The sequence below is a fragment of the Lampetra fluviatilis genome, chromosome 52 (genome assembly GCF_964198595.1).
Source record: "Lampetra fluviatilis chromosome 52, kcLamFluv1.1, whole genome shotgun sequence".
Lineage (NCBI taxonomy): Eukaryota > Metazoa > Chordata > Hyperoartia > Petromyzontiformes > Petromyzontidae > Lampetra > Lampetra fluviatilis.
In genome coordinates, this window is record NC_136326.1 from 1,027,753 (window position 1) to 1,097,703 (window position 69,951).

Sequence of the window (69,951 nt, forward strand, 5' to 3'; positions counted from 1 at the left end):
TTTAGTGCTGGTGTGGGTGAGCTGTGTGGTGAGTTTAGCGGTGGTGTGGGTGAGCTGTGTGGTGAGTTTAGTGGTGGTGTGGGTGAGCTGTGTGGTGAGTTTAGTGGTGGTGTGGGTGAGCTGTGTGGGTGAGTTTAGTGCTGGTGTGGGTGAGCTGTGTGGTGAGTTTAGTGCTAGTGAGCTTTATGGTTTCCAGGCAATAAATAATGATTGTTTACCGTTGTTGGTGGTTACGAATGATCACTTGATGATAACGATGAGTCCAGTGATTAATCGTATTCATAACAATGATGGTGTTTGTGACGGTGATTGGTGATGGTGATTATTATTACAATGATTATTGATGGTGGTAGTGGTCATGATGATGATGACGCTAATGATTAATTACTCTGATAACCGGCGTGTTACGAATGAAGATGATATAGTTTATTGGTTTATCTGATGATGCTGATGGCTGAAACTTAAAACGTGATTGTGGTGGTCGTGTCAATAATGGTGAGAATAATGATTAAGTTCATGATTGACCGTAATAATTACGCAAGATGATTATTATAGGTGATGACTTAAGGGTCGTTGTTTTTGTTGCGAGGGGCTACAAATATATCTGGTGTCTTGTACAGAGTTGAGATGCAGCTTTGCATGAACAACACTAAACAGTATGACATTTTATGATTTGTATTTTAATGATGCTCATAATACATCACCGAGTACAGGGGTCGTGGTGGAATTTGGCACCGGATCCTCACCGCGTGGCTGCTGCTGCTGCTGCTGCCTCCCCACTCCTCGTTTGTGGTCCCTCCTCGTCGTCCTCGAGTCGTCCTCTCTGAGTCGTCCCCTCTCTCTCTCGAGTCGTCCTCTCTCTCTCTCGAGTCGTCCTCTCTCTGAGTCGTCCTCTCTCTCTCTCTCTCGAGTCGTCCTCTCTCTCTCGAGTCGTCCTCTCTCTGAGTCGTCCTCTCTCTCGAGTCGTCCTCTCTCTCGAGTCGTCCTCTCTCTCGAGTCGTCCTCTCTCTCTCGAGTCGTCCTCTGAGTTAACCTCTCTCGAGTCGTCCTCTCTCTCTCGAGTCGTCCTCTCTCTCTCGAGTCGTCCTCTCTCTCGAGTCGTCCTCTCTCTCTCGAGTCGTCCTCTCTCTCTCGAGTCGTCCTTTCTCTCTCGAGTCGTCCTCTCTCTCTCGAGTCGTCCTCTCTCTCCGAGTCGCCCTCTCTCTCTCGAGTCGTCCTCTCTCCGAGTCGCCCTCTCTCCGAGTTGACCTCTCTCTCTAATGAGAGCGATGAGTAGATGCCGTGCGGCGGTGGCGCGGAGTCACAGGCTGACACTTTGATCATTATCTTGATTATAATTCTTGTTATTTCTCCGATTAACAGCGCCCAACGGTGGACAGTCTGTAGTCGTCTTGTTTCCGTGTTACGTGGAGCGGCATCGTCGTCGATGCGAGTTGCATCTCTCGCCGTGCCCAGGGGGGGGGGGGGGGGGGTCACCAGCCCGGCAGCCATCTCTCGACCACACGAAGAAGGCAGTCGGCGCTCTCCGGCCCAACAACCGCCTCTGCAGGGGGACGTCCTCTCGCAAGAGAGGAGCCGCGAGCCTGGGGCAGCCTCTACCCGCGCGCTGACTCTGAACTCTTTTTAGGTGACCAGCTGAGAGAGCCCCACCGAGCGCTTTTAACCAGAAGCGACTTTGCCGTCGCAATCGAAGTGGCTTCATCGGCATCGCGCGGAGATGGACATAGCAGCAGCCAACGCGTGATATGTTCATTCTGACCGTGGAGGGGGAAAACCCCGGAGTTCCCGGAGAAAAACGGGAAGAGATGGAGAGAGACACCGCGAACTCCAAAAGATCGAACCCACGACCTCCTGTAAACCAGGCGAGGTAGTTAACATCTCATAGCCACTGTGATGATGGAGAGCGAGAGACATGCAAACCCCAACTAGACAGCAGGGTCGTGTTTGGACCCACGACCTCCTGTATAGCAGGCGAGGTAGTTAACATCTCATTACCGTGACTGTAAGTGTGTGGGGGGTGGAGGGGGATTCCTTCTCTTGGCTCGTGGTGACCGACTGGGTCCTGGGAGGTGTCTCACTCCACCCACGCACCACACGCACGGGCGACAGCTCCACAGGAGGTACACCCACCCACTCCACACACAGCTCGCTACACAAACATCGTAAAGTAAAATACGCACGCAAAGCTAAAGATGTCCCCCTCCCTGGCCGCTCCATAACCTCAACAGACTGTAGGGGCAAGTGCTGTTTGCGAGCAGCAAACATATGAAGGCCGGCACGGTACACGAGGGGGTGGATGGCCAGCACCACGCCCGACCGCCTTTGTCTCCCCAGCGGCGATTTTACACACCGCACCAGGTACTCGTTTGAGGCTGAGTCGACCTAGGGGAGGCCCAGGACCGTTTCATTTAATCGTCACATGGTGTTGGCCGTGAGCAGGAATCGAACTCGTGTGGCACAGGTTCGTTGCCCAGCGCGCTATGACCACTGCACACACCTACTACTATTCTACATACACACACACACACCTACTACTACTTACACACACACACATACTACTACTCTACGCACACACACACACATACTACTACTCTACACACACACATACTACTACTCTACACACACACACCTACTACTACTCTACACACACACAATGCAGACCTGCATACTGCTCGTCATGCTTAGCGCAGGGAGTGGGGTGGAACGTAACTCGCTCATCATCACCCAAGAGACTAGAACGAGTCTCAGCTGCAAGCGAGTCTCGTGGGGGGCATCGGCCTCCCGGCCAGGGGCACGAGGGGGGTGGCTCCCAAACTCGCGCTCCCAAACTCGCGCTCCCAAACTCGCGCTCCCAAACTCGCGCTCCCAAACTCGCGCTCCCAAACTCGCGCTCCCAAACTCGCGCTCCCAAACTCGCGCTCCCAAACTCGCGCTCCCAAACTCGCGCTCCCAAACTCGCGCTCCCAAACTCGCGCTCAGATGCCAGGAGACTCGCTCGCCAGAGTTGCCTCCGTGTCTTTACGAGGCCGTCACGAGCACCCGGAGCACGGAGCGAGTCTGCCGACAGTGCCGGGCTCTGTGAGCTGGACAGGGCCATCATGAACCCACCCTTCATCACCCCTCATCACCCCTCATCACCCCTCATCACCCCTCATCACCCTTCATCACCCCTCATCACCCTTCATCACCCCTCATCACCCCCCATTATCCCCGAGCCACTCTGACCCACTTCAGCGAGACGTTTGTTTTGGACAAAAATGTGGACGCGTGGGTTGGTGGTGGTGGTGGCCGTGGCACCTGACGCACCACGCAGCCGCGGCAGCTGCCAAGTTGGGACCCATCGCTTTCGGTGGCAAGGGGCGGCTCGTGTTGGTGGTGGTGGCCGTGACATTTACAGCCACGGATTCTTCTCTTCCTCCTCCTTCTTCAAACAACGGCCGCTTCAAGGCAGACCGTCGTAAAGCGGCGATTGGCTAGCAACGACCGCGGCCACGCTGGTGGTGACGCGGTCAGGGTGCCTCGTGGGGGTGACGCGGTCAGGGTGACGCGGTCAGGGTGCCTCGTCAGGGTGACGCGGTCAGGGCCAAGCGAACGGGGGGAGGTCACTCGGTGCCAGAGGCTGGCCACGCCGCCGTCAACGTGACACCAACTCGAAACGGCGGCTGCGTCCTTGCACGTTGAACTTCTCTCGCACCGTACGTGGCCAACCGTGGCCAATCGGAGCTGCGCGCGGGGAGGAAGGGCCGCCAAACTAAACACAACAACAACAACAACAAACAAACAAAAAACCGACGGCAAGATCTTCTCGGGTCGGTCACGCGTCGCTCTCGCGGTTCCCACAACCCGCGAGCGCCGAGCGGTCGAGACGCCGATCGCCTCCTCCCCCCTCCTCCTCCCTCTTCCCACTCCTCCCTCCTACTCCCTCCTACTCCTCCCTCCCCCTTCCTCCTCCCCCTCCTACTCTTCCCTCCTCCTCCCTCCCCCCTCCTCCTCCCTCCTCCCCCTCTCTTGTGTCCAAGGGGCCCCTGCGCCCCAAGGCTCACGTGAGAGGCGGTGCGCCCGGCTCCAGGGCCCCCTCCGATGGTCGCAAGGGTTTGGCTGTATGGGGGGGTGGTGTGTGGGGGGGTGGTGTGGGTGGGGTGGTGTTGGTTGGTCGCCATGGCGATGATTCGACCACCGCCTGTAACCTTGGCCTCGTGTTGTCATCGTCATGGGCAGTGGCAGGGGTGGACACGTGTATCTGGTACACGGCGGAACGCTATACCCCCCCCCCCCCATAGACGTGGAGCCGTTGGCCCAACGTCACTCCAACCACATGCCAACGTTGCTCCAACCACGTCCCAGCGTTGCTCCAACCACGTCCGAGCGTTGCTCCAACCACATGCCAACGTTAAACCAACGTTAGCCTAAAGTTGTCCCGAGCACATGCCATCGTTATCCTTTCGTTCACTAGGCTGGCGCTGGTCGGAACAGCGACGGAGCCTGCTAAAGAGAGGGGGGGGGAAGTAGAAGCGAGAAGCCGGGGACCGCAGGGACCGGCCTCGTGCCGGCTACTTCTGCATTCGTACTCCGGCCACAGGCTGCAGTCAACTTTGAGCTAAAACCGCAGCTCGTGTTCAATGTGCCGTGCCAACGCCTGTTGACTGGACCACAGGGACTCCTCTACTTACGAGCAAGTTCGGTTCCAGAGGTCTGTTCGTAAGTCGATTTGTTCGTAAGTCCAACTTTACTCCTGTCGATTCCAAACGTGTAGTACGGCGTGTACACTAAACACGGGGAACGGCTTTAAAAATTGGAAAATCTCCTGTAAATGTAGATGCCACTGGTTCTTCACGTTCTGCAGATGTAGATGCCACTGGTTCTTCACGTTCTGTAGATGTAGATGCCACTGGTTCTTCACGTTCTGCAGATGTAGATGCCACTGGTTCTTCACGTTCTGCAGATGTAGATGCCACTGGTTCTTCACGTTCTGTAGATGTAGATGCCACTGGTTCTTCACGTTCTGCAGATGTAGATGCCACTGGTTCTTCACGTTCTGCAGATGTAGATGCCACTGGTTCTTCACGTTCTGTAGATGTAGATGCCACTGGTTCTTCACGTTCTGCAGATGTAGATGCCACTGGTTCTTCACGTTCTGCAGATGTAGATGCCACTGGTTCTTCACGTTCTGCAGATGTAGATGCCACTGGTTCTTCACGTTCTGTAGATGTAGATGCCACTGGTTCTTCACGTTCTGCAGATGTAGATGCCACTGGTTCTTCACGTTCTGCAGATGTAGATGCCACTGGTTCTTCACGTTCTGCAGATGTAGATGCCACTGGTTCTTCACGTTCTGTAGATGTAGATGCCACTGGTTCTTCACGTTCTGCAGATGTAGATGCCACTGGTTCTTCACGTTCTGCAGATGTAGATGCCACTGGTTCTTCACGTTCTGCAGATGTAGATGCCACTGGAAGTTCGTGAGTCCCTGAATAAGCTGCATAAGGAGTCAAAGTTGAGGGTGGGGGGGGATGAGCCTTCATCTCCCCCCATCTCTCCCCATCTCTCCCCAATTCTACAAGGCTGAGTGAACTAGTATTACCCTTGCTCACACGTCGTGTAATGGGTAGCGCAGTGGGCTTGGCTCCCTGGCAAGACGCGGGTGATCGGGAAGCACTGAGAGAGTGCGGTGATCATCATGCCCACGTGTGGTGTTGACAGGTTGCAGTCTCCTGCCCCCCCCACACACTCAGAGCTGTCAACCCCTTATCGGTGCCCTACCTTACCACAGACCACATTCACACCTCGTTGGTGACCCCGTGCCGCTTAAAAATTCCAACGTTCACCTACAAAGTCCCATCGCAAGGGAGAAACACGAACAGACAATTTTATTTTGCCCGCATTGAAACGGCTGCACGTCGTATGGACCTGAACACCCAAGTTGTACAGGGATACGGGGCAAGCCGTGTGGGTTGACGGCGATGCGCACGTGCGGTGGTCGTGGTGTTGATGTGGTGATCTGTTGATCTGTTGTTGTTGTTGTTGTTGTGTTTACACTTTTATTAGTATTTTATTATACGTGGCCGTCGCACACCCCCACGCGCGCGCCACAAAACCCGACCGCCCGAGTTCACTTCCCACTGGACCGGTCCTGGGCCACCCCTAGGTCGACTCGGCCTTTTAAATGTTTACCTGGGTGCGGTGTGTAAACATCGGCATTGGGGAGACAAAGGCGGGCGGGCGTCGTGCTGGCCACCCACCACCACCATCACCACCATCGCCACCATCGCCACCACCGCCATCACCACCCCTCGTGTGTCGTCCCGGCCTTTATAGGCGCTACTCGCTAACATCACCTGGCCCCAACGGTCTGTTAAAGACTATACGGAGAGGGAATCTTTACACTTTGTCATTGTGTGTGTGCTGTGTGTGTGTGCTGTGTGTGCTGTGTGTGTCGCTCAGGTAACAGCCCAGGTGTGTTGTAGACATGGCTAACTGTTGTGTGTGTGTGCTGTGTGTGTGTGCTGTGTGTGTCTCAGGTAACAGCCCAGGTGTGTTGTAGACATGGCTAACTGTTGTGTGTGTGTGCTGTGTGTGTGTGCTGTGTGTGTCTCAGGTAACAGCCTAGGTGTGTTGTAGACATGGCTAACTGTTGTGTGTGTGTGCTGTGTGTGTGTGCTGTGTGTGTCTCAGATAACAGCCCAGGTGTGTTGTAGACATGGCTAACTATTGTGTGTGTGTGCTGTGTGTGTGTGCTGTGTGTGTGTGCTGTGTGTGTCTCAGGTAACATCCCAGGCGTGTTGTAGACATGGCTAACTATTGTGTGTGCGTGCTGTGTGTGTGTGTGCTGTGTGTGTCTCAGGTAACATCCCAGGCGTGTTGTAGACATGGCTAACTGCGCGTGGCTGTGGGGCCTGCTGTGGTTCGTCATCCTCATCTTCATCGCCTGGCCCATCGGCTTCTTCTGCGCCTGCCTCTGGATCTTCGTGTCGCCCTTCACGGCCTGCATCAGCTGCTGCGCCGACATCGGCAACCTCCTGCAGAAGGGCTTCAACTTCCCGCTCACCTCCGCGCAGAACATGGTGGCCCTGAAGCCGCTGTGCTGAGCGCCCGCGTGGCACCGACAACAACAACAACAGCAGCAGCACAACAACAACAACAACAAACCTACAGCAGCGGCGGCGGCGGCGACAGTAGCGTCAATGCTTCGCAGAACACGGTCACGCAGCAGCAGCCACCCAACAACAACAACAACAACAACAACCACCACCAACAACAACCTGCATCAGCAGCAGTGACAACAGCATCAACACGTAGCAGAACACGGTCACGCAGCAGCAGCTACCCAACAACAACAAACACAAACAACAACAACAACAACACCAGCCACAAACAAAGGCAAAAGAAGTGACAGCAATTCTAACCGCAGTAGCAGCAAGCACAACAGCAACAGCAGCAGCAGCAGGCACAGCAGTAGATTATGGTTTGCGTCAACACCACTCTGCCGGGCGACGCGTAGCGATGACAACAACGAAAGCAACAGCCGCGGAAGCGACGAGAAGTGTCGGCACCGACAGCACGCGGTCGCATAGCAGCGACGGAAAAGCACAACAACAGCAGCAGCGGCAGCTACAGCAACACCAACAGCTTCAACGCCGACAGAACGTGGTTGGTTGCCCGATACCCCACTCCGATGAGCGTCGCAAGCAACAACAGCTAGCAGCAGAAATCGACAACAAGGATTAGCAACAACAACAGCAAAGACATCAACACCATCGGCGAGGAACAGCCTAAAGCATCACGAATTATAGCAGCATTGTTGACAGCAAGCAGGCAGGTACAGCGACACGTAAGGACAAGAGCAGTAACAGCAAAGGCCTCAGGTCACGAACACAGCGCGAGAACACTCCAGACGGCACGAAGCTGTGAGCGAGAACATCAGCACCACCGACAGCATCGACCGTAGCAACAAGGACAATGCGAAGAAGACAACAACAACAGCAGCAGCTATGATGACGACAACAACAACAACAGCAGCTATGATGACGACAACAACAACAACAGCAGCTATGATGATGACAACAACAACAACAGCTATGATGATGACAACAGCAGCTATGATGATGACAACAGCAGCAGAGGCAACAATACACAAGAACAGCAACCTGGACCAACCACAACAACTACAACAACAACCATCGCATCACTCGCACCACAACACTGCACTCGACGCAAAGTGGTCCCAACAGCAGAGGTCAAACACCGTGGGGGGGTTAGACTCGGGGTGGGGTGGGGGGGTGAGAGGCGAGCGGTCGGCACTCAGGATTAGCGCCAGGTTTTTTTTTATATAAAATAAAATCAAGTTGAATAATCTTAGTTTAGTTTCATCTCGGGGCTAAACGCACACAGGGAGGGGACGCAACAACTTTGCCGGGTGATGGGGAGGAGGCGAGGGAAGGGGGTGCAAGGCACCTGCTGGTGGCGTCGCGTGCGTTAGCGAGGTTAGTTCATCGCTAACCGCTGCGTTGGGGAGTACACCCACCACGTTTACCCTCCAGCACACCGGTTAGTTGCTGAACTGTTAACTAGTTGACACGTTTTGTCCACGTGACTTAGAGCCCCTGACGAATTGGCTGTGTCGGGTGGATAATTATTGGTCGCCAAAACCCCGCGAGGTCGCACTGTGAGTTAAAGTGGCGTGGTGTGGGTGGGTGGGTGGGTGTTTGGGGGGGGTGTGTGGGTGGTGTAGGTGTGGGTAGGTGGGTGGGGGGGGTGTGGGTAGGTGGGTGGGGGGGTGTGGGTGGTGCGGGTAGGGGGCGCTCCGTCCAAACTTCTGCCCCCCCACCCCCCACCCCCCACCCCCCACCCCCAGTAGCCCGGCGCGTGGCCCCCCTCCGGCAAAGCGCCACGTGGCTATGAGATGTTAACTACCTCGCCTGGTATACATGAGGTCGTGAGTTCGATCCTGACCTGACGCCCGCCCGCCCGCCCGCCTGCACTATATTTGGAGTTTGCGTGTCTCTCTCTCTCACCGTGATCGCGTGGGTTTATCTCCGGGTCCGCCGGTTTTCCCCTCCACATTTATAATCAACATCACGCATGTACGAGTATTTGGCTGCTTATAAATGTCCACGTGATAAGCCACCACTTCGTTGAGCTGTCATTTGTGATGGCCAGGTCGCTTCTGAAAAAGAGCTACACGGCTCAGTTGGCCTTACCTGGTGAAATATAATCAAAAATAGTTTAGTTTAGGTGATGTGCGCCATGGTGTGTGGAGTTCACAACCGTCCCTGCACGCTGCCCGATAATTGACGCCACTGGCTGTTGGGCCCTTCACTTGACATTCGGGTCCTCTGGCTGGAAACTCGAGCAAAGTGGGGTGGGGGGGGGGAAGCAACTTCAGGGCAATTGTCAGTGGCAACAGTTGCCGCGCGTGTGCCGCTCGCCGTTGTGAAAAGATGTTGCCTCAAATCAGTGCCGGATTCAGCTAGTGCGGGGCCTGTAGCATTTGTTATAAAGGGGCCTTAAATTTAAAAAGCACGTAAATATTAAAACACGTACAATTTTTACTTGCATAGTAAAGTAATTGTATTTCATTTGCTATACAGTCCAGATAATACGACAAATCGCTCACCTTAAACACCCAGTCGTATGTAAAAGTTTAAGGCGGTATAGTACTATAGTAATATAGCAAGTGCAGAATCACTGAACCGGAATTGATATTTTGAAAGCATTTAGCGCGGGGCCCTTGAAAGTGCGGGGCCCGTAGCATACGTAGCTACTTGTGCTACTACGATAATCCGGCACTGCTTATAAGTGCAGCCGCCATGCACTACTCATTCGCTCGCTCTCGAACAGAGAGGAGAGAGATAGACCGCGACTCAGAGGCGCGAGGAGGAACCACAGCACAAGCGGGGAAGACGGCAAAGCCAGGTGGTGAGCCGGTGACAAATTTCCCCCCAAGTTCTGCGGTCCTCTACGAATGAAGGTGCTATTGGCCAATTATAGGTAATGCCAAAAAACGTGGTCAAAAATTCCGCAACACTCTGGCCATCTCGACAGAGTGGAGAGAACTGTGAGGGCGGTGACCTCCAATCCGAAACACGTTCACGCGCTCCCTCGGCCCCCAATGGCTGTGCCGTCAGATTCCCCTCTCGACAAACTCGCGTTTCCTTTGGCCACACACACACACGCAGCTGCGTCACTCTACCAGCAATAAAAAAAAACAATAAAATGTCAACGTGTACCGCGCAGACTCGTTTCTCGGAGAGAGTGCGAACGAACGACGAGCGATGTGAATAAAAATCTATTTTTTGTAAAAGTACCAAAGAAAGTTTTTAAAACAAAAAATTAGTTTGGAATCTCCGTGCGCCGCCGTGGCTGACGAGCGCGCTGTGCCCCCCACTCGGCGGCGGTCTCGCACCATCGCCTCGCAGATGTTTCGCTTCGCCAAGAGGGGGGCACCATCGTTGCCTTCGTCACGCCCGAGTGTTGTCAAGTTGCGAGTTCAAAGTTGATGTTGTTTTACACCCACCCCAACCCCACCCCTCCTCCGGGGCGAATTCTCAAGGGCACAGATTTGGGAGTCTCGTTTACAAGAGCGTGACCTGGGGGGTATGTACGTTGAACTTCTTTCGCACCGTACGTAGCCGCCCGTGGCTCATCTGGAGGCGAGGGGGTTGTGGCGAGTACGAGGGGAGGAAGCTTCACCTCGCCACGATGGACATCGCTGCCACCCGCGCGCGCAAAACGAAGCCAGCTCGCGTCTCGCAGCGACCGCAGAGCCCTGAGGCTGGCGGCGGCGGCGTCGTCGTGGGCCGGCTGACGACTTTAAAGCCCCACTGGTGACGAGCAAGGTGGAGGGGGGTGGGAAGAAAAGAAACCCTGGGAGTGAAGAGTCGGGCGCTGCGCACTGAACGCGTTGGTGATGACGTTCCAGCCCCATCGACCGCAAAGTGGCGGCGTCAGGCACCCTGCGCCCGTCGTTCCCGTCTCGCTCCCCGCCAGCAGAACCCACTCCACCCCCCCCCCCCTGCACACACAAGGACCAGCGTCAACCACGACGAGATGGCTCGGCACTTCCCTTGAAACCACTCGCGTTGCCGATCCTGCTGCTGTTACTCCCTGCCTCCACCACCCCCAGCTGCGAACAGACCTTCTCTAAGCCCTGTCACTACCCCTGTCACTTCCCCAACCCCTTTCACTACCCCTATCACTACCCCAACCCCTATCACTACCGCTGTCACTACCCCAACCCCTATCACTACCCCAACCTCTATCACTACCCCAGCCCCTATCACTACCCCTGTCACTACCCCAGCCCCTATCACTACCCCAGCCCCTATCACTACCCCAGCCCCTATCACTACCCCTATCACTACCCCAACCCCTATCACTACCCAAACCCCTATCACTACCCCAGCCCCTATCACTACCCCTGTCACTACCCCAGCCCCTGTCACTACCCCAGCCCCTATCACTACCCCTGTCACTACCCCAGCCCCTATCACTACTCTTGTCACTACCCCTATCACTACCCCTATCACTACCCCCTATCACTACCCCTATCACTACCCCAACCCCTATCACTACCCCCATCACTACCCCTGTCACTACCCCAACCCCTTTCACTACCCCAACCCCTATCACTACCCCTTTCACTATCACTACCCCTATCACTACCCCAACCCCTTTCATTATCCCTATCACTACCCAAACCCCTGTCACTACCCCAACCCCTTTCACTACCCCAACCCCTATCACTACCCCTGTCACTATCCCTATCACTACCCCCATCACTACCCCAACCCCTATCAATACCCCTATCACTACCCCTATCACTACCCCCATCACTACCCCAACCCCTATCAATACCCCTATCACTACCCCCTATCAATACCCCTATCACTACCACTATCACTACCCCTATCACTACCCCAACCCCTATCACTACCCCCTATCACTACCCCTATCACTACCCCTACCACTACCCCTATCACTACCCCCTATCACTACCCCTATCACTACCCCAACCCCTATCACTACCCCCTATCACTACCCCTATCACTACCCCCTGTCACTACCCCTATCACTACCCCTTTCACTACCCCTGTCACTACCCAAACCCCTCCTTAACCACCTGTCCTCCTGCCACCATAACTACACCGACACTTTTAATAATCCCACCATTGTATACTTGTTGTAAAGCGTCTTGGATTAAGGCGCTGCTATACACATATATTTACGAGTGATGACCATGCCACCCAAACGTAACGTAGCCGTTGTTTTCTCTCCTCTTCGTCTTCTTCTCACCATCGAAGCTTGCGAATCTCATTCCGGACAGCCCAGAACAAGGCAGCCCCAGGTGTCTCCCATCATCAACGGGGAGATTGGTTGTGGCGGTTGCTGCTGCTGCTGTTGTTGTTGTGAGTCCCAACCTTTAATGAACTAAAATAACCACATGATCTCATTCCTACCTTCTCAGGCAGCGGCTCCGTCATGACCCCCCCCCCCCCCACACACACACACAGGTTAAGGTGTTGGTGAGTGACCCCCAAAATAGTGAGTGCCCCCCTAAATCAACACGCATGGCGTGTGACGAGATGTTAGCCACCTCGCCTGGTCTACAGGACGTCGTGGGTTCGAGCCCGACGCCTGTGTATTTTGAGATTGCGTGTCTCTCCACGTGGTCGCGTGGATTTTTCTCCGGGTCCTCCGGGTTTTCCCTCCACGTTTAGAATCAGCATCACCACGCGTTTTGGAGAATTAGGCTGCAATAAAAGCCACTTCGTGGAGCTATCATTTGTGTTAATTCTAGATTTGAAGTTTTCGTGACTGCAAGGATCCATACTCTAAAGTCACGTAGGTAAAAAACTAAATAAAATAAATTAAAAAGAAAACTAAATTAAAACATCATCAATTAAAACATCAAAATATCACTTGTGGCCTGGTCGTTTCTGAAAAAAGAGCTATACAGCTCAGTAGGCCCTACCTGGTAAAATAAAATAAAAATTAAATGCATCGTAGTTTTCAACTGGAAGTGTTCAGGTGACATCCCAATAATATAATTGTGCTATAATTGTGCTGTGAGATGCAACCGCCGCGCTGTCATTGAGTTTACGTGCAGCGCTCATGACGACGAGGACATGTGGAGTCACGTATAAAGAGAAAGTAATAAACTAAATACGAGCATACGACGTTTCGATTGCAACACAAGCAATCGTCATCAGGTATAAATGAAATAGAAACACAAATCTAGTATACTTAGAAATGTAATGTAATACAACAGAGAGTCGGATAACATAACAGTCAACACCCTACCTGGTTGATTACGTTCTTCCTGAGAATGCTATTAATTCCTGCCGTCACGAAAGCTCCAAATTAAGTATGAGGACACGTGGAACCTGTGCCTGGGGGCTGTAGTCTCCACGCCAATCGCCTACACACCCCGCTCCCCGAGCTATTTCCAGCCGAGTGCAACGCCCCATACTCATCATCACAGCTCTACATGCGAGTGTCGCTGTGGTCGTTTTTTTTTGTTTGGTCGGTCCGAGCGATGTAAATCGACGAGGGCAGGGCATGGAAGGCTTCTGAGTTACCTCTTCCCCCCCAGAGCGCTCAACAACATCATCATCATCATCATTATTGTTGTTGTTGTACAGCTAGCAACCGGCGGGCAAAATCTCCCCCCAGTAATTGCAGGTACAGAGATACCCCTCGGTTTATGTACGGGGTGAGAGAGGGGGGGAAAAAGGGGGGAGAGATGCGTTCCTGACACTTCAATCCCAAAGCGATGTGCAGGGTAGTAGTAATCTGCAGAGATGGTGTGCAGGGTAGTGGTAGGTGGTGGTGTACAGGGTAGTGGTAGGTGGTGGTGTACAGGGTAGTGGTAGGTGGTGGTGGTGTGCAGGGTAGTGGTAGGTGGTGATGGTGTGCAGGGTAGTGGTAGGTGGTGCTGGTGATGTACAGGGTAGTGGGAGGTGGTGCTGGTGATGTACAGGGTAGTGGTAGGTGGTGGTAGGTGGTGGTGGTAATGGTGGTGATGTACAGGGTAGTGGTAGGTGGTAGGTGGTGGTGATGTACAGGGTAGTGGTAAGTAGTGGAGGTGAAGGCTGAATCGTGATAACTTAAGTCGGTAAAGTGTTTATGATAGAGGTTTTTTGTTGGGTGTCGTTTAGCCCGCCACCACCCGATACAGCCAATTAATAAGATGTGTCACTTAAACAAAACGTGCCAATTCGTCACTAGTACAGCACTAACCGGATGTGTTGAAGAACCAAGCCACAACATTTACAATTTGAGTACCACGTTTCGCCAGTAATTACAACTAGCTTCATCAGGCGACGGCCAGATTTTAAAAGCCTACGTGTAAAACTAACTTAAGTCGGAGTTCCTTAGGTGATTGATACAAACTATTAACTAATTTTTTTTTGGCAGGTAAGGCCCACTGAGATTCATATTCTTAGGTTTTTTTGGTAAAGTCACGTAAGTAAAACATTAAAATTAATAAAAGTTAAATAAAATAAAAATCACTGAGATGTGCAGAGATTTTTTTCAGAAGCGACCCCGGCAATCACAAATGATAGCTCAACGCAGCGGCTTATCGTCATCATCATCGTGTGGAAATGTATATTTGAGAGAGGCGATATTATAAAAGCGTGGGGGGGGGGGACAATAGACGTGGAGAATGGTGGAGGTAGTTCCAACGTGGAGCAGTGCGAGGTAAGAAGCAGGGGGGCCTGGAGCAAATGTTGTTATAAAGGGGCCCTAAAATACAAAAAAAAACGTAAATATTAAAACATATTTTTAACTCGCATCGTAAAGTAATTGTATTTTTTAATTTGCTATACAGCCCAGATAATACGACAAATCGCTAACCTAAAACACCCAGTCGTTCGTAAAAGTTGAAGGCGGTATAGTACTATAGTAATAGAGCAAGTTCAAAATCACTGAACCGGAATTGATAGCTTGAAAGCATTTAGCGCGGGGCCATTGAAAGTGCTGGGCCCGTAGCATTTGTAGCTACTACACGTGTAGTAGCTACTACACGTGTTGTAGCTACGTGTGCTACGAGGATAATCCTGCACTGCGGATGAGACAGAAGCGGTCAGTCGGTGCTGGGAGGTTGTCGGGCAATTGCTCGCAACCGATTGCTCGGACGTCCACGTGTAAGCGATTCAGTTGCAACGCCGCCAAGTTGCGCAACTGTTCACGCAGGTATGGGACTGCCTTAATCGATGCATGCATGATGATGATGCATGGATGATGCATGGATGGTGGATGGTGATGTATGGATGGGTTATGATCCGTGGATGATGATGCATGGATGATGCATGGTGATGGATGATGGTGATGATGGTTGGATGATGATGCATGGATGGTGATGGATGGTGATGATGGTGATGGATGATGATGCATGGATGATGATGCATGGTGATGGATGATAGTGATGATGATGCATGGTGATGGATAGTGATGATGATGGTTGGATGATGATGCAATGGATGGTGATGGATGATGATGCATGGTGATGGATGATGGTGATGATGATGGTTGGATGATGATGCATGGATGGTGATGGATGATGATGCATGGTGATGGATGATGGTGATGATGATGGTTGGATGATGATGCATGGATGGTGATGGATGGTGATGATGATGGATGATGATGCATGGATGATGATGCATGGTGATGGATGATAGTGATGATGATGATGCATGGTGATGGATGATGGTGATGATGATGGTTGGATGATGATGCATGGATGGTGGTGGATGATGCATGGATGGTGGTGCTGCTGCATCATGGTCCCTGACCTAGAACTGAACCCCGAGGGTCACGCAGTCCGAGCGCTCCCAGCAGAAGGGCGGCATCGGAGCGTTTCGCCAGCATTTGAGTCGTTCATGATTCATTCGATTCATCAAGGATTAATTCAGCAATTCATCCGTTTATTCATCAATTAATTCACAGACGAGTCCATTGATTCACGCAGCGATGTTGGCGGTCACCCCCCCCGCCCCCGAGCCCCAGATCCACGCTCTCACTCAAAAAATCTACTTCGGCTTTCGCCCAGAGTTGCCGAGTATCTCACGGGGGGAAGGAACCCATCAGCACTGCCTTTAAACAAGCAAGCCCGCGTCCGGAGGAAGGGAGACAGAGCGCCTCTCGAGAGAAACGACCTGGAACGCTACTGGGCAGTTGGGAGGCAGTCGCCCTCCAACAACAACGGAGGGACAATCCTTCCCCCCCCCCCCGCAATTACGATTAGCAGGGTGCGAGATAAGCTCGACATACAGGGCAGAGGGGAACGACGCTCACAACAAGCGGAGCGCCGGGCGGATAAAAGACACTGGAGAACGTTGGCAGAGTGGGGAGCACAGGCGGTGCATCTGCCAGTCGTCTCGGTCAGCCCATGGTACCTGGGGGTCTATCCCGTGACCTCCAGCCAGCAGCGAGCCTTCGACACCAACTTGACGTGGCGTTGGCCACGTGTGGTTTTGGCCGCACCAAGCGCCCCCCTCGTGTGCCGTCGCCGGCTTTTACGGGCGCCCGCTAATGGCACTTGCCCCGACAGTCTGCTAAGCAAAGTCTACACGGGGGGATCTTTGTACGAACTTCGTGAATCTAATAACACTCCGTACGATCTATGCCCCGCACCCCCGACGATTAGCACGGTTGGCTCCGTGCGGTGCGAAAGAAGTTCAACGTGCATAAGATGCCTGGGCAAAGTTTTTAATTGTTGACAACAGGGATGAGGGGGGAGGGGCATCTGGAGAAATAGGGGTCCCGAGCCAACATGACGGCATTATCAATATAACTCAAACGGGATCACACAACACGGAACGGAAAACAATCGCCCCCCCCCCCTCCCCGATTGGCAGACTCCTGCCAAGTCGCAGGCTAGTGAGCGAGTCACCTCGTGCCGCACAGGGGCAGCTGCCACTGGGGGGGGGGGTGGCTCTCGCGCGAGAACAGAGCCGCGCCGTCAACACCCGGCGACGCTGGATGTGTTAATCTCCAGCGGAATCGGGGTACTCGCTTTATGGGACGTCCCCGGAACGGGATGATGGGCCGAGTCGATAACCATTGGGGGAAGAATTTGCGACGTTTCGATTGCGAGCGACTGTAGCTCAGGGGGTCTGCAACCTGCGGCTCTCTTACGGGGCTCCCTCGTGACGTAGCGCATGTGCCCCGTGTGTTCACGTGCATTGCGGCTCTTGAAATATCGAGCTCTCTACCGAATCCGAACCAAAAAAAGAAAATGTCTGCTTCTCGTTATTGTTGGTTGCCGATCCCCCTTGGGATCGCCCTTTCGCTCGCGAGCCGATTGCTCTTCCTCCGGGCCCAGCTGGGCCGGCCGCTACGGAACGAGGACGCAGGCCGAGTGGCTAGGCCGCCCACTAGCCGGAGTTCACGGTGGTTTTTTTTTTAGCAGCGCACCATTTCTTGCGTTGGAGACAATGGCCCTGGGAATATATGACGAGGCATTGAAAGCAAAATTGTTAAGAGCCACCGAGAGGGAATGAATAAATAATAAATAAAGTCAGGCCACGCACACTCGGGGCACATTTTAAAGTTGTCTTTGCTCACTAACAAAGATGGCCTTGGCCTGTGGTCGCCTTTGTAACACAACTATTGAGCTCCATGGGCCTTACCAGCTAAAATAAGTCTGTGTGTAACTCTACGAGTGTCTTTGTAACTCTATGAATCTCTGTGTCACTGAATCTGTGTTACTCTATGGCTCTCCATGCAGCTCCATGGCTCTCTATGTAGTTATATGGCTCTCTATGTAACTCTGTGGATCTCTATGTAGCTCTGTGGATCTCTGGATCTCTACGTAACTATGGCTCTCCATGTAACTCTGTCTCTATATTTAACTATGCAAGTGCAATTTCCTGTAACTGTCGCCATAACCGAAACCGTTGGGTTGTGGTCGTCCTTAACAGCTGTTAAGCTCAATTAGCTTTACCAGCTGAAGGAAAGTCTGAGCCTGTTTGCTTTTATAGCTGTGCGCATTCATTCCCATTTATGCGTTATCGGGATAGTAGAGATCACAACTCTCGTAACGATGATCAAATACGAACCGAACTGTAGCTAAAAGTCGTGTTGCTATCGTATCTTAACGGAATGTATACAGCGCCTTAACCAAGGCGCTTTACAAAGAATTAACAGCGGTACAGCGTGTGAATGTAATGGGCGAGATGAGGCGAATGAAATAGAGGAGAGGAAGCAATGGGAACATCTGTGATGCGTGAATTCGGTGAAAGCGAAATTGATGACAGGAAATGATTGATGGACTTACACCAGCGAATACTGGCCACGTTGAGTGAAGCTAAGAGTTGCGTTGCTATTACAGACTTACACCAGCGAATACTGGCCACCTTGAGTAAAAGGGTTGCCCAAACCTTGGGAGACCCAGCCCACAGCAAATGAACATAAACGTATTTTAAGCCGACAGCTATGCACGACTTTGCTGCTGCTGCTGCTGCTAAACAAAACGCATGCTGAAAACATTGTACAATCCCGGTGTGTATGGTACGTCTGCCTTTCTGTCACCTTTTTTTGTTAAAACAAACCAGGCGCGTCCAAGCATTAATTGTACAACTAGCGGTCAGGGCTGAGTGTGGTTATAAAATTGTACAAGTTATCGTGAGGAAGAAGATGCATGATGTCTAGGTATAGATATTAATTCAGGAGCCAGTAACTGTGTGGTTTAGCCTTACTTGGGGCGAGGCTTAAGGGGCATGGCCAGAGCTAAAACCATAGCCCTAACCTAATTGAGATTTAGCCTTGCTATTTGACTGTGTGCGGGTTAGAGTCATGGTCATGGATAGATCCACAGCCTTAACCTTCGTCTTTTTGCTTCCTTGTTGGGCTGGGCTAGGCTTAGAGTGAAAGAGTCAGAGCCAGAACCAGGGGCCCCAGTACATCACCTTTGCTAGGGGCCCACATCATGTAAATACAAATAAATTAAACAATCTTGTCCTGGGGAGGGCCCCCAGTACCCCCGATACCCCGGTAACCCCTTTCTCCACCTCTCGTCAGGCCTGGCTAAGAACCACAACCCTCACCCAGTTTAACTGCATACTGGGCTGGGTTGAGGTTTGATATCTGGGCTACAGCTGAACCCACAGCGTTCACCTGGTTTAGCCTCACGTTGGGCTGAGTTAGGGGTTGAGTTAATGACCAGGCTCGAACCACTGCCCTAACCTGGTTTAGCCTCACGTTGGCTGGGTTAGGGCTAAAGCCGGCACCGCAGTCCCTAACCTGATTAAGTCGCAATGACAAAACGATGCATGCTGTTAGCCAGGGTTATAAAGACCCTGTGGGTAGAGAGGGGAGTGGAGATCCGGCCCCTCGCAGCGTCTATTTGACGACGCGGAAGTCGCTGTACTCTGCCTTCTCCACGGTTCGCTCCGACGAGAATTCGGCACGGGTGATGCGGCTTTTGGGGCTGCCCTTTGTGCTCAGCCACACCTTCCTGCGGGCAGACAAGCAGAGGTCATCGCAAGAGACGGGGGTTCACGGTGCAACTCTCCCCACGCTTGTGTTGCGTTCGAAACGTCGTGATCTATTTGAATGTTATTTTTATTTTATTTCTACATACGTGACTTTACCAAAAGAACCAATGAGTATACGCATAACTTTGTCGCGGTCTTCGAATGTTGTGCAACGTCGCATGTTAGGACACGCAAACTTGTATGGTCTGTTTTGTCAATCCACTGCTGGACAATGAGGGCCCCCCCCCCCTAACGCCGTACGGCAAACGAGGGATATTTGACCATACTTCACCACGCCGGTCAAGTGCGGGTTGGTGAAGTTGGGTGGGAATGCAGGGCATTGTCGGACCAACGTTGGAATGCGGTTGGAACCGTTGGACCGACATTGACCCAACGCTGGTCCTACTTGCTGTACTGCCATCATACCCTGGCAAGCCAGGAGAGGGCGACCTTGCAGCTCAGCGGATTTTGAGAGTTTCACGAATGAGTGTGTGTGATCCATCAACCCACACCTCCACGGTGTTGGATTACAGGAATTCGCTACCAGCGATACACGGTGGGATTTTTCCTGCTGATACTTGTGCTGTTACTGCTGCTGCTGTGGGAGTAGGGCAGCCACCTACAGCTGCTCTGTGCGGTCTGGCGGGCCCTGCGCACGCCCCTCCACCGTGTGCCGCTCAGTGTTGCGCACCCAGCCCACCAGGCCGAGCCGCATCGCCTCCTGCCGCGTGTGCTGCTCCACGGGCACACGGGGGGGGGGGGGGTGGGGTACGGCAGGGACAGAAGGATATGGGGACATGAGGACATGGGGATGTGGACACAGAGGTATGAGGACATGGGAACACAGGGATGTGAGGACACGGGGGGACATGGGGAAACAGGGACGTGAGGACAGGGCGACATGGGAACACAGAGACATGAAGACACGGGGGGACATGGGGAAACAGAGACATGAAGACACGGGGGGATGTAGGGACATGGGGACACGGATGTGAGGACACGGGGGGACATGGGGACACAGGGGGACATGGGGACACAGGGACATGAGAACACAGAGACATGGAGACACAGGGACATGAGAACACAGAGACATGGGGACAAGAGGAACATGGGGGGGGGGGGGGCATAGGGAAACAGGGACATGACATGGTGGGGGTATAAGGACATCGGAGACCCTAACCTCCTCCTTCAGGGGTCCTACCCTCCTTTCTGTCGAGTGCCTTGCGTTTGTGCCAGGCAGCACTTGCAGACAGCACTCTAACTTCTGGCCTTTTAGAGCAGTGTTTGACAGACGGGAAGAAACTTGAGTACCCGGACAAAACCCCACAACGTACATTCAAAGGTCTGCACAGATGGGATCAATCACCCACTTACAGTACTGCCATCTCGTTGGCCACCTCAGACTCTACTGGGTTTGGGCATTTCACAAATCTGTGTTCCACCAACCCTTTGCCTCAGAGGCATGTGTCATTCAACGTAGAAGTTCAAACAGGCAGCAAATGTATAATTGCTTGAATAGATCTTACGGATTAAAATAAACCAAGGGGGCTAAATGCAAAGAGTGAGTGACGTGAAAATTGCTTACCTTTCTAAAAAAGACACCTGCAAAACAAAGCAGCAGAGGAGGCATGGGTCAGAGTCAGTTAGTACAGGGTTGGGTTTACACTGCTCAAACAAAACTGGTTTTAGTAGCTCGGCCAAATGAAAGAGGCCATTGCCAATAATGCCACCACACCCTGCCACCGCTTGCTTCCTTCCGACAGATTCCACAGCCTTTGTGAAGTTAACAGCCATACTCCAAAGGCCGCTATAGCAGTCTTGTCACAAATGCCATCCGACTTTAGACTTTCTCCTTGTTACCACCCTCTGGGTATCACTGCAATGCTCGTCTCGGATACCTTTGAACTATTAACTAACGATAGGTAAGTTCCACTGAGCTACGTAGTTCTTCTTCAGAAGCGACCTGGCCACAAATGACAGCTCAACAAAGCGGCTTATCACGTGGAAATGTATAGCAGCCAAATGCTCTAAACACACGTCGATTCGAAATGTGGAGGGAAAAACCGGACGTCTCGGAGACAAATCCACGTGACCACGGGGAGATAGACGATGCATGCATTATTAAGAGCATATTTGTTTGCATGTGTCGTGGGTCCAAGACGAGAAGAGACGGTTCTTCAGAGGCAACACGTTTATTTAACACAGGGTCCCTAATACAAAAGGGGTAACGGCCCCTTCCACCCGATACCTGGGGAGGTACAGCCTCCGGCTATCGTGACCTCTATTACTGCAACCACTCTCTATCTCAGCCCTCCGTCTAGGGGGGTCTAGGGGAGGCTATCTGACCTGACCCAGCCAAGGTCCTTGGGTCCCGGCCACTGGCCCACTCAGTGTCGGCCCTTAGAAGGACGTTGGGCCTCCGAATGTTCCCAGGGTCCAACCACTGGCCCACTCAGTCTCGGCCCTTAGAAGGACGGCGGGTCCTGGGGGGTTCCAGGGTGCTATTCTAAGCTGGCTCTTCAAGTCTTCGGCTTAACGATGACTGCCGAACCCGTTCAAGGGTCCGGATTTTATACCCACTCCAGGGTCTCTCCGCCCCTAGCCACGCCTCCCTTCTGGAACGTTCTAGGGGGCCCTGGAATATCCCCCAATCCCACTCTTTGGGTCTGGGAATGCGAGTGGTCCAAAGGCCCTGTCCATCCCACTTGGCCTGCATACCACCCCCTGCTGACACGTGTACGCTACTACAGGCAAGTTCCTTCATACAGCCTGTCAATGGCGCTACACATGTATTGCCACTAGTATGTGAGGTTAATGCAGGCTTTGATGCTTTGCAAAATGTATCTATTTGGTGTTTGAACATCTTACCACCTCATGTTTTATTGCAGGAAAGGGTAAACCCTAGTTTTATTTTTCATCGTCTTTTTTTCTTCCGAATCCAAATTATATAGACGTTCCGCTATCGGCATTTCATGCGACAAATTTCCATCCAGAGCTCTGGACATTAAATTAAAAAAACGACTCAGTGCCCCGAATCACAAATACAGAAGAGACGTTTTCACAGCAACACACCCGCGACGCAAGCACCGCAAAGTATCTGGCTCATCAACCACCTCAACGTAAATGTGTCGTTGTTCTACATCAACAATGGCCATACGAATAAAAGAACAAGACATGTAACCTCTGGAAGTTGGCATCACAGAACTAATTCTGAAGCGCCCCCCCCCCCCCCCTGCAATTGCCCCCCACTGCAATTCCCCCCCCGCCCCCCCTGCAATTGCCCCCCACTGCAATTCCCCCCCCCCGCCCCCCCCCTGCAATTGCCCCCCACTGCAATTCCCCCCCCGCCCTGCAATTGCCCCCCACTGCAATTCCCCACCCCCCCCTGCAATTGCCCCTTCATCCGCACGAGGTGAAGTTGCAGCTCCCCCGTGACGCCGGATCTGTAATTGACCGCCGTGCACCGCTCAGTCCATCGCCTCGCCAGAGTGGAGAGGCCCAATCGTGGGCGGCTGAGGCCCGGAGTCGAGCCCAGCCTCAACCCCTCTGAGCCACCCCGCAGCTCCGCAACTCCCCGGCAAGTCCCAGACACCCGGAGCGACGTCCCCCCCCCCACCCCACCTTGCACCTTGCCGAACACCTCGAAGTCCATCGACGCCAGTGGGGCCGCGTGCGCCGCCATGGCACCTGCCTCTTCTTCTTCTTCTTACTCCCGGTGAGGGCAGCGCTGAATCGAGGGTAGCGCTGGGATGAGGGCAGCAGTGGGATGAGGGCAGCAGTGGGATGAGGGCTGTAATGGGACTGATACAGCAGAGGGCAGCACGAAAGTGTGGGGTTGTGACCGAGTCCAGATAATCAATTTAAGCGATGAAACCCATTAAGCTGACCAGGCGCTGCAATCCCCGCGCCATTCAAAGTGGCACAAACGCCGCAACCCGGGGCAACAGCGACAACTGCAGCAGTAGCAGTAGTTTGTTGTTGTTTTATATTCCGGGGTCAGGGATCAACCAAGAGGCGACAATTCCTGCTCCTCCTCCCATCACCATCACAACCACCGCCACCATCATCGCCATAGTGATCAAGAACCCCCCCCCCGCCATGACAATTTTCATACTCTTAGGTTCTTTCGGTAAAGTCACGTAGGTTAAAAAAAATATAATAAAATAATAATAAATGAAAATAAGTAATTTTATTATAATTTTTTTCCCTACGTGACTTTACCGAACGAACCAAAGAGTTTGAATCCTTGCAGTCACGAAAGCTTCAAATCTAGAATTAATGACAAATTTCGTTCGGCGCAGCGGCGGCTGCGGCCATCTTGGGTAGGGAAGGCGCCGGCGTTGTGAGTGGAATGTCCTTTCTGCAGACTCGAGTATTGTTTTTTTTTAAAGACACCGCCTTTAAAATAAAACATGTACAATATGCAATACTCCTTCATAATACGTAAAAAATATTTTTTACGTAAAAAAAAACACTTATTTGTAATATGACCGATTATATAATGTTACTTTTAAGGCAACAGCGATTTTTGACGAACCCGTTGCATTTCGTTTTTATTATTTGTCGCGTTTGCACCAAAATCACTAAATAAATTTAAATTTGTTCAACTTCCCAAAGGCGCTCGGTTTGTGGTGTTGCTGAGGGCCGCCCTGTACTAAGATGGCCGCGCGTGCCCCCCCCCCCGCCCTCCCTGTACTAAGATGGCCGCGCGTGGCCGACTCCCCCGCCCGTCCTGTACTAAGATGGCCGCGCGTAGCCGCACGCCCGGGCCGAGGCCTTTGTCGGCGCCCCGCGCTCCGCCTTTGAACTCCGCCGCCCGGGGCTGCGAGAGACGGCGCCGCTTCGCCAAGGCCGGGAGAGGAAGGGGGAGAGAGGAACGGGGCCAGGGGGTGGTGGTGGAGACGAGAGCGTGGAAGCGAGAGCGAGACACGGGCGCTGTTAGCGTGGAGACGCTGCCAGGCCGCTCTTTGACTGCACGGCGAGGGCGGAGTGGGCAGTCGGCGGCAGGGCTGCTGCTGCTGTGGCCGCGGCTCCTTTGTCTGGGGCGGTCAGCGGAGCAAGGGACGTGGCTCTGCTTGGGAAGTGGTGCCAGGCCAGGGGCTGGACTCGTGTCGCGCCGGGGTGGGGTGGTGGAGGACGTGGTTCGTGGGGCCTGTGGGTCGTGGTGGTGGTGCCCGCCTGTGTGCGGACGGCAGACACTGTGACTTGGGGTGTTACTTGTGGATGGTGTCGGGAGGGCACGAGGTGGTAGGTCGCTGTCGGGACCGCCGCTGCTGCGTCAGGAAGAAGCTTGACCCGGCGCCGGGTTTGGCAGCCACATGGCATCCAAAGACTGCAAAGATGTCTTGCAGATGGATCTGTACGGCCTGTTGGGTATCAAGGAGAACGCGTCTCCTAAGGAGGTACGTATTTTTGTCTTGTGTGGTGGGGGAGGGTTCTAAAGCGATATCGCCCATCCCCCCTTTAATATTTGTATGTTGAACTTCTTTCGCGCCGTACGTAGCCGAGAGTGCTGATCGGAGGTTCGCGTGAAACGTCCCAGACTGCTGCCAACGCAGATTCGTGGCAAAGCGGTATTATGTACTAATAACCAAACTAGAACATTATCCCCTCACTCTTAATCCTAAACCATAACCCCTAAACCCAGCCCATAGCCCTAAACTGTAAGCATAACCCCGAAACCCAAACGCTTAAACCATAATTATTAACCCTAAAGTATAATCGTAACCCCTAATTATATTCATCCTAAATCATAACCCCTAATTATATTCATCCTAAACCATAACCCCTAAACTTAAATCATAATCCCTAACCCTAAGTTATAACCGTAACCCCTACATCCTAAGCCAACCCATAAACCATATTCCATAAACGCTAACCTCTAACCATAACCTCTAAACTCCAACCCTTAACTCTGAACCATGACAATAACCCCTTAGGCCAACCCCCCCAACCCTAAACCCCCAAACTCATAATCCCGACCTCTTATCGACGCCTCTATTTGGACAGCATATATAGGACGGCGGAGAAAGCTCCACGCAGACATTTCTGTCCGTGTAAGCACGAGCCGTGTGCGTGCGTGTCTGTGCCTCCCAGATCAAGAAGGCGTACAGGAGAAAGGCACTTGAGTGTCACCCGGACAAAAACCCAGACAACCCCAGTGCTGGTAAGGAGTGACAACCCTCCTCCATCAGGGGGAGGGTAGGCCTCCTGATGGAGGCGGTTAGGCCTCCTCCATCAAGGGGCTTATCCTCCATCAGGGGGCCTACCCTCCTCCATCAGGGGTCCTACCCTCCTCCATCAGGGGGCATATCCTCCATCAGGGGGAGGGTAGGCCTCCTGATGGAGGCGGTTAGGCCTCCTCCATCAGGGGGCCTACTCTCCTCCATAAACGGGCCTACCCGCCTCCATCAGGGGGCCTACCCTCCTCCATCAGGAGGCCTACCCTCCATCAGGGAGCCTACCCTCCTCCATCAGAAGGCCTAACCGCCTCCATCGGGGGGCCTACCCTCCTCCATCAGGGGGCCTACGCTCCTCCATCAGGAGGCCTAACCGCCGCCATCAGGAGGCACCCTGATGGAGACGGTTAGGCCTCCTCCATCAGGGGGCCTACCCTCCTCCATCAGGGGGCCCTACCCTCCTCCATCAGGGGGCCTACCCGCCTCCATCAGGGGGCATATCCTCCTCCATCAGGGGGAGGGTAGGCCCCCTGATGGAGGCGGTTATGCCTCCTCCATCAGGAGGCCTACCCTCCATCAGGGGGCCTATCCTCCTTAAAGGGGTCTACCATCCATTGGGGGGCCTACGCTCCTCCATCAGGGGGCCTACCCTCCTCCATCAGGGGGCCTACGCTCCTCCATCAGGGGGCATACCCTCCTCTGTCAAGTGTCCTACCCTCAATTTCTACCCTGAAATGATTCACCTACCCCATGGTTTGCTGTATTGTCGCGATCCGGAGGGCGACTCGATGTTTTCCCTGCCTCGTCTTCATCGTCTCTTCTGTAATGTTTCAACATTTTCCCCGCTAGTTTGCCGGGTTTTGTCGACCTCCGTAAATTACTTTCAATCTTGACTTGGCTTATACCATGACATTCATTGAAATCACACTTATTTTAACCGATTCTTCCGTATGCAGGTATTAATAATCCGCCGGGTCTGTCTCGGTCAGCGACCTGGAAAATACATCCGCACCCCGGCACACCACATCCAGTATACCACCCCTTTCTCGCTATGGACTGTGGCTATGACTGCAGTGACCTACCAGCGACCCGCGATATATTCGTTGAGAAAGTGGAGCCCTGCATGCTCGTATCGTGAGCTTGGGAATCGATTGCAAATAGATGAGTTGTTGATGTGCCTAGGGGGTGTGATGACGGTGTGTGCCCTGTGTTGCTGTACCCACAGTGGAGCTGTTTCACGAGCTGTCCCGGGCCCTCGAAGTGCTGACGGACGCTGCAGCCAGGGTGAGGAGCAAAGGGAACGGGGCGGACGATAGTGGACTCTTTAGTGTGTGCTGTGAAAGTCGGCCGGGCGTGGTGCTGGCCACCCACCCCCTCATGTGCCGTGCCGGCCTTCATAGGTGCTCGTTAACAGCACTTGCCTCAACAGTCTATTAAGGCTGCACGGGGGATCTTTGTCTTTGTTGTGTCTGCATTGGTAAATCTATTGCGTTTTGTGCGTGGTGTGTTTGTGTTGTCTGTTAGGCGAGCGTAGACGTGTGTCTTTGTTGTGCCGTTTGGTTAAGTGTTGTGTGCGTACAGACGTGTGTTGTATCAGAATTGCTCATAGGTTGTGAGCTGTGTTTTCATTGCTAATGTGTTGAGTGTGTTAATCATTTGTTGTGTGTTCATTGACATATGTGTTGTGTTTGCATTGATTATTTGTTCTGTTTGCATGGGTATGTGTGCTTTTGTTTGTGTCGACCATCAGTTGTGTGTTGGTGTCATTGAGTATCCGTTGTGTATACATTGACGTGTGTGTGTGTGTGTAAGGCACGTGTTAATACTCCCAGTGTTGTGTATTGAACGTACATGTACTGTGTTGAGTGAGCAAGGGTGATGCGTGTGTCGTGTGTCATGTGTGTGTTTGTGTCTGTGATGGGCCTGTGCACGAATTTGCAGGCAGCCTATGATAAAGTGCAAAGGGCAAAACGTCTCGCAGCTGAAAGGACCAAGAATCTCGATGAAAAACGAAAGAAGGTGAAACTGGGTAAGTGTTATCATATTAGTCACATTTTACTTTACTTAAAGCCACTCTCGCAGCCGCCTTGCCGATTAATGAACATCACTCCAGCGACATCCGTCACGTGCAATATCAGCATTATTATTACGATGCCTCTTTATCTAGGAAACTCTCACTGGGGGGGTGACATTGTTACGCATAATCCCAACTGAGTAATTTGCAGGTAGTTTCCTAGATAAAGAGGCGTCGACAATGAATGGATTTTTTTTTATTTTGCCATGGGAATAAACTGGAGAACCCGGAAGAAACGCATGCAGAACTGGGGGAGACATAGAATCTCCACTTAGAAAAGTGCCCGAAGCAGGAATCGAATCCAGGCCTTTCTTGCTGTGAGGCACAAGCGTTACTACTCCACCACTCTGACGCCCAAATATGTCGTCTTTTTCCTGAATTATATCCCGATCCCGTCATGTTTTCGGATGCCAAGCAGGGATGAGTTTGGATAGAACTTGGACGGGTGACTGCCGTAAACGCGGGGCTGCGCCCTACGTTATGGTCAGTGGAACGAAAATCCATTCTTGTTCTGTACTTCTATGCGACAAAGTCTATGCGCCCTGGCTTCACCAACCCGTACGGATCAGTGTGGTGAAACATGGTCGGATAACACGACCGGCACGAGACATTTTTCAGACTCGAAGTGACGCTTTGCTTGTTGCGAGAGGTGCTGAATGTAAATGTATTCTTCTCGTGATAACATGGCATGAACAACCAGAATTGCAATAAAAAAAAAATGCCAACCAACTATCCAAATGTCATTGTCTAAGTGCTGGGGTGCGGATATATTTTTGCACCTCCGATTAGCACGGTTGGCTACGTACGGTGTGAAAGAAGTTCAGCATTCATACATAAGTGTGACTGGCAGCGGGAAATTGATGAGGTGAGACAAACCCCGGCGTTTGTCTTTCAGACCTGGAATCGAAAGAGAGCAACGCGTGGAGCAGCCGAGAGGAGCAGGAAGCGGCAGCGAAGCGGCTTCAGGAAGAGGTGCGGTCACCGAGTTACTCGCAATATCAGTGTGGCAATCCCAGTGTCACTCAAAGTGCCAATGACACCACCCAGTGTCACTCGCAATCCCAGTGACATCATCCCAGTGACATCATCCCAGTGTCACTCAATCCCAGTGACAGTCACAATCCCAGTGACATCATCCCAGTGTCACAATCTCAGTGTCACTCAATCCCAGTAACACTCACAATCCCAGTAAAACCATCCCAGTGTCACTCAATTCCAGTGTCACTCACAATCCCAATGACATCATCCCAGTGTCACTCACAATCCCAATGACACCATCCCAGTGTCACTCACAATCCCAGTGCGACTTACAATCCCCACGACATTTACAATCCCCGTGTCACTCACAATCCCAGTGTTATAATCCCAGTGTTACTCAAAATCCCGGTGTCACAATCCCAAACTTGACCTATTCAGAAGTAGCTCTGTGAAATCTGCTTCCGTGGGCTATTCTCAAACATGAAGGGTTGCACTACTGCGTGAGAGTTCCGAATGGACAGTTTGTCTCTTGACATGGATTCAAGTTGAGTGAAAAGTCTTACAATATATATGTACGGTTTATGCAAAAGCAGCAACTTAATAAACTTCTCGAATTGATGCCATCACTTGCAGATCGAGCGACTGAGAGAGGAGGGATCGCGCCAACTGGAGGAGGAGCAGAAGCTGATTCGAGAGCAAATTCGGCGACAGAAGGAGCAGAGCGGGCACGGTAAACCGATCCCTGAGCCTGGTCACTCACAAACACAACCCACACTGAAAAATAAGAACGGATTTGACCCTTTCTGGCAATTAAACAGGAGGTGTAAAGATACTCTTTGGTTTTTTCGATAACGTCACGTACATGTTTTTGTTGATTGTTTTACCTACGTGACTTTACCGAAAAAACCACAGAGTATGAATCCTTGCAGTCACGAAAGCTTCAAATCTAGAAGGTGTAAAGATGTTTAAACACCAAGGAATCTAGTCCGCATTAACCACGCGTACTTGTTGTGAACATGCAAACAAACATGCTCTGATAATATTTATGCCTTGTCGTTGAAATAGCTGCTCAACTTGAGCCGTAAATACTCTGATAAGTGCATTGTCTTTGTCCTGTTTGCCTTTTGACGTTCTCTGGTCTGAAACTGTTGAGACTAGGCCACAAAGAAGGCTGCCTCTGGTGTAGCCCAATCAGTTTCAAAGACAATTATCAGAGCATGTTTGCTGCATTTTCACCATAAGTACGTGTGGTTAATGCAGACTCGATTCCTGACAAAAGGTTTCTGTTTGGTGTTTGAACATCTTAACACCTGTTTTATTGCCAGCTTTGGTGGAACCTATTCTTATTTTTCATACTTTGATACTGGCAAAAAAGGTCGCATGGTACAACCCACACTAGCCCTGGCTCAAACGCCAACCACACTGCCACACCTGGCACAGACTGCCAAGCCTAACCACTGAACTAATGTATGTATGTGTAACTTCTTTCGCGCCGTACGTAGTCAACCGTGCCAATCGGAGCGCTAACGGCCTTCTGGTTAGACCACGTGTCTTTGTATGCGCGTGTGTATATGTGTGTAGGTCGTGGGGAGTGGGAGTGTAGTGGTTAGCGCGTTGTTCTATAACCTGGCGACTCAAGTTTTATTCACGCTTACGGCCAACATCAGTGACGATTATTTGAACCGGTCGTGGGCCTCCCCTAGGTCGACTCAGCCTCAAATGAGTACCTAGTGTGGTGTCTAAACATCAACACTAGGGAGACAAAGGCGGTCGGGCGTGGTGCCGGCCACCCACCCCTTCGTGTACCGTTCTGGCCTGCATAGGTGCTTGCTAACAGCACTTGCCCCAACAGTCTGTTAAGGTTATACGGGGGATCTTTGTGTGTAGGTCACCTCAGCCTTACATGAGTACCTGGTGCAGTGTGTAAAACATCAACACTGGGTAGACAAAGGCGGCTGCTTGGGGGTGCTAACCACACCGCCCCTTGTACGTCGTGTTGGTCTTAACGGGTGCTCGCTAACAGCACTTGCCCCAACAGTCTGTTATAAGCTGTTTGGGGAATCTTTGTCTATTCGTATCGACCATCTTCACGTGCGCTGCTTGTTTGCCAGTTCCTACAATCGACTTCGCACCATTCTGTGTGCCGTTTGTGCTTTGTGCCTCACCAATGTGTTGTCATCACTTGTATTCTTTACAGGCTTCTCCACATCCACACATCAAGTTACACCCAAGCTGAAGGTCAGTTTCACGCTTAATTTTATGTCAGGCACGCAAACGTGTAATCTGATGGCAATTTTTTGGTACTCATTTAAGCCTGAGTTGACCTACGGGAGACCCAGGACCAGTTTCTGATATCGCCCACCGCTGATGTTAACCGTGACCAGGAACCAAATGCAGATCATCGGATTTGTAACGCAGTAGTGCGCTATTTACTACACCTCCACTCCCTAGCTCTTCAGGCGCCAGGGTGGCGAGATGTTAACTACCTCGCCTGGTATTCAGGAGGTCATGGGTTCAATCCCGACACTGACGCCTGTTTATTTGGAGTTTGCATGTTCTCGCCGTGGTTGCGTGGATTTTTGTCCGGGTCTTCCAGTTTTTTTTCCCCTCTATTGCATGTTCTCGCCGTGGTTGCGTGGATTTTTGTCCGGGTCTTCCAGTTTTTTTTCCCCTCTACATTATGAAACATGCATTGAGAATATTTTGCTGTTATATACATTTCCACGTGATTAGCCGATTCATTGAAATATCACTTGTGGCCAAGGCGCTTCTGAAAAGGAGATGTATAGCTCAGTGGGCCTTACCTGGTAAAATACAAAAAAGAAAAAATTAGTTTAGTTTCTATAGTCGGCCATCGTGTGCTGGCGTAATGGCCCAAATTTGCCGGATTTGAAAAGTTACCTGTAGATGACTCAATTTGGTTTCCACAGAGCAACGTTGGTCCCGACTGTGAACCTATTGCAGACTGCGACTATGAAACATAGCGTCTTGCTTCGTGGCGATCGCCTGGCACTCTAATAATGATTGCGCGAATACCAAATGTAATACATTATTTACGAGTTATAGTGAGTGGTAGTAGGCACAAGGATGTCGCTGCCTTTTCAAAACTGAATGTGTAATCTGGATTCTTGACACCTGAACCCGGGTAAAACCAGAATCTCTGCTCCCCTCACTCCCTCGCCACCGCTCACCACATCCTCACCCCTCCTCCTCACCACCCTGGTGGTGCCTCCCACCACCGTCCCCATGCCTCCACCCCCCTCTCCCACTGTCCTCTCACAATGATGAAACTCTTAACGACACCGACACAAGAAAATAAACTGTGTATGCTGTCGCTTGTGCTGCTGCTGCCTTCCAGGTGAAATGGAAGAGCAAGAAGGACGACGAATCGAACGGCGGATACTCGGAGCAACAGCTGATGGTCATCTTTCAGAAGGTGGGTGGTGGCTGGACCACTCATGATGCAACGCACTGCCAGGCAGCTGGGGGGAGGGTGTCGAATGTGAAGTCGTGGAGATCAATTAAACTATAAAACTAAACTGTTTTTTATTTTGCTAGGTAAGGCCCATCGAGCTGTATAGCTCTTTTTAAGAAGCGACCTGGCCATCCCAAATGATAGCTGAACGAAATGGCTTATCACGTCGTGATTTATAGCAGCCAAAATAATCTAGACTCATGTTGATACTAAATGTGGATTGGAAAAACCGGAGGACCCAGGGAAAAATTAATGCGACCATGGAGATAGACACGCAAACTCCAAATATACAGCAGGTGTCGGTCGGGATCGAACCCACGACCTCCTGTATACCAGGCGAAGCGGTTAACATCTCCTAGCCACCGCGGCACCTTAATTATCTACGTGTGACCCATGTCGTGCAGCGGGTGGTGAAACGGGCCAGCGATGGCGCCTTCGCCGCTTTTTGCAGATGTTCGTAGATGTGGTCCGGCAGGCCCCCCTGGTTAATACTGCGGATTTACTGACCGTGAGATAAGCGCCACCTGCTTCACAGTCGACATTAAAGATCCCCGTGATGTCTTTCGAAAGTAGTCGGCCGCTGTGTGCCGGCATAATGGTTCAATTTTGGCAAATTCGGCAAGTTACCTGCAAATAAACTCGGTTGGGATTCCACACAGCAGCAACATCACTCCCAGCTACAAAACTACAGCAGACCGCGGCCTGTGACACACGGCGTCTCTCCGTGATGATCGCCTTGCGCTATAAGAATGGCGCTCATACCAAACGCGCTCAATTATTTTTCAGGGCGTCTCATAACAGTGCTGACGCTATTTATAATGATGGTGATAATTTTTCTGTTGATGAGGATGGTGAAGATGATTATTATTATGAAGACGATGACGATACTGACGATGATGCTCGTGATTGGCGCGCAGTACGGTGAGGTTATGAACCTTCTCATCTCCGCCAAGAAGAAAGGATCGGCAATCGTCGAGTTTGCTTCACCCAAGAGCGCGGTGAGATGCTGTCTGCTGTGGCACGCTGTGTTACCCTGTGCGGTGCTGTGCCGAGCGAAATGCCGCGCCGCAGTGCTGTTACTTGCAACGCGCCGTGAGATTGTTCTGTTTCGAGATGGCTGCCACGTGGTCGCCTGTGGCCGAATCACACGCCAATATCGTCAGATCTCGGAAGCTAAGCAAGGGTTGAGCCTGGATACTGCCCGGATTGCTGCTGTACGGCTATGTGGTGGGCAGCAGAGGCGATAGCCATAGTTGCTCCGTACTTCAATACTTTCGTGTCTCGGCTGTCCACCTTCATCAACGCTCCCTGACCAGAGTGGTGAAGTATGGTGAAATAACCCCGACGACGCACACGGTGTGGGGAAGCCCTCATCCAGCAGTGGACTAACTAAGGGCTGTACATGTACACGCTATGTGGTCGTGCTGTGTTGAGTGCGACAGGGAGATAGCCACTGTGTGTCCATGCTGTATTGAGTAACTCTCTGCATGAGTTATCTCCTATGTGTCCATGCTGTATAGAGTAACTCTCCATAGGTTATATGCCATATGTCCATGTTGTATAGAGTACCTCTCCATAGGTTATATGCCATATGTCCATGTTGTATAGAGTACCTCTCCATAGGTTATATGCCATATGTCCATGTTGTATAGAGTACCTCTCCATGAGTGATATGCCATATGTCCATGCTGTACGGAGTAACTCTGTCAGTTAGCTGCTCTGTGGTCGCGCTGTAGCCGCATTGAACTCGCCGCGGTGCCGTCGCACAGTGGCGGGGGAGGCTCGTCGCGCCGTGACACCGCCGTGCCCGTCACCTTCGTCGTCCCGCTAGGATTTGGCGGCACGGAACGAGCTGGGCCTTGCACAGAACCCCATCTCGGTGTCGTGGCTGGAGGGCCGTCCTCCTGGCTTCTCCAGCTCCTCCCGCCCTCCCTGCGGCCCCACCAGTAGCACCGCCCCGGTGAGCTGTGCTGCTGCCCTTCTTACTGCTTCCGTTATTCACGCTGCCCAGCCGGGTTTCGTTGGCGGCAGGGTGGTTGACGCAGTGGTCACCGCTTGTGACTCACGGCAAGATGGCGACTGGGTTCGATCCCCGGTTCGGGCGCCTTTCAGTGTGAAACTTGTATGTTGTTCCGCCTGTTTTGCAAAATGTGAGCGAGTGAAGTTTGTGTGTTTTCTCTCTCTCTCGCTTTTCTGCATTAGTTTCCTCCCGGGTTTCTCCGGTTTGCTCCCGTAACAAAAAAACAATGAAACTGGTATCGGCAAAAAACAACCTCATGCTGAACATTTTTACTGCAAATTACTCAATTGGGATTACACACTGCGAGTTTGACCCCGCGCCCCCATGTCTCCATGTGTGTGTGTACCTGTGTCCCTTTGTCCCCCTTGTCTCCGGCAGCCCGTGGAGCGAGACTTTGAGTCGGTGGTGATGATGAGGATGCGTCAGGCGGCGGAGCGACAGCGACTCATAGACGAGATCCGTCGCGAAGAGGAGGAGGCGGGGGAGCTCTGAGCAATGGTGCGAGTGTGTTAAGAGGAGTGTGTGTGCGTGTGTATGTGGTGAGCGGTAGTCTAGCGGTTAGCGCACTGCTCTTCGAATCCAGCGACCCGAGTTCGATTTCCGCTCACGGCCACCAACAGTGGCGATTATCTGAACCGGTCCGTTGCCTCCCCTAGATCGGCTCGGCCTCAAATGAGTAGCTGGTGTGGTGTGTAAACATCACCACTGGGAGACAGAGGCGGCCGGGTGCGATGTTGGCCACCCACCCCCTAGTGTGCCGTGCTGGCCTTGATAGGTGCTCGCTAACAGCACTTCCCCAACAGTCTGGAAAAAGGCTACGGGGGGGGGGGATCATTGTGTGTGTGTGTGTGCATGCGTGAGAATGATGGAGTGAATCTGTGCGCGAGGGTGTGTGTGTGTCAATGAGTTAGTGTAAATGTGAGGATAATGGAGCGAATCTGTGCGTGTTTTGTGTTGGCATCTGTGTAGTGTGTGTGTGTTTATATAAGGTTTTTGTGTGTGTATATGGGGAGGGGGTCGTATAGTGGTCAGCGCAACTGTGCCACCTTTGTTACTCGAGTTCATTTTCCGGCCACAGCGAACATGAGTGGCAATTATCTGAACCTGCCCTAGGTTTACTTAGCCTCAAGTGAGTACACCGTGTGGTCTGTAAACATCAGCACCGGGAGATGAAGGTGGCTAGGTCTGACTACACCACTCCTACCAGTGCCCCGCAGGCCTTAATAGGTGCTCGCTAACAGAACCTGCCCCAACAAGGTCATGCTGAGAATATTTGTTGTGTGCATGGGCATACATGTGTTGGGTGTGTGTATACACGTGTGTGTGTGTGTTTTGCGCACAGCTACGCATGTGTGTTGGGGTGTGTGTGCATTTTTACACTCAAAACAACATTGCAAGAATGTTTTTTAACGTTTATTTTTTAATTAATAGACTGAGCGAACCATTTTTGTTCATCTCTGCCCTGACAATTCACAATAAACTTCAACAGCAGCAGCAGCGTCGTACGATCCCGTGTCTTGATGGGGTTTGGGTAACAGTGCTGCTGGCAAGCACTGGCCCGGAAGGATTGCGTAACTAAAATAGTATTTTCTTTTGTGTGGCAACACCAACGTTGGGGTTTGTTTTATTTTACGCCGTCAAACAGTAGAATAGTCAGCAGCGCCTCCTCTCTACACCAAAGACCAACGTCGTCACTGCTGGGCATCGATTCTCCAGTGGTAGCCCCCGTATCTCTCTTGGCTCCCGTCACCCTGCACGACAACTCACGGTAGAACTCGCCACGACAGCACGACTCACGACAACCTCCTCTCGTCAGCAAGGACCAGTGCCGACACTGCCGGGTGTCCTCTTTCTGTGACAGCCCCCTCTGGGACGCGTGGCGGCCACCATCCCGCTGCACCTTCACAGCAGCAGGATTCCCTCTGCACCGACTTTTAAGAGACACTTACAGGCCCCCCCCCTCACCTCCTTCGCCCCGGCTTTTGAGTGACACTCGGGAGTTACGGTCGCTCGCATCTGGGAATTATTTTGCACGTTACGAATTGCATCATTGTTACCATTTCTGTCCGGTTGACTCGAGAGTTGGGACAGGTTGAGGCCTGTATGCACACTGCTGGCCCTGGCCATGCTCAGGATTTCCATGAGGTCATCTTGAGCCAAGCCACAGCTGAGCTGCTCACTTGTGCGTCTTTGGAAGCAACTGAGCGGCTCAAACCCAAGCTGGACCATGCCAGAGCCGAGCTGTGACGAAGGATCTGTGACCCCCTGCGTGCACCGCTGACAACCTGGGCTTGAATCTGGGTTTCGGCTGCCTGTGACGAAGCCTGGTTTTCTCGTGTAGCAAGTTGATGGGTCTTAAGAATATTATTAACTTCACCTTCGTAACGCACTGCGCGGTTGTTCGCTCGCTCTGGACGAGAATGACTCGAGAGGCGCGATGAGAAGCCACAGACAAGTGGGAATGGCAGCGGCCAGGTGCCAAATCCCCCACTCCCCCAAGCTCTGGCATCCTCTATATTTAAGCTGTTATTGGCCAATTAATGAGTAACACCGGAACACCTGGAAAAAAACCCCACGTGTGCAAGGGGCAACAATATCCCATGCAACAGAAGGGACAGATGGAGATTAGTCCACGTTTCCTGTACCGTTTCCTGGAAAGCCAGGGCATTGCACCTCGATGCCAATGGGAAGGGAATTTCACAGCATTTGTGCGATCCTCAAACATGTGTGAGCTGCCTTGGATGTGGAGAGACACATGTTTATCTATGGGAAGAAGGCCTATATATACGTGCTAACTTTACATATTGACGACGCTCCACGATTGTCTTAATGTTAATGCATTGTATATTTTTGTGAACAGAGCCTCACCGCCATCTGGCTTCAGGTCTTCCCCTTGTGACACAGTTGAAATGCCCTTCAGAGGGCCACTCTCACGGCCCCATCGTCACCAACATCTGACTTGAGGCCTTCCCCCTTGGTCGTCCGTCCCGAGAGCCCGCCTTCATCCTGCACACGCGTTCCGGTTGAACCTACGTCGCCGGATGGCAGTACCGCGACGGTGGGTTCGTCATACCCGGTGCACTCCCCATGCGCGCGTCTGTGGGTTTTCTCCGGGCCAATGCCAAAACGAAATCCGGCAAAAAGGTGGTGAAGCATCGTCTTGAGAAGGAGCCTTGTGACTTTCTGAACCTTCTCGTGAATTAACGGAGGGTTATATATAAGTAATGACGGCTTATTTATTTAATTTGAATTGAACCCATTTTATCAGTCGCGGCAGAGGACGTGCGCACATGCAGGAAGGATTGGTAGATCTGGAGATCGCGCCCGCTGGGTTGGCTTCATTTTAAAGTCACACACATTTGTCAATCCGCGACCTTTACAGTGAGTAAACCCTCTTCAGGTGGAGTGGAATTCCTTTCGAGAGACTGACACAGACACACACAGAGACAAAGCCCGCCACGGTCACCCTCTGTGTAGCCATACAGACTAATGGGGCAAGTGTTGTTCGCGAGCAGCACCTGTCAAGAAAGTGGGCTGCTGCTGGTGGTGTCGCTCGCACTACGCCCAGCCACCTTTTGTCACCCCTCCAGTTTACATGTTTACACACCATACCCAGGTCAACCTGGGGCAGGACCAGGGCCGGTTCAGATGTTCGCCACTGTTTCTGGCCGTGGCTGCGGGAATTGACCTCAGGTCGTCGAGCTCGTAGCGCGGTGCGCTAAGCACTGCGCCACCGCTCCCGAATTTGTTTATGTATACACACAGCCTAACACGCAGAATAACGCCATAATTGACGTGTTGATTCACTTGCACATGCACACGACACGTGCGCAATCACAAACAGATTAACTGCATCGTTACTCATGCACGCACGGGACATGTCTCAGATTTTACGATAACGCAGTCATTATTCTGGGTGCCGGCGCAGTGGCAATGCTCGCGCCTCGCAGTAAGAAGCACATGGGTTCGATTCCAGGGCTCGGGCTCCTCTCTGTGTTGAGTTTGTATGTTCTCCCCTGTTCTGCCATGGGTGTTTTTCCTCTGAGATCTCCCAGTTCCCTCCCACAGCAAAAAAAACCTTGATAACAATGTAAAATAACCCCATAAGAGCAATGTAAAATAACCCCATAATGTAAAAAAAAACATAAGAACAGTGTAAAATAACCCCATAATGTAAAAAACCCATAAGAACAATGTTGAATAACCCCATAACAATGTTAAAGAAACCCATAAGAACGATGTTTAAAAAACCCATTAGAACAATGTTGAATAAACCCATAACAATGTTAAATGAATTCATAAGAACAATGTTTAAAAAACCCATAAGAATAATGTCAAAAACCCATTAGAACATTGTAAAGAAAAATCCTAAGGCCAAGTTAAAAATAACCATAAAACAATGTAAATACTATAAGAACAATGTTAAAAAAAAACCTTAAGCCTGTTTCTCCCACCTGAAGAAGGTTGCTTGTGTGGCGATCGAAACGTCGTGATCTATTTTATTACCCACGTGACTTTACCGAAAGAACCAAAGAGTCTGGATTCCTGCAGTCACGAAAGCTTCAAATCAAGTTCTATTCACAGGCACTCCGTGAGTGTCGCACACACGCTGCATGTATGTCGAACTTCTTTCGCACCGTACGCAGCCAAGCATGCTAATTGGCGGTACATGTACAGCTCTTTTGTCAATCTACTGCTGGATAAGGTCCACCCTCCCCCTCCCCGCTCCCCGAACGCCACGGAGTGGTGGACCGGCATGTAGCTTGACCATACCTTATCGCATTGGTCAGTGTGAATTGAAGCCCTGGGGAGCGTCGATGTGGCAGCACAGCACAATATAACAGTTTGTACTTCACTCGCTCTGCTGCCTGCGTATGCAGCAAAGCCACGCAGCAGCCCTTTGATAGGCAACCTGCCGTGCGTGTGGTGGTGGTTGGTGGTGGTCGTCGCCCATCCTCGAGCACCTATCTCCAGGCTCAACCCCTGCGTAGCTTCAGAGGTCAGCCGAGATCTTGCGCATTGTGGGGTGACGTGGTCCGTAGTCGGAGACGCGGGTAACTTAAAACTCCGGTGAAACTACAGACCGTGAATGTGCGCGTGTCGTATTTACGAGATACTCCGATAAGCACATGTTTTACCTATGGGTGGTGTCGTTTTAATAGCTTCGAGGCAACATCATCCAAGCACTTGGTTGCTCATGTGCATTTTGGTTTTCATGCTGTGTTTGTATGACCAGAATAGTTTAGCTAACCACATGGATTGTTTTGATTCGAATGAATGTGGAACAAAACATACCCAAAGTGTAGCCTTTAATAGACTGTTGGGGCAAGTGCTGTTAGCGGAGCTACTGTCAAGGCCTTTGTCTCCCCCAAGCTGATGTTTCTACTCGGGCACCTGCAGGTAGTCATTTTAACGTTGAGTCTACCCAGTGGAGGCCCAGTATCGGTTCAGATATTCGTCACCGATTTTGGATGAGAGTGGGAATCGAACTCGGGCCGCTGGGTTTCGAAGTGCAGTGCGCTAACCACTGCGCCACTTCTCCCTACAATAGCACACGCAAACAGATACACAGACATACACAGATAAACAATGTACACACACGTATACAATAACATACGGGAACACAATAAGTCTTACACAAGTATGCAATTACACACAAGTATGCAATTACACACAAACACTGGTATACAATTACACAATTACAGTGCACACACGCGCACACACACACTCGCTCACATCTTGACAAGAGCATCATGCTCGAGAGAGCGAGACGCAGGGTGAGTGAGGAGTTTCGAGGTGCCGTTTATTCTTTACACAACCCGAGGCGCATACTTGGCAAGGAGTCCCATTGTATTTTGTTTTACTTTACACCTCAGGAAATTAAAAGTGGTGCAAAAGAATGAATGCAGCCGGGAGGCTCCGAGCCAAGCTTCAATCAGCCTGGGAGGTTCCTCCTTTTCCTCTGCTGCTCTTGAATGTCTGGATGCCCCCCTTTTTTCCCGCCAGTCCACCCTCCTCTTTGCCGATGATCGTGTCTCATTTAACATAAATTTTAAAAAAATTGTCTCCTTTTCCCTGTGATGTGCATGTCCCACTGAATTGTAAAGAATCTTGACATCTGATAGTTTAGGCGCTACATAAATCAACATTGTGTTTTTATTTAAGCACCGTTCATTATTCACCCCAGAGTGAGTTTAGTGCAAACGATTCGTGGGCTATCTGTGAAAGGAACACCGTGTCGAGAGTCCGAGCCGGCAGTGTTGAAGACCCTGCGTTTGAGTTCGGGATTCAGCCTCCCGCGATTTAACCCCGAATCTCAAGTTCTAGTGGGTGCTATGCTTCTCACCAGGACTAAAGCAGGAAGTTATTTTTCCCCAATTATATTCCTTAAATATTCATCAAATAGAGCAAGTCAAGATCTATAAGTATCTTGGGGACATCTTTGATTCAAAACTGAATTTTCAAGATCACATTGATTATATTGGTAAAAAGACAAAATAAAAAATTGGTTTTCTGTATCCACAAGCACTGCTTCCCCCCTATGTTCCGCTTGGAATGTATTAAAGCTATCGTACTGCCTCTACTAGATTACTGTGACATCGTATATAAATCGGGCCCCAGTTCTATCGTGAAGAAGCTTGACTAAATGTATCACTCGGCCTTAAGATTTGCATTGAACTGCCCATATAGGACCCACCACAGCGATCTCTACATTGGGTCAAACTTAACTTCTCTTAATGTTCGACGGCTTGTGCACCAGATCTTATGTATTCACGATGTACTTACAAAAAAATCTGCATACTACCTGCTGGATCTCCTCACTGTTTCGAAGAACAAATTTGACCTAAGGTCTTCGCTTATTTACCAGCTTCACATTCCCTATTGCCGAACAAACACTGGAGGAAGGGCCTTTGCTATTGATGCCTCCAGGGTCTGGAATGCTATTGCCAATAAACTGCAACTTGGATCACTACCTGAGATCTTCACTGAAAACTGCTCTAAAGGAGTTGTACACCCCTAGCTGCAACTGCTATTCAGAATGGCCTGAAATCAAATTATCGTTCCAGCTATGGCTGCGAAGTTTGGTCGTTAAATTTGAATCACAGTTCCTATGATCACTGTTACATTGTTTTTATAACTTTATTTTGGTGATTTTAAAACGTTTTGGTTTAGCCATGTTTGTTTGTTGTAGTACAGAGTTAGCCTGGTAACTTTAATCTAAGTTGTTATTGTTTGACTTGCATCCTACTGGGATTTTTGCACACGGCGTTGAAATGCGGTGCTTTTTCTGGAAAACTTTTCTGTTTTTTCTGTTGCGCGTAGTCACTTTAAGATGTTTCTTGTTCATGTTTTTGTTTGTTGCGGTTGCACCCGAGTCAAAAACCGCATGGCTCACAGGATTATGTCTAATAAATGAGACTGAAACTATAACACGTAGGCTTTCACGACCAATATCCATAATAGAGGTGGTGGCGGGTTTTAACGACGCATATTTAAGCGATCTAACCCAAAAAATCTCTTATGGATTGTTGATGGTCTTCAGCGTGGTCGCCAGTGACTGGATGAAAACAACCCCATCATCACATTCAATGTAATGCAGTTGGGAATATTTTGGCTGTGAGAAGTTATAACATAAGTCTGACTGCCAAGCTATAAACACCTCTAATTAAACAAATCATCTATTGATGATGCTGCTGCGTTGGCAGAGGTGCACAAGCACAATTAACACTATATATTTTTTTTTACGTGACGTTTTGGTTAATTGCCCTTTATAGCGCGTAAATGAACACATCTATGGCAGAGCGTGTGGGTAGGTGACAACCAGCACTTAGTTGTGGGCGAGGGGCAATTCAAGACGTCTCAGAAGTACAAAATAAATGTTTTATTTTATTTGACCAGGTAATGCCCACTGAGCTGCATGACTCTTTTCAGAAGTGACCTGACTATCACAAATGATAGCTCAAAGTAGTGGCTTATCGCGTGGAAATTAATAGCAGCAGACAAATACTTGAAACGCGTGACGTCAATTCTAAATGTGGAGGGAAAAACTGGAGGACCTGGAGAAAAATCCACGCGACCATGGGAAGAGAGACACGCAAACTCCAAATATACAGCAGCAGGCGTCAGGGTCAGGATCGAACCCACGACCTTGGTTCCAGGTGAGGTAGTTAACATTTGCGATGTCAAATTTCCAGAGGCTGCTCTCCTAAACGAGTTGGTGCGATGCCCTCTTGTTCGAGTTCAGAGTAAATGCTGTACGATTTCCTGGTTAGATTAATAGCATAGTGTGGTGCGATTAATTCGAATTCTAGGCTTTGTGAGAGGCATTTATTTGAGGAAAGATGAGATGCAAATTTGAATAATCATTTAATCTCAACAGCAGCGGGGGTAGCGAGGTGTCAGATTGCCTGGGGAATGGTGCCAGGTGCCTAGTGCGGAGGACACTGCCAATACCCTTAACAAAGATCCCCCGTATAGCCTTGATATGTTTTTGGGGCAAGTGCTATTAGCGATTCTCGCACCTATGAAGGCCGGCAGGGCACACGAAGAGATAGCTGGGTGGCTAGAACCTCGCCTGGCCACCTTTGTCTCCCTGGTGGTGATGTCTAACACATCGCTCAAGGTACTAATGTGAGGCTGAGTCGACACTCGTAAAGGATCAGATCATTGCTCACCGGTGTTGCCCTTTAGGTCGAATTCGGGTCACTGGCTTCGTAGAGCAGTGCGCGAAAAAACCGCTCCATACAAACACTCTGCGCCCACTCCCTACCGCCCGCCCGAGCGCTTGCCCCGTGTCTCACCACCACCACCACGACTCCGTGACATTTGCGCAACCGTGGCTCAAGCAGGGGATTAGTGGCTCCGAGTGGCCAAGTTTGTGATGTAAATATTCTCGCCGTCTCCTCCGAGCCTGGCACGCAAACGCCGCGCCCGTCTTTCTCAAAAGTCACCGGTGACGCCTCCTAGGTGGGGGGCTATAAAGGTAGCCCCCCCACCCCACACGTACCCAAGCGTCGCATGCAGAGAGCCTCCTGTAAGGTAACCTGGAACGAAGACATGGCCCGGTCGAGCGTCAGCATCGTCATCCTTGTGGCACTGGGAGCCTCCCTCTGCTGGAGGTGTCGCGCGAGTCCGCTTGCGCCGCGCGGCGAAGTGAAGGCCGGCCCTGCCGTGGAGAGGAAAGGAGTGGTCAAGATGGTGAGATGATGTTGGTGATGGTAGTGATTAAGATGATGATGATGTTGGTGATGGTTAGTGGTGGTAGTGATTGTGACGTTGGTGATCTTAGTGGTGGTAGTGATGATGATGGTGATGGTTAGTGGTGGTAGGGATGATGATGTTGATGATGGTTGATGACGGTGATAGTGATGATGATGTTGATGTTGGTGATGGTTCGTGGTGGTATGTGTGTCCTCTCTCTGTGTGTCCTTGTAATGTATGTCTGCTTGTATGTCTGTCTATAGTTTTCTAGTTAGATTTGTGTTGCTATTTCTCTTATGCCTGATGATGATTGCTTGTGTTGCAATCGAAACGTCGCTATTATTTTAATTTATTATTTTATCTTTAGACGTGACTTAACCGAAAGAACCAAAGAATAATTCCTGCAGTCACGAAAGCTCCAAAAATTAAGAATGATGATGATGTTGATGTTGGTGATGGTTCGTGGTGGTAGTGATGATGATGATGTTGGTGATGGTTCGTGGTGGTAGTGATGATGATGATGGTTGGTGGTGCTATAGGTGGTGGTGAGTGATGGTGATGATTTGTTTTTGATAGAGCCATCCTCCTTGAAGCTGAGGCGTCCCAGGTCGCTCTCCATCTCACATACCTACGCACGTGAAAAGCCACCCCCAGTGGCAGCTGCCCTGTGCGGTATAATGACTTCCAGCGCCTGGCCTGCTATTGGACATTAGTCTGCCAGTCGGGGGGGCGATTAATGCGATGATGTGTTTAATCCCAATTGATTAATTTGCTGGTAGATTATGAATTTGGCATATTTGATGATCGTGATCATGATAATGATGATTTGTGTTGGTAGTAGTTGATGACGGTGACTGCGATGATGATTGGTTGCTGTGCTGGTGGCCACGATGGTCATACATGATCGTGATGATAATCACTTATAGTTATGATGATTGAGGACAGCCATGATGATAATGTGATGACCATGGCAATAATTGTGATCATGATTATGGTTATATCATAATGATGATGATTGAAGGTGGTGATGATTACGCTCATTTCTGTGGGTGAAGATGAGTGACGTTAGCGTTGGTTGATATCGCAATGATGTTGACGAGGACTACTAGTCGTGGTGGTAATAACTGTGTTGATGATCACGTGATCACAATGATCATGATGTGACGCTGATGACTAAAGATGATATTGATTACCACGACAGCGATGCTAATTATGAGTTATAACAATGATGACCGGAAACTGATGCTGATAACACCATCATTATAATTATGATGCCGATACCATTGATGACTAAAGACAGCTGTGATGGTGATCACTCAGCCTCGTGCATTATGCAAAAACCCTCAACAGTTCCTGCAGAAATGCAAATGTGGTCCTGTTGCCTTAGCTCAACATCAAACAAACTGTGAACACGCGTGACAGACTGACAGCTGGCCACGACACACATAGATCGGTTTCATCCTGATGAGGCCTCATCAGTACGGTATCGTCACCGATGCCCACCGACTGTGATGCCGATGATGATGACGACCTCCGCGGCCTCTGCCCCAAGGTGCCCCCCGGTCCCGCTGACCACAACAGCGGCGTGAAGAGCTGGACTAAGGGGCAGCTGGTGCGGGAGGGAGACATGATGATGACTCTGGAGCAGGAGGCAAGGATCTCGCGTCTTCTGGCTCCGTGGGGCCCAGGCGGCGCCTCGCGCAAGGCCGCCTCGGACCTCGCCCTAAGATGGCCGCTCGCAGTGGTGCCCTACAGCCTGGACCCCATGCTCAGTAAGGGGACCCCTCAGGACCTCCCAAACCTCACCCCCTTCCTCAAGTATTATCCCCCAAACCCCTCCTCCCACTTGTTCAGTAGTTTCTCTTCAGATTTCACCTCAAACCCTCCTACACCTTGTTCTGTAGATAGTTTCCCTCAAGATTTCTCATCAAATCCTCGTACACCCTTTTCTGTAGATAGTTTCCCTCAAGATGTCCCCCCCAACCCTCCTACATCTTGTTCTGTAGAAAGTTTCCCTCAGATTTCTCCCCAAAACCTCGCTTTTTCTGCAGATAGTTTCCCTCAAGATGTGTCTGCCATCTGTAGATAGGTTTCCCTCAAAATTCCTCCCAAAACCCTCCTACACCTTGTTCTGTAGATAGTTTCCCTCAGATGTTTCCTCAAACCCTTGTACACCTTGTTCTGTAGATAGTTTCCCTCAAGATGTCTCCCCCAACCCTCCTACATCTTGTTCTGTAGAAAGTTTCCCTCAGATTTCTCCCCAAAACCTTGCTTGTTCTGCAGATAGTTTCCCTCAAGATGTCTCCACCATCTGTAGAAAGGTTCACCTCAAAATTCCTCCCCAAACCGTTCTCCACCTTCTGTAGGTAGTTTCCCTCAAGGATCCACTCATAACCTCCTCAAGGATTCACTCGTAACCTCCTCTGTCGCCTTCCATTTATCGTCCAGGGTTTCCGCGATGTGACAATATGACGATTATCGCGATGTCACTTTCCTGTAACTTTATAATTCTACAAAGTTATGGATGAAGCATATACAGTGCAGTCATGAGTTTCACATTTGTATTATGTGTGCTTTAGTGAAGTGGATAGACTCGCCCCGCCATAGTAACGTAGAATTTTCCACATGTAAACACTCGTTAATCGGCCGATAGCGCTTTCATATATAGAGGACCGCAGAACTTGGACAAAATTGTTGACGCCCGGCTCGCCGCATGGCTGCTGCCTTCCCGCTCATCTGTGATCGCCCCTTGCTCCTGTGACTCGCCCCGCCATAGTAACGTGGAATTTTCCACATGTTAACACTCGTTAATCGGCCGATAGCACCTTCGTACATAGAGGACCGCAGAACTTGGACAAAATTGTTGACTGCTGCCTTCCCGCTCGTCTGTGGTCGCTCCTTGCGCCTCTTGAGTCGTCCTCTCTCCCCTTCGAGAGAAATGAGCGAATACCGTGAGCGACTTGTAGCTTTCATCCTCGCCTGTGTCGTATCGATAGTTCAATGTTAATGTGACATTTACATTGAGGGGTTACTTACTGAGTGGTGTTATCTTGGTGTGGTCTGGGACTGTTGTTGTGGCCTTGCCCAAGCTTAATACATCTGACTTATATAATTTAAGTGATTTATTATTTTTTTATTTAAAGCTTTCGAGACTCCTGGGATTCATATTCCTGGTTCTTTCGGTAAAGTCACGTAGAAGGGAAACAATAAAATAATTTAATAAATATAAAACAATAACATTCTCACGACGTTTCGACTGCAACACAAGCAATCGTCATCAGGTGTGAAAAAACACAACAAGAAAATTTGCAAAAAATTGGCGTTTTTTATTGTTTCCCTTCTACGTGACTTTACCGAAAAAACCAAGAATATTATTGATTATTTATTAATATTTAGTGACTTGCTTACCATCTTTCCTATTTTGCACACCTATCGGTTTGGTGCTTGTAATTGTTTCCTGTTGTGACTTGCCCACCCGCCCCATACTGGAGACATCTGTGGGAGAAGAGCTTCATAGCTCATCGGATTTCTCCTCCCGCAGTCTTAAGTAAAGATGCCGGTTCTGACTTCAATTGTCGTTATCCCTTACACAGGCGTAGCGGCCCTCAATGGAATCCGCGCGGCCATGGCGAGCTGGGAGGACAACACCTGCATTCGATTCCTGCCCCGGGAGGTGGCCGCTCTACGCGGGGTCACCCACTCCAACTACGTCGCCTTGAAACCGCTCAGCGGGTGAGGCCAGCTTCGTCGTCATCAGCGGTACCAGCAGCATCATCATCAGCGGTACCAGCATTATCATCAGCGGTACCAGCAGCATCATCATCAGCGGTATGAGCAGCATCATCAGCGGTACCAGAAGCATCATTAGCTGTACCAGCAGCATCATCAGCGGTACCAGCATCATCATCAGCGGTACCAGCAGAATAATCAGCTGTACCAGCAGCATCATCATCAGCGGTATGAGCAGCATCATCAGCGGTACCAGAAGCATCATTAGCTGTACCAGCATCATCATCAGCGGTACCAGCATCATCTTCAGCTGTACCAGCAGCATCATCAGCGGTACCAGCATCATCATCAGCGGTACCAGCAGCATCATCAGCTGTACCAGCAGCATCATCAGCTGTACCAGCAGCATCATCAGCTGTACCAGCATCATCATCAGCTCTACCAGCAGCATCATCAGCTGTACCAGCAGCATCATCAGTGGTAACAGCACCATCATCAGCGGTACCAGCATCATCATCAGCAGTACCAGCAGCAGCAGCATCAGCGGTACCAGCAGCAGCATCAGCAACAGTAGCATGAGCAGCGGATTCGGCTGCATAATTATCAGCAGCAGTAGCGGAAGAATCACAATGATCATCATCAGCAGTAGCATGAGCAGCAGTAGCAGCAGAAGTATAATCTTCATGAGCATCATAATGATAATTATCAGTAATATCATCATGATCATTGGCAGCAGCATTACAATCCTCGTTACCACCACTGTCATAATAAGCGCGAATATCAATCACAATTACCATTACCACCACTGTCATCACCACAAGCGTCACACACGCAACCCTCATGGTCATCTCTGCCCCTGCTTGTGCTGCCTGTGTGTAGGTGCTGGTCCTTCGTGGGCATGATCGGCGTGGGCGAGCAGGTCGTGTCCATCGGCCGCGGCTGCGAGGGGGTGAGTGAGCGACACGCACGAAGTTGGTAACGGCAATAGTCTCAACTTGCAACTCAATCGTAATTGCAACTTGTAAGTGCAGTCAACATGCACTACTCATTCGCTCGCTCTCGAACAGAGAGGAGAGAGAGAGAGACAGATAGAACCACAGGACAAGCGGGGAAGACGGCAAAGCCAGGTGGTGAGCCGGTGCCAAATTTCCCCCCCAAGTTCTGCGGTCCTCTATATATGAAGGGGTTATTGGCCATTTATGGTAATACCTCGACGTGCAAAGTAATGGGGGGGGGAGTAAAATGATAAATAAATACACTGAAGTGCTATTTAAATACTCATTCTGTGAACCATCGCGATGGGTCACAGAATGTTTATTTACATTCGTCGCGGCCTAACAGAGCGCAGCAACGCACTGCGTTACTCAGCTATGGTGTTTGATGGGCAATGCAACCTTATGACTGCACCGAAGTCTACACTTGATGAGTGTGAATATATTTTACAGCACATGGACTCCTTTACTTACGAACATTCGACTTACGAAGTTTGATAGCTCAACGAAGTGGCTTAAAATGTGGAAATGTATAGCAGCCAAATACTCTAAACGTGTAATGTTAATTCTAAATGTGGAGGGAAATACCGGAGGACCCGGAGAAAAATCCACGCGACCACGGGAAGAGAGACACGCAAACTCCAAACATACAGCAGGCGTTAGGGTCGGGATCGAACCCACGACCTCCTGCATACCAGGCCAGGTAGTTAACATCTCCTTGCCACCGTGATGATGATGACATGAGAGAGCGAGAGATGCGGACTCCAAATATACAGCAGACGTCAGGATCGGAAGCAAACCCACGACCTCCTGCACACCAGGCAAGGGAATTAACATCTCGCCACCGCAGCGTCCCATTATGATCATCACACGCTATGCCCTGTGCACGCGTACGTGTGTTCGTGCGTGTGTGCATGTGCGTGTGTTCGTGCGTGTGTGCATGTGCGTGCGTGCGTGTCCGTGCGGTAGTGTAGCGGTTAGTAGGCTGCGTGATGAACCCGGAGACACGGGTTCGATTCCCGCTCACGGCCAACACCAGTGACGATTATCTGAACCGGTCCTGGGCCTTCCCTAGGTCGACTCAGCCTGAAATGAGTACCTGGTGCGGTGTGTAAACATCGCCGCTGGGGAGACAAAGGCGGTCGGGTGTGGCGCTGGCCACCCACCCCCTCGTGTACCGTTCCGGCCTTCATAGGTGCTCGCTAACAGCACTTGCCCCTACAGTCTGTTAAGGATACACGGGGGATCTTTGTCTTTGTCCGTGCGCGCCCAGGTGGGCACAGTGGCGCACGAGCTGGGCCACGCTGTGGGCTACGTGCACGAGCAGTCCCGCCCGGACCGCGACGCCTTCATCTCGGTGCTGGAGGGGAACGTCCAGGACGGGCAGCTGGCACAGTTCGCCGTCTACAGCGCGACAGATCCGCGTGGGGTGCCCTACGACCTCAAGTCCGTCATGCACTACAGTCGCAACGTACGGGGCAGGACACGTGGCCGGCCGGGCGTTATTCCAGCCGGAATTGTCCGTAGCGCTGCTAGAACACATACGCTGTAACTGGCATTGGGTAAAATATCGCAATGCTGAAAAAATGGACCAGTTGGCAAATTCGCGTGACTGCCAGGAGGTCAGCTGATCGACGTCCGTCGGTGAGCAGGGTGGCACCGGGGCAACGCCCGTGCCTCGCACTGGGAAGGGGCCTAGGTTCAAGTCCCGACTTGGGTGCTTTCTCCGTGGAGTTTGTATGTTCTCTCCCACTGTTGTGCATGGGTGTGAGTGTGAGTGAGTGTGAAGTGTGTTCTCTCCCACTGTTCTGCATGGGTTTCTTTCTGGTTCTCAGCTTTTCTTCCATAGCTCACAAGGAATTACGTACAACATAACTTGTATTGGACAAAGACATTCCAGTACTGAACAATGTACCTGCGAATGTACTCCGCTTGGATCACACACATGCTAAACTAAACCTTTTATATTACCAGTTAAGGCCCACTGAGCTATATAGCTCTTTTTCAAAAGTGAGATGGCCGGAAATGATAGCTCAAGGCTTATCGTGTGGAAATTTATAGCCGCCAAAGCCACAACACGCATGTTAATTCTAAATGTGGAGGGGAAAACCGGAGGAGCCGGAGAAAATTCACGTGACCACGGAAAGAACGTGCAGACTCCAAATATAGAGCAGCAGGCGTCAGGGTCGGGATCGAACGCACGACCTCCTGCATACCAGGCGAGGCAGTTAACATCTTGCCACCGAGAATTAGGCAACATCGTCCAATACTTTGAGTTATTGGCAGGACGCTCCCATATAAAGAGTCTTGAGACTCTGTGAGGCTTTTTTCCTGAGTAAACAAGCATTTAATTTACCCTTTAAAGAGGTTTTTACCTCCTAATTTTGACCGTGAACCCTGCAGGTTCAGTTTATTTCCTGGTTTCCACACACCGGGGGCACATCGGGATCGACGGATTAAATGTGCCGCCTTACACATGTACATCATTATGAGTATTATTATTTGTTGACATGGCGACGCGGCGGCATGTTGACTTGTGAACATGTGACGTGGTGTCGGGGTCACGTGCACAGGCGTTCTCCAAGGACGGCGTGAGTGAGACGATCCAGGTGAAGGACCCGGAGAAGGGAGGGTGGATCGGGCAGAGGGAGGGGCTCAGCTTCCTCGACGTGAAGCTGGCCAACATCATCTACAACTGTCACGGTAGGGGCACAAGGACAAATGTCCCCCGTGTAGCCTCGACTGACTGTTGGGGCAAGTGCTGTGTGGGGCACCTCCGTGGCGAGATGTTAACGACCTCGCTTGGTGTACAGGAGGTCGTGGGTTCGATCCCGACCCTGACGCCTGTATATTTGGAGTCTGCGTCTGCGTCTCTCTCCCCGTGGTCACGTGCATTTTCTCCGGAGCCTCCGGTTTTTGCCTCCATATTTAGAAACACGCGTTTAGAGTCTTTGGCCGCTATACATTTTCACATGATAAGCCACTTCGTTGAGATATCATTTGTGGCCAGGTCGCTTATGAAAATGAGCTATACAGGTCAATCGGCCTTACCTGATAAAAAATAAAATTATGAATGCCAGCACGGCACATGAGGTGGTTGGTTGATAACAATACGCTCGCTCGGCCGCCTTTGTCTCCCCAGTACTTAGCAAGTCCACTCAGCTCCACCTCCTCCTGTGCCACATCAGCCCATATCTTCTCTAGCCCGTTGAACCCCATCGATCCAGCCAAACAGAAGCTGCTTGGCCATGTGTTGGCTGGGAATGCAGGCTTCATGACCGAGCCAACGATGGACGATGTGTCCGGATACTTTAAGGATGTCTGAGCTCCTCGCACAATCCAATCTGGTGAAACTCAGGATGGATCATAGGCCGGCTAGCCACTCGATCTCTTATATACCCACCCACTCGGTCAATCACACATCGCTATCACCATGGTTACTTGTTCCCGTGAGCTTCACTCTGATTCCTACACCCATCTTGAGGAGTCAGTCTACCAGACGGTTTCATCTCATCCACCACACTACAGGCTGCAACAAGACACTCACTCACCTACACAATCTCACCAAGCCGCTCACCCACTGATTAAAAAACAAATATCCCCCATATAGTTTTTTTAACAGACTGTTAGGACAAGTACGGTTACCGAACACCTATGAAGGCCGGCACAGCACAAGAGGGGGTGGGTGGCCAGCACCACGCTCGACCCCTTCGGGAGGAGGCCCAGGACCGGTTCAGATAATCGTCACTGGTGTTGGCCGTGAGCTCCCCACATCATGGGTGGAAAAAACCCGATTTTTCCAGCGGCAGGCATCGGGTTTTTTCTTTAATACAATTAAGCCCGATTTCGGGGAATTAAAACCTGGTTTAATGAATACGAAACTCTGATCCAAGGCTGAGGCTGCTTCCTCGTCGGTGCTGCTATCGTACTCGGGGGGGGGGGCCGTCGGGCACGGGGTAGTCGTAGAACGCGGCGGGCAGGTTGGTCTTGATGAACACGAGCTTCTCCTCCACAATCGTGGGCACTGCCAGTGAGTTCCTTCGCTTGGAATGGATGAAGCCCATCGTTGAGAAGTTGGCAAAGTGCGCTACTGAAATTAGAACCAATTAAACCGGATTTCTCCCAATCTCAGATGATCGGGTTTAATATTAAAAGACAATTAAACCCGATTGTAAAAAACCCGACTGTGCCACCCTTGCCCCACACGCGCACCCACCCACTCACTTGCTCACTCACCCATTCACCCGCCCGCTCAATCACTCACTCACCCACCCACTCCCTCAATCACCTCCATCGCTCAATGATGTCCCCCTTCACCCATGTCCCCCTCTGCCCTGCCCCGTGCAGGAGACTGCTCCCTGCCGTGTCTGTACGGTGGGATCCCTGCTCCGGGCTGCGATCGCTGCCTCTGCCCGCACGGACTCACGGGAGACCTGTGCCAGGACGTGTTCACGCAGCCAGGCTTGGGTGAGATGATGCTCCTGCAATGTGTGATAATGCTGTGATGTGCGCTGTGGGGTTTCTGCTGCGCGATGTGCGATGATGGCAGACAACATGACAGCAAGGGTAGACTATAACATCCCGCCACGGTGGCGGGAGGTTAATGACCTCGTCTGGTATACAGGAGGTTGTGGGTTCGATCCCGACCCTGACACCTGTGAATTTGGAGTTGGCGTGTCTCTCTCCCCGTGGTCGCGTGGATTTTTCTCCTGGTCCTCCGGGGTTTCCCCTCCACATTTTAGACGCATGCTTTTAGAGTATTTGGCTGCTGTACATTTCCACGTGGTGATAGGCCACTTCGTTGAGCTGTCATTTGTGGCCAGTTCGCTTCTGAAAAAGAGCTACGCAGCTCAGTGGGGCCTTACCTGGTAACATTCAACATTTGTTCTTCTGGCCACGACGAGAGGCCATCAGCAGAGAGAGTTCGTGTCGTCTTGCTGTTCCTCGTCCTCCATTGAAGGAGCGCAGACGACAGTGGGTTCACTGTCCGGTCCGTAGTGTGGGTTACATGGCCACAGTCTCACTGCTGTGGTTTGTCTTTAATGTATCTCTATGGCTCTCAATAGCTATTGATGTCTGTGTATCACGGAGTCTATATATATCTGTCTATGAGTGTATATCTATGAGTATGTATAACTGTGTCTCTATGTATCTGTCTGTCTCTCTGAGTCTATCTCGATGTGTATATGTATCTGAGTGTCTGTCTCCTCGTATCTCCACGAGCCTCTATGGGTCTCTATGGGTTTGCTGTGCGGTCCGTCGTCTGGGTTGTACAGCCACAATTGCACTGCTGTGGCTCCATTCATGAAGTAGATGTGCACTGTGCGTCGCCAGCGACGACGAGACGAGTCCACTCCCGGAACCGGCAGCCCGGAGCTCCCCGCTCTCCGCTGCTTTTATTCCCCTCGGCGCGGCCTGGCTCCGCCCTGGCCACGCCTCCCTTCTCGAACCCTCCAGAGGGTTCCAGGGGCCTCCCCACGAGGTCTACCGTGACCCTTGCCCCAGTTCCTCCGCCCTGCCGACACCCACACACACACACAGCCGTGTGTATGCTCAACGGCGTGTGCGCTAAGTGTCCACTTGCAGTTACTGCTGCTGCAGTGAAGCAGTCGGCGCTGTGTCACTAGAAATGTTTGCTTCGTCTTTGAAACTGATTGGCCTACACCAGAGATGGCCGCCAACTTCATGGCCTTGTCTCACCACCAGAGAACGCCAACAGGCGAACAGTACAACGACAATGCAAGTATCAGAGCACTTATAGCTCGCAAAGCTGTCAACCCGTACGGTTTGCCCCGTATTCTTGTACAGGGGAATTGAGTTTTCAGGTCCATACAGCGTACAGCCGTTTCAATACGGGCAAAAACTTTTTTTTGTCTATTTGTGTTTCTCCCTTGTGATGGGGCTTTGTAGGATGAACGTTCAGATTTCTAAGGGCACCGGGGTGACCAGTAAGGTCTGAATTGGTCTGTAATAAGGTGATAGGGGGTTGACGGGTATTATCTCGGGGTGAGCAGCTGTATCTATGGGACACTTGTTTTATTTCCAGAAAGGCTCAAACCTATTCTTATTCTTTTTTATCACGATACAATGTTGTTCTGGTTGTTTGGTGGTGGTGTTGCTGCTGCTGTGCCGGTGCGATGTTGTACTGTACTATGTGCGGCGCGCTAGTCTGTGGCGGGCTGCTGAACGCCACCCAGGGATACATCTCGTCCCCCGGGTACCCGGCTGCCTACCCCAACAACGCACACTGCGTCTGGCTCGTCCAGGTGAGTGGAGGAGGGGGTGGTGCTAGAGGTAGTGATAGGGGTAGTTCTAGGGGTAGTGTTGTCAGTGTTAGGGGTAGTGATAAGGTAGTGATATTGTCAGTGATATTGTCAATGTTATGGGCAGTGTTCGTGTCAGTGTTAGGCGGCCATCATTGGTGCTACTCGCTAACAGCACTTGCCCCAACAGCCTATCAAGGCTCTAGGGGCGATCTTTGCCTTTGTTAGTGTCAGAGTTGTTGCTAGATGTAGGGTTAATTGCAGGGTTTGGGCTGGGCTCGTGTTAGGGATGCGGGATAATTTTAGGGTCGTCGTTTGCTTCGAACTCCTGCTCGGAGGCTTGGGATGAGCCGGCCGCCTCTAGGCCCTCCATAAATATCTCCCTGTCCCACCCCCACCCTGTCCCACCCCCACCCTGTCCCTACCCCCTCCCACCCCCCAGGCCCCCCCCGGGGGCACGGTGACGCTGTACGTGGAGGACGCGTCGCTGGAGAGCGTCTCCTACTGCTCCTTTGATTACGTCGAGATCCGCACGCAGGGCGCAGACACGGCAGGGGCACGGTACAGAACCCCTATAACACCCCTAGTAGAGGACCCCTATAACAGCCCTAGTAGAGGACCCCTATAACAGCCCCCAGGATAAGACCCCTATAACACCCCCTAATAAAGGACACCGATAACACCCCCTAATACAGGACCCCTAGAGAAAACATGCCTATGCAGGAATGATGATCATACTGCTGATGCTAACGAGGCTGCTGATTATTCTACTGCTGATAACGTCATGCTGATGATGCTAATGATCCGTTGCGGCATGCTGGCGATGCTGATGTGTCTCGACATGGCGGGGATGCTGATGATGTTGCTGATGGCGATGCTGACTAGCGTGCTGATGATGTTGCTGATGGCGATGCTGACGAGCGTGCTGATGATGTTGCTGATGGCGATGCTGACGAGCATGCTGATGATGTTGCTGATGGCGATGCTGACGAGCGTGCTGATGATGTTGCTGATGGCGATGCTGACGAGCGTGCTGATGATGTTGCTGATGGCGATGCTGACGAGCGTGCTGATGATGTTGCTGATGGCGATGCTGACGAGCGTGCTGATGATGTTGCTGATGGCGATGCTGACGAGCGTGCTGATGATGTTGCTGATGGCGATGCTGACGAGCGTGCTGATGATGTTGCTGATGGCGATGCTGACGAGCGTGCTGATGATGTTGCTGATGGCGATGCTGACGAGCGTGCCCGCGTGCCCGCGTGTCCGCGTGGCCGGACCCAGGCTGTGCCCGGGCTCCGTGCAGGCCCTGAGCCGCTCCCGCTTCGTCACGGAGGGCGACCACGCCGTGGTGCGCCTCGTCACGGACGCCAGCGTCACGGCCAGGGGCTTCCGCATTGCCTACTCCGTCAACAGCACGCAGGGTACGAGGAGGGCTCACGGGGGGGGGGGGGGGGGGCTCACGGGGGGGGGGCCGGGGGGGGGGGGTAGGGTTAGGGGCTCGGGGGGCATGGGGAGTGTGGTAAAACAAGAGGAACACAAATTATAATGTCATTGATTATTGTTGTTGTTGTTTCAAGAATAGATGCTTCCCCAAACTTCGGAGCCGCGTGTCACTGGCGTCACCGGCGTGTCGTGTGTCACGTGTCACTGACGTCACTGCCGTGTCGCGTGTGACGTGTTGCTGGCATCACGGGCGTGTCCCGTGTCCCCGGCATGTCGCGTGTCGCAGGCGTGTGGGCAGAGTGGGGGCCCTGGTCTCCGTGCTCCGTCTCGTGCGGCGGTGGCGGCACCCAGCAGCGCACGCGCTCCTGCCTCACCGAGCCCGGCACCTGCAAGGGCGCCGACAGCGACAGCCGGCCGTGTGGTTCGGACGTGTGTCCAGGTTTGAAACGGGGCACCGACTTAACTCATGTGGGCAAGGTTAACATACATATTGTTGACTCCATTAACTCTTCTCCAAACCATCTGCTTCCCCCCCCTCTGCCCTCCACCTTCAATCTTCTCTATCAGTCTGTGGGGGGCTGCTGGAGGGGACAAGTGGCACCTTCACAAGCCCCGGCTACCCCCAGCGCTACCCCGACGGCGCGCTGTGCCAGTGGACCGTGCGCGTGAGTGAGCATCAACGCGGAGCCGGCACGGCGTTCCGGGCTATGAATTGATTGGACGGGGGGGGGGGAGGGGGGTGGCCCCCATTTAATTGCTTGCAACCGGGCCCCATGCCCACCACCACCACGCTACACCAACGCACGAACACTCGGACACTACCCTGCAACGCGACGGTACGACCTCGTGCAGCGCAACACGCGGCACCCCGCCGCGCTCGAGTACGGGCCGCGTCGCCCCGGGGACCGGTGCTCACCGTGCCCACCGCGCCCGCCGCGGCCGTGACCTCCCGACCCGGCGCGGTTGCTCCCGGCAGGTGCCCGTGGGGCTGGCGGCGCGAGTGGCGTTCTCCGACCTGGACGTGGAGCCGGGCCCGGCGTGCCCCTACGACGCCGTGAGGCTCTGGGCCGACGGCGCGAGCTCCGTGCCGCTGGCCTCCGTGTGCGGCACCGCACCTCCCCTCCCCGGCGCTATCGTCGCCCCCGGCGACCGCCAGCTGTTCGTCACCTTCTCCTCCGACGGCTCCGTCACGGGCCGAGGGTTCAACGCCTCCTTCAGCACCGCCGGTGAGCCGGGGCTTTGCCGTCATCCGGCCAGCACGAGGTGGTGCGCCGATTTCGGCGGGTTGCGGAAAGGGGAGTGCGGTTCGGTCAACTCCCGATTATCCGAAGTAAAGGAGTGGAGGGGTGGCTCGGATAGAACTGACACTTAAAAGAAAAAATCTTAGCGTTTTCTGAGTTCGGATCTGGGTTGCGGGTGCCAAATTCGGTTCGAGATCGTTCCCTGTAGCCGTGCGCCAGGGTTTTTGGAGCCACCTGGGATGATCCTTCCATACTTGGGGCTTCCGCGTGTCCTGCCAGGCGGGGCTTGAACACGAAGAGGCGGGGCCTGAAGAAGAGGGGGCAGGCCCTAAATAGGAAAGACGCGAGGGGCGTGGCCTGATGAGTAATGTGGGCGTGGCCTGATGAGTAATGTGGGCGTGGCCTCGTGAGTAATGTGGGCGTGGCCTGATGAATAAGCAGGCGGGTCTAAGGAATAACTGGGCGGGGCCTAGAGGTAAAATTATCCTGTTTATTCAAATAAAGCATCGAAAAAAATCTAATACGAGCAGCAGGCAGCAGCATCGCTGTAGCGACGCAGGTGCGGCCTCAAGCCAACCGACTACAGAACATCTAAAGTGCAAAAAAAGACAAATGTGTCATTTTCACAAGAGGTGACGCATGTAATACGATAGAACGGTAAGATTTTTAATTTGGATATTTTGACTGTAAAGAAAATAAGTGTTGGGGGGGGGGGGGGTGTGGGGGGGGGGGGGTGTTGGGGGGGGGGGGGTGTTGGGGGGGGGTGTTGGGGGGGGGGGGTGTTGGGGGGGGGGGGTGTTGGGGGGGGGGGGGTGATGGGGGAGGCGCGGTGATGGGGGGGGGGGGGGCTTGGCCAGGAGACGCCACGGCAGCCGAGAAACGGAACGCGTCGAGAACGGCGACCACCGCCGGAGACGGAGCGACGGAATCGGGGACGTGCGCCCGGAGGCGGATGGGTCGGCGCATCGTGCGTGGGGGTTCCACGAGAGACGGCAAAGGTCGTCGGGAAGTGGAACGATCTCGCGCTGACGATCTCGACGAATTGTAGAAATGTGACGGCGGACGTGTGAGGTTTCGGTTTGAGTGAGAACCTCCCCGTCTCCCTGCCTCCCTCCTGCCCCAAACCCCCGAACTCCCGGACCCCAGCCCTGCAGTGCGGGGGCTTTCTGAACGGATCGTCGGGGACCCTACAGAGCCCCAGCTACCCCAGCCCGTACCCCACGAACCAAGTGTGCGCCTGGTACGTAACCCCCATGCGGACCTCGACTCCAACCCCGACCCTACCACGTGCCCTGCGTCCGAGCCGAGACAAACTCAAACTCTTGACCCTAGAATGAGCCGTGCATAGACCCAGACCCGATTGCCGCTGCCGTTAAGGGGCGACTCAAGGGTTCACACGACGGACAACAGAAGGGCCGACAACCACTTCGGGTGACACGTAGGTGTACGTGATGGACAATGCCACTCGCATCCCTCACTAATTAATACTAACTACTACTAAACTATTTTTGTATTTTACCAGGCAAGGCTCCACTGAGCTATACAGTGACCTGGCTATCACAAATGATAGCTCAACGAATTGACTTATCATCATCACGGGGACATTTATAGCAGCCAAATACTCTAAACGCGTGATGTTGATTCTTAACGGGGAGTGAAAAACCAGAGGACCCGGAGAAAAATCCACTCTACCATGGGGAGCCGTCGTCAGGGTCGGGATCGAACCCACGACCTCCTGCATACCGGGCGAGGTAGTTAACATCTCCTAGCCACCGTGGTGCCCTCACACCTCTCCCCCCACCCCGCCCCCCCACAGGTACATCGAGGTTGCTGAGGGTCGTCGCGTGGGCCTCTCCATCTCTGCGCTGGACGTGGAGGCGTCGGTGGGCTGCGTGTTCGACCGCGTGTCGCTCTGGGAGGGCTGGGACGCGGACGCGGCCTCCCTCCCGCTCGCCACCTTCTGCGGGCGCGCGCTGCCGCCCCCCGTCGTCACGGCGACATCGCGCCGTCTCCTCCTCGTCCTCGTGAGCGACGGCTCAGTGACCGGCGCGGGCTTCCGCGCCGATTACAAGCAGCTGTGACTACGACGAGGAGGCCGGCGGAGGGGGAAGGGGGCTGGGGGGTGACGTTCTTAGGTGGCACGGTGAATTTTCTTTTTTTTTACGCGGAGTCGTGTTTAACTCTTCCCGATTCGTCTTCAGGTTGTTCCCGCGCGTTGTTCGGCACGATGTCCGACGTTTAAGCTCCACACTCGCCGGGAGCTTCTTCGGCAACTGGATTGAACTTCAGGGTCCCAAGGCAACTGAAGACGCTACCCCCCCACACACCTCCGGCAGGTGTGGGGGCGAGTCACCGTCACCTCTTCGCTCCCAAAGCGCTGGATCGCAGGAGACAAAGTTTGCTGTTCTTCCCCACGCACCTGCGATTAGCACGTAGGGTGAGCGAAATAAGTTCGACATACAGACTGCCCATAGACTAACACTACCCATAGAATAATGCTACCCATAGACTAATGCTACCCATAGACTACTAAACACTACAAAAGAAGTTAAACATACATACATGCAGTGGCCTGGGTTGACCAGCGATTCGCGTAGCTTTGACATGGGGGGGGCTTTGGTGGAACCGCAAGACGGTGGGGGGGGGTGCAAGCGAGTCCATGGGATTTAGTGGATTATTATTAAAAGCGATTTTGTGATTAGCGGCGAGTGGTGAGGGCTGGAATCTTTAGAATCGCCTCCAAGGGGGCGACCCCGTGCAGTGATTGGGAATTAACAAATGATATGGTGTCAATCGCGGTGGGAATAAATGACGGTGGAAGTCAGAGGTGCAGACGGTGCGTCCGAGTGAGTTCGCGCCGCCAGCCGCGTTGTATGTTGTATGCATGTTGTATGGTGTATGCATGTCGTATGTTGTACACGTCGCACTTCTTGCTCACCGTACGTAGCCGAGCGTCGTGCTCATCGGGAATCCAACTCGGGTTGCCGCATTTGGAGCGGAGCACTGACCCACCACCGCCCTCCCTCTCCTCACAACAACCGCCATTCACCATGAAGTGGCAGTGACGTCACCACAGCGCTTGTGCCAGGCTATGTGCACGTTAAGGCCATGTGAAGTGTCAAACGCCTGCTGGCATGTCACGGGGCAGACCCAGGTGCCATGGGTCAACTGAGATGCACCACCTGTGCCCCCTACTGTGCCAACTTGCTGTGTTTTAGCCACCCGGCACTCCGCTCGTTGTGAGCGTCGCTCCTCCGCCCTCCGTTGTTGTTCGGAGGGCGACTGCCTCCAACTGCCCAGTAGCGTCCTTCACGAGCCTCCTCCACTGAGGCCGATCTTGACACCGCTGGTACCAGTCATCGGCAAGTCCACTCAGCTCCACGTCCTCCTGTACCACGTCACTCCATCTCTTCTCTAGCCCGTACCGCGCCAGTCTAGCCCCCTCTATCCGGCCGAACAAAAGCTGTTCAGGCATGCGGTGGCTGGGCATGCGGGCTACATGACCCAGCCTTGCCTGTCGGAGGAGCTCACCGATAGGACTGTCCAGATCACACGCACACACACGCATACACACATACGTACACACCCAAACGCTTGCAACAAAACACACACAACACCCATTTCTTAAACCAAGCTCTCAGTTTTTATATCACTCTACACTGATTACAAACAATATTTACAACAAGTCAAAAAAGAGTTATGTCGTAAATACGAAAACAAAACGAGGGCTCGAGACGATTCAGTTTCGATTCCTCGGTCTCGCCAAGAGCGACAACCCCTCCCCTCTGTGCGGTCGGTCAAGTTGGACTCCCGCTTGAGGGGGTGCCACGGCCCTTCCCGTGGGCTGCGGGCCGCACGAGGCGGCCAAGTGCGCCGGGCGGGCGGGTGGGCGTCTCCTCCTCATGATAAACGTGGACGCTGGGAAGGGTGATTTAGTCCGCGTACGAAACACAGGGACACTTGGCGGCGAAGGACAACCGTAAGGAATGGACGTGAGCAGAGGAGTTAGGAAGGGGGGGGGCAGGGAAGGGGGGCGGCCATCATTTGAGCACCGCCATCTTACGAACTTCCGTCTCGTAGATGAGAAGCCTCCACATCTTTAACACGAAGCCTTCAGCCTCCTCGTCCAGAATCTGCCACGGTGAGGAGGGAGGGGGGTTGAGGGAAACAGAACAAGGGCAGAGCATTAGACGAGATGGCAGGGGATTGGCCGGCTCCTCCTTGACGGCAACACCGGTACCGATGCGGTTACCGTAACGACCGCGATGGAAGGCGACCGTCACGATTCGGGGCGGGGTCACGAATCCGTTGTTTTCGTTAAATTTTTTGTCGTTTTCAACCTCGTCGGCGGCGGCACCAGCCGAAGCGCAACGTTTGCACGTTAACGGTGGCGGAGTTGCAGAGCGCGCAGGCGGTGCAACTGCACCAGGGTGGCCGAAGGGCGGGAGAGGGGCCCAGGCGCCGGGCTACGTGAAGAACAACGCGCCGTCTGCTTCACGACGGACGATGACGATCCCATGACATCAGCCGTAAGGGCAGGCCAATTATGTGCCAGCGTCATTGTCCGAACGTCAACATTTGATCAAACTACCAACGCCTGAAAATCGCTGTATTTGGTTCCCACCTCACTCCCCCCTGCCCCCCAACCACCTTTAAAAACTTGGCAGGACCCTCCTGAGAGTCATGAGACTCGGCGAGGTTTTCCTGCGGGAGAATGAGCATCATAATGAGAAGATAATGATTTAAATCTCGATTACAACGTTGATATAACGTGGATTTGTATTCAGAGCTCCACAGCTCATCGGATTCCTCCAGGCTAAATAAAGGTTTCTGATTCTCTGATATAGCTGGGAGGGGGGTGGGAAGAGACGACTACGGGAGGAGCGGTGCTCAGAAGGAAGATTCAGGAAGTGGAAGTGGTTTGAAATCAGGGGGGCCTTGGGAGGGTTTAGCCGTGGGGGGCCCTTGGGGGTGGCTTTGGGGGGGGGGGGGCCTGTGCAATTATGCCCATTGAGAGCCACCACAGGCAAGTGAAAGCAGGGGGGGGAGGGGGGTAGTGGGGGGGGGGGTGGAGGAGGCTGGGGCACGCCGCTCACCATCGTGACGTCGTCCAGGATGCTCTGTGCCGCGCTGTGCGACAGAAGCTAGGATATGGGAGGAGGGAGGTGGAACAAAACACGGAAAAATGCGAGTCAATGATGCAAACGGCAGCGGCGAGGCACGCGCGCGACCACACGTGCGTTCGCGCACGCCAACGTAGCCTTCAACAGGCCGTTGGGGCGAGTGCAGTTGGCGAGCGACGCGCCGACGAAGACCGGGCACCGCGCACGAGGGGCGGTGGGTGGCCGGGCAACACCACGCCCGGCCGCCTTTCGTCACCGCACAGCGCGACAGGCCGACTCGGCCTCGTGCGAGTCGACCCAGGGGAGGGGCCCAGAATCGGTTTCAATTATTCGCCACCGTCAGCGTCCGCCAGAAGGAATTTAACTTGGGTCGCCGCGCTACGCCATCGATCCCCACGACACTGGCACGTAAACAAGTGTGACTACAGACGCACACACGCGTGCGTTGGCGCACACACGCGCAAACACACAGACACACACACGAGAATGTCCCCGTACGGGCCTTTAGGTGACGAGCGTCGTTGACGATGGCGGTGGAGGTGTGGCGTAGCCAACGCCACTCTTGCCCCCACACAAAGCCTGTACCCCCCATCAGCCCCCACACCCCCTCCCTCACATCCCTCACACCTTGGTGCAGACGAAATCAACCAGCGTCGGCTCCTCCTCGCCAATGTACTCCACGATCTTCTTGTTCACCCACGGCTTGATGCGGCGCGACATCAGCTTCTGCACGACCGCACGCAAAAAATATAACGCTGTTGAAGCAAGTGCTGTCAGCGAACGGCTATTTAGGCCGGCACGGTGCACGTGGGGGTGGTCTGGCCGACACCGCGCCCTGGGACTGCCTTTGTCTCACCGATGCCGACGCTTACCACAGCACAACGCAATGGGTACTTGTGTCAGGCCGAGTTGACCTTGTGGAGGCCCGGTGCCAGTTCAGATATTCGTCGCCGATTGTTGGCCGTGAGCGCAAACCGAACTCGGGCCGCTAAGCCTTCCCACCCACTCTGCCGCCGAGAGCCGACGCCGTCCGCATGACCGTCCCAACGGACGGAGTTCGCCAATTCAGCCAACGTATGCACAGAACCAAATTTGACGCGAAGCGTGTTTTTAGTTTTTGATACGTGCATCAACCCACTACGCGTCGGTTCATTCGTATCCAATCGTAGCAAGTCGGCCCCGCCCCCCGCTCAACTCCGCAGCAAATATAACTCGAGCACGCGACGGGGGACACCCGACGCGCGGGCCGGAGGAGGCGATGACCGTCACCGACAGATACCTCCCCCCCCGGGATCGCCGCGATGAATCACGGCGACGCGGGAGGCGCCGAGCTCAGTCGACGAGACCGCGGGCGGCACACCCGACCCAACGACTGACGCGCGGCTCCCAAATGACGCTCCCCCCCCCCCCCACACTCGTACTCGCCAGTCCCAGCCTGATCCAGCCACAGCATGAATGCGGAACATGTTCCTTACCGACCGCCAAATAGGCCTCCCAAATATCTTTGGTGGGCAACCAAAGGCAAAGATTCCACCCGCTCCCCAGTGTAGCCCTAACAGACTGTTGGGGCAAGTGCTGTTAGCGAGCTCCTTTGAAGGCTGGCACGGCACACGAGGGGGTGGGTGGCCAGCACCACGCCTGACTGTCTTTGTCTCCCTAACATTGGTTTATTTTGCCCTTTGTGATATGACCACCTTGACTTAAAAGCTTTCGTGACTGCAGGAATTCATATTCTTTGGGTCTTTCGGTAAAGTCCTATCTATGCGACTTTACCGAAAGACTATATATATGACCACCTGTTCAGTTTGTTCTCAAACTCTTGTTTATCCTTCACCGATTGGTTGACCCTGCAAACCCTGCCTGCAGGGTTTCCTGTCGTGAAGGTTTGTTTACGTGGGGCGGTGGATCGTCGCACGCACGCGCACACAAATGTTAACATCTTCAGAATGTGGCCGACCGAACGGTTCAAGGGGGTTCATAACGGCTCCTCCGCGAAGAGACACGGTGCCAACACCGGCAACCGCTGAAATCCTGGATTTAAATTCGTTTCAGCCGCCCGCGACTAAACCAGAGTTTCAGTCGCGGCAAGCCGATGGCCTCAGCCCGTCCGGCGAACCAATGATCGCGTTGAAAGAAGACGCCGGCCGCTTTGACTGCCACGCGACGAAAACAAATCTCCAGAGCCGCAGGACTTGTGAGGGGGGAGCAGCGACGCTCGCGCGGATAATGAGCGAGTGAACTGAAGAGATGTCGGCAGCGCAGTCGTTGTGCGATGGTCAGCGGGGGGGGGGGGGGGGGGCTCTGACGTCCGTCACGGGGCGGTTCGTTGCACAGTTTCCCACGAACGAAGAGCTCCGAACGGAAACGCTGTCTTGATAATTGGTTTTTTTACCCTTTTATCTGGCAACAAAACTGACACCTTTTTTTACAAGGAGTCATGTTTGCATTGACTACAATACCTGCGGTCAGAATGCAAACAAAAAAACACAACTCTGATAATGTATGCACTGTCCTTGAAGTTGATTGGTCCACACCCGAGACAGCTTTTCTTAGTCTCACATGGTGTTGGACCAGATGACGCCAAAAGACGCACACAACTCAAAGACAATGCACCATCAGAGTATGAGAGCTCTCGAATGCATTCTGACCGCAGGTATTGTGGTCAATGCAAACATGAGTCCTTGTAAAAAAAGGTGTCAGTTTTGTTTCCAGATAAAAGGGTAAAAAAATAATTATCATATTTTACTACTGGCAAAGGAGGTTCCAATGGTGGAAACGCTGTCGTCCGCAAATCGGCGCGTCGAGTCTTCCAACGGACTCAACGCGCCGATCCACAAACGCACGCGTGTAGGGGAGTGCACCATCGCAGTGATGTCGCATCCCCCGCTACTCCCGACTCAATGATCTGGCTCAACCGCCTCTGTTACATGTACAGCCGCTGAGGAGGAGAAGGACAACGATGACGCAAGGCCCCAACGCTCGACTTTCACCTGCGTACGTTTACAGCCCCTTCTGTCAATCCACTGCCGGACGAGGGCCTCCCCACGCCGTGCGGGTCGAGGGGGACAGTTGACAGTATGAACGCGGGCAGCACAGACGTAGGAGCATAGAAGCACAGCACAACAATGCACTCTGCTGACCGGCGCGCAACACAGACCCACGGCTGCCTACGACACGCTGGCATGCAAGGTGGTGGTCGCCCACCCAGGCCCAACCCTGCTGAGGGGCTAACCGTCCTTTGTTCGTGGTTTTATATTCAACGCATTGCTCCCTAGCAAGGCGCATCACCGATTCGTCTCACAAACAGCTCAACACGGCTTTCTGGAGGCCGCTTATTTGTCGAGACTTGCACTGTCATTAGCTCATTAGAAAATACGTGATGCTGAAAATGATGACTATGATGACGAAGAGGATGACTATGATGATGATAATTACGTTCCAGACCATCCAACCAATACGGCCGATTCCGTTGCTGTTGAAACGACCATGGTCGTGATTTATGTTGAACTTCTTTCGCACCGTACGTAGCCAACTGTGGCATTGTTGATTACCCTATGAATAACCCAACCGGTAATGGATATCCACTGTAAGGTATGTGCAATAACGACGCTGCCGATGACGATGAAGATGACGACGCTGATGATGACGATGATGATGATGACGACGCTGATGATGACAATGACGACGATGACAACGCTGATGATGACGACGACGACGACGATTACGCGGGGCGGGCGGTAACAGGAGCGTCGCTCGCACCGGGTCCAGCATGCTCCAGTCGAGCGGGTAGGCAAAGAGCTCCGACTTGGAGGTGGGGATGCTCTCGATGAGGGTCTTGATATGCCGCCTGCGCTCCTCCTCCGAGACGCGCGCCGCCTCCTCGGCGCCACCTCCCCCGTCGTCTCCGGCGCCGCCGAGCCCGCCGCACCGGAGGCCTCCGCCGCCGCCGGCCGCCCTGGCCTCGTCCTCGGCCGAGGAGTCTATCGACGACGGCAGCCCCACGGGCGAGTCGTCGGCGGCCGTGCCGTACGGCGCCGGGCGTCCGCTCGGCCGCCCCACGCGCCGCTCCATCGCGCGGTTCACCAGCAGCCGCTCGATCGGCGACGGCACGGCGCCGATCGAGGGGCCGGCGGCGGCGCCGCCGCGACCCCTGCCGGCGTGGTAGGCGTCCGCGCGGGCGGTCGGGACGTCGTCCTCGTCGCCCCCCCTGTCGTCTTCGTCGTCGTCGTTCTCTTCGTCAGCTTCCTCCTCCTCCTCCTCCTCGTCGTTGTTCTCCGCCTCGCCGCCGCCGCCGCCAGGGCGGTGGTGGCGGTGGTAGTGTTGTTGGTGGCGGACGTCGCTGCGGGAGCGCGACGACGAGTGGTGCGGCAGCGGCCCGGGGCTTCCGTTGGGGAAAGCTGCGGCGAGGGGACGGACAAGGAGGGGGGGGGGGAGACGGCACAAAAAGGCCCGGCATGGCACACTGTCACGCTGGCTGCACCGGTCACAATTGTACGTAGCCAACCATTTACCGCGTTGCTTGAATCCAGTCTCCCCATTCGCCGACGTGGCGTTTGTGAGCGCGACGCGACTCTCTAAAACAAGATAAACCATTTTTATTTTACCAGGTAAGGCCTCACTGAGCTATGTAGCTATTATTCAGAAGCGACCTGGTTATCACAAATGATAGCTCAATGAAGTGGGCTCATCATCACGTGTTGATTCTAAATGAGAGAAAAACCGGAGGACCCCAAGAAAAATCCACGCGACCACGGGGAGAGAGACGCTAACTTCAAATATACAGCAGCAGCAGGCGTCAGGGTCGGGATCAAACCAACGACTTCCTGGATACCAGGCGAGGTAGTTAACATCTATCCACCAACGCAACGCCAAATCCGCTAAATCTCCACACGGGAGAGCTCGGAGATTCTCAACGAGGCCACGCGCTGGGGAAGGAGAATCGCTACAAAAAACACCCCGCACCATCCACCAGGCCCCCCTCCCCTTCCCCCTCCCGCCCGCCCGCCCACCCCTCCCACCCCCCGGTGTCCCCCCACCGTAACCGTACGCCGACCCTCAGCGGCACGCACCGTGACGGAGGCCCCTGTGCGTGGGCATGCGGGCTCCGCCGTCCGCCGCGAGTTGCCGTCGTCTGCCGGGCGACGACGATGTCGACGCCGCCGCCGGCCCCGCCGCCGTGGCGGCCCCCTCGTCGCTGTGCGGCGACACGGACGGCGCGAGGTTGACGGGGCGCAGCGTCGGCCGCAGGGACGGCAGGAGGAGCGCCGGGCCCTCGCTCGCCGACGGCACGCCGCCGGCGGCCTCGCCGTTCTCGGCGGGGGAGTCGGAGCCGCCTTCCATGCTCGCGTCCATCTCCCACCGCGCCTCCATCTGCTGGATCTGCACCGCACGCGACAGCAGCAGCGGAGTCAGTCGGTGGCTGGGCGAGCGTTGACGCGGTTGTAGAGCTGCGACGATTGTACGTCATCAGTTTTTCTTCCGATTCCGTTCCAACGACATACACGTACGCACATCGTTCGAACGGAGTGGAATCGATGGGGGGGGAGCGGGGGTGGCGACGACCCCACACTCACCCTGAGGATGTCCCCGTCGGGGTCGGGCCGACCCTCGCGGATGAACCTGAGCCGCAGCTCCTGCAGCTCCTCGCGCTCGCGCCAGCGGTCCCTCTCGTCCGACTCCAGCTCCTTCTCGCGCTCCCACAGACGCTTGGCCAGCGCGTTGCCCCTGGGAGCACGAGGGGGGGGGGGGGAGGGGCGACGTGATGCGTGGTGAGCGGAGGGGGGGCCATGGGACGTGAGAGCGGGAGGGGACGATGTGCATTACGCTGCTGCAGCGTGCGTGGGCAACCTCCTTCCTGCTCGTCATCCCCCCCCATCCCTCCTACCCGCTTCTTTTTAGCCAAGAGCCCCGACGACTCACCACGCCCTTCTCCTCTCTGCCTCGTCTCTCGTCGCACAGCCGTCCTCGTATCCCGCTCCCATCTCACTCTCGGTCTGCCTGTGAAATGACTGCTCCACTTACGAACATTCGACCGAGGAACAAATCTCTGGAATATAACTCCTTCGTAAGTAGAGGAGTCTGTACTCCGTCAGCTCTGCACCGGTGGCATCTCTCTGTAGCTAGCCTAACCTAAGCGCGAGTCTATGGGGTCTGTGTGTGAATCTATGGGGGTGTTTGTGTGCATCCATGGGTGTCCGTGGGTCTCTGTGTGAATCTAAGTGTGTCTGTGCGAGTCTGTGGGTCTCTACGTGAATCTACGGGTCTCTGTGTGAGCCCCATTCTCAACACGTCTAACGTTTAACCGACTGGTAGAACAAATGCTGTTAAGCGAGCACATATGAAGACCGGCATGATACAAGAGGGGGTGAGTGGCCAACACCACGCCCGGCCGCCTTTGTCTCCCCAGTGGTGATTTTTACACACCGCACCAGGTACTCGTTTGAGGCTGAGTCGACCTAGGGGAGGACCACGAACGGTTCAGATAATCGTCACTGATGTTGGCCGTGAGTGGGAATCGAACTCGGGTCGCCTGGTTCGTAGCGCAGCGCGCTAACCGCCAGACCACAGTATTACATTACATGGCAATGCATACACACACACACGTGCGCACACAAGAGCGCGAGGCGTGGATGCACTCACATGAAGTACTTGGGGTCGTCCCGGTCATCGTCGTACTCCTCGAAGAACACGCGCAGACGCTTCGCTTCCTTGGTCTGAAGGCACGGCGGTGACACACGAGCGCACACACACACACGCACACACACGCACGCACGGGCATGTCACGATCAATTGACTCGATTGTTAATATTCTTATTATTGAGCTTTGCTTACCTAGAAAAGCCTCGGCGAGTCTCAAGACTCTTTTTCAGGAGGGGGCTATGATTGCAACCTATCATACGGTGACATATTTCAGGTTTTGGAAAACCTGGAGTGTGACAACGGCACACGACGGACCGAGCCTTGCAAACGACGTCACGGCGCATGCCGCGGTATTTTTACGGTCAACGTACACCACCCACCCCCCTCACCCCCGCGGCAACAAGCAGGTGAAGGCCGCTGGGTTCAAACGGCGACCCCCTCTCTGCAACGAGCGGCCAACGGCGTCACCGAGTCCCCCAATGCGGGAGACAGAGCTGACGAGACGGACCGAGGTCGCTCACACGAACGAGACAGACGGAATATACCCGAGACACAGAACTAAAACTAAATGTTTTTTACTGCGCCAGGTAAGGCCCACTGAGCTGTACAGCTCTTCACGTGACGTGACACGGCGTCAAACGAGTACCTGGTGCGGTGTGAAATATACACCGCCACTCGGGCGTGGTGCCGGCGACCCACCCCCTCGTGCGCCGTGCCGGCCTTCATAAGGTGCTCGCTAACGGCACTTGTCCCAACAGCCTGCTAAGGCTACGCGGGGGATCTTTGTCTTTGTGTGTACATGTGCGAGTGTGCGTACCATGTCTCTCCTCCGATTCCGCTCCTTCTTGGCGTCCTTCTCGTAGAGTTTACATCGCTTCTTCTCGCGAGCCACCCAGTTCTTTAACCTCTGCACAGACGGACGACAACGTGGAATTGGCCGATTAATTAAGGGACGCGCAACCCGTAACGCAGATGTCATTATCTGAACTGCTCCTGAGCCTCCCCTAGGTTGACTCAGCCTCAAATGAGTACCTGGTGCACTGCGTAAACATTGCCGCTGGGAAGATAAAGGTGGCCGGGCGTGGTGCTGGCCACCACCCACTGCCTCGA

At 52.9% G+C, this 69,951-nt stretch overlaps 4 protein-coding genes across 9 annotated transcripts in view; 2 read left to right on the plus strand and 2 right to left on the minus strand.

Moving 5' to 3' along the window:
* Positions 1 to 16,699: 16,699 nt before the first annotated feature.
* LOC144949054 (acylphosphatase-1-like) lies at positions 16,700 to 24,806 on the minus strand. Of its 2 annotated transcripts, none has more exons than XM_078878859.1 (4): positions 24,699 to 24,806; positions 23,103 to 23,282; positions 20,105 to 20,214; positions 16,700 to 19,462 (listed from the first exon to the last, which is right to left on the minus strand). In XM_078878859.1, the coding sequence occupies exons 1-4, from the start codon at positions 24,804 to 24,806 to the stop codon at positions 19,348 to 19,350; spliced, it is 513 nt and encodes a 170-aa protein (XP_078734985.1). In that variant the 3' UTR covers positions 16,700 to 19,347. The 2 variants fall into 2 exon arrangements, with proteins under 2 accessions (XP_078734985.1, XP_078734986.1); XM_078878860.1 differs by lacking the exon at positions 24,699 to 24,806 and adding an exon at positions 21,067 to 21,083 and having other exon boundaries at positions 23,103 to 23,582.
* Positions 24,758 to 35,702, plus strand: DNAJC17 (DnaJ heat shock protein family (Hsp40) member C17). The gene is made up of 11 exons (XM_078878858.1): positions 24,758 to 24,883; positions 25,578 to 25,647; positions 26,886 to 26,944; positions 27,602 to 27,689; positions 28,630 to 28,706; positions 29,346 to 29,442; positions 30,910 to 30,950; positions 32,071 to 32,148; positions 33,105 to 33,185; positions 34,019 to 34,147; positions 34,586 to 35,702. Exons 1-11 carry the CDS (start codon positions 24,800 to 24,802, stop codon positions 34,697 to 34,699), a joined length of 918 nt encoding a protein of 305 aa, XP_078734984.1. The 5' UTR covers positions 24,758 to 24,799; the 3' UTR covers positions 34,700 to 35,702.
* Positions 34,588 to 59,667, plus strand: LOC144949052 (blastula protease 10-like). 2 transcript variants are annotated; one of them, XM_078878857.1, is made up of 15 exons: positions 34,588 to 34,705; positions 44,961 to 45,180; positions 47,002 to 47,140; positions 48,017 to 48,086; positions 49,403 to 49,600; positions 50,703 to 50,832; positions 52,477 to 52,596; positions 54,298 to 54,395; positions 54,835 to 54,953; positions 55,677 to 55,816; positions 56,125 to 56,277; positions 56,406 to 56,503; positions 56,815 to 57,064; positions 58,226 to 58,319; positions 58,896 to 59,667. In XM_078878857.1, the coding sequence occupies exons 1-15, from the start codon at positions 34,703 to 34,705 to the stop codon at positions 59,158 to 59,160; spliced, it is 2,097 nt and encodes a 698-aa protein (XP_078734983.1). In that variant the 5' UTR covers positions 34,588 to 34,702; the 3' UTR covers positions 59,161 to 59,667. The 2 variants fall into 2 exon arrangements, with proteins under 2 accessions (XP_078734983.1, XP_078734982.1); XM_078878856.1 differs by lacking the exon at positions 34,588 to 34,705 and adding an exon at positions 42,540 to 43,405.
* Positions 59,668 to 60,705: 1,038 nt separating this feature from the next.
* The window catches only part of LOC144949056 (RNA-binding protein 25-like), a 26,284-nt gene continuing 17,038 nt past the window's right edge, over positions 60,706 to 69,951 (minus strand). For all 4 annotated transcript variants that reach the window (XM_078878864.1, XM_078878863.1, XM_078878861.1 and 1 more), the window contains exons 11-18: positions 69,659 to 69,748; positions 68,842 to 68,915; positions 67,776 to 67,926; positions 67,272 to 67,581; positions 65,962 to 66,599; positions 62,830 to 62,928; positions 62,176 to 62,223; positions 60,706 to 61,212 (exon numbers count right to left, since the gene is read on the minus strand). In XM_078878864.1, the coding sequence (XP_078734990.1) occupies positions 61,120 to 61,212; positions 62,176 to 62,223; positions 62,830 to 62,928; positions 65,962 to 66,599; positions 67,272 to 67,581; positions 67,776 to 67,926; positions 68,842 to 68,915; positions 69,659 to 69,748 (1,503 nt within the window). In that variant the 3' untranslated portion in view covers positions 60,706 to 61,119. The remainder of the gene's footprint in view (positions 61,213 to 62,175; positions 62,224 to 62,829; positions 62,929 to 65,961; positions 66,600 to 67,271; positions 67,582 to 67,775; positions 67,927 to 68,841; positions 68,916 to 69,658; positions 69,749 to 69,951) is intronic.

What these genes read in the sequence shown, in the direction of transcription:
- LOC144949054 (XM_078878859.1), bottom strand. Translation starts at nt 24,806, where the DNA reads ATGCCATGTGGCTGCCAAACCCGGCGCCGGGTCAAGCTTCTTCCTGAC. An exon ending in CCTCCCGACACCATCCACAA is followed by an intron (nt 23,283 to 24,698) that starts GTAACACCCCAA and finishes CTGCTGTATCAG; the next exon opens with TCCCATTACAGCCCTCATCC. An exon ending in CCAGACCGCACAGAGCAGCT is followed by an intron (nt 19,463 to 20,104) that starts GTAGGTGGCTGC and finishes GTCTGCCCGCAG; the next exon opens with GAAGGTGTGGCTGAGCACAA.
- LOC144949052 (XM_078878856.1), top strand. Translation starts at nt 43,226, where the DNA reads ATGCAGAGAGCCTCCTGTAAGGTAACCTGGAACGAAGACATGGCCCGG. An exon ending in GCAGACACGGCAGGGGCACG is followed by an intron (nt 54,954 to 55,676) that starts GTACAGAACCCC and finishes GGCCGGACCCAG; the next exon opens with GCTGTGCCCGGGCTCCGTGC. An exon ending in TGGTTCGGACGTGTGTCCAG is followed by an intron (nt 56,278 to 56,405) that starts GTTTGAAACGGG and finishes CTTCTCTATCAG; the next exon opens with TCTGTGGGGGGCTGCTGGAG.
- DNAJC17 (XM_078878858.1), top strand. Translation starts at nt 24,800, where the DNA reads ATGGCATCCAAAGACTGCAAAGATGTCTTGCAGATGGATCTGTACGGC. An exon ending in ACGAAAGAAGGTGAAACTGG is followed by an intron (nt 27,690 to 28,629) that starts GTAAGTGTTATC and finishes TTTGTCTTTCAG; the next exon opens with ACCTGGAATCGAAAGAGAGC. An exon ending in CGAAGCGGCTTCAGGAAGAG is followed by an intron (nt 28,707 to 29,345) that starts GTGCGGTCACCG and finishes CATCACTTGCAG; the next exon opens with ATCGAGCGACTGAGAGAGGA.